This window comes from Diadema antillarum, unplaced genomic scaffold (assembly GCF_040938485.1).
Source record: "Diadema antillarum isolate AM-2024a unplaced genomic scaffold, OU_Dant_1.0 seq00000035_RagTag, whole genome shotgun sequence".
Taxonomy (NCBI): domain Eukaryota; kingdom Metazoa; phylum Echinodermata; class Echinoidea; order Diadematoida; family Diadematidae; genus Diadema; species Diadema antillarum.
The window spans coordinates 851,029-908,568 of NW_027271149.1; the positions used below are offsets into that span (position 1 = coordinate 851,029).

At 39.5% G+C, this 57,540-nt stretch overlaps 1 protein-coding gene across 1 annotated transcript; it reads left to right on the plus strand.

Annotated features, from left to right (window-relative positions):
• Positions 1 to 432: 432 nt before the first annotated feature.
• On the plus strand, positions 433 to 56,139 carry LOC139725350 (cyclic AMP-responsive element-binding protein 3-like protein 1). The gene is made up of 9 exons (XM_071636435.1): positions 433 to 625; positions 39,094 to 39,298; positions 40,625 to 40,945; positions 45,223 to 45,413; positions 46,921 to 47,067; positions 49,005 to 49,063; positions 51,492 to 51,657; positions 54,297 to 54,534; positions 55,129 to 56,139. The coding sequence occupies exons 1-9, from the start codon at positions 536 to 538 to the stop codon at positions 55,422 to 55,424; spliced, it is 1,713 nt and encodes a 570-aa protein (XP_071492536.1). The 5' UTR covers positions 433 to 535; the 3' UTR covers positions 55,425 to 56,139.
• The last annotated feature ends 1,401 nt before the right edge of the window (positions 56,140 to 57,540 follow it).

Sequence of the window (57,540 nt, forward strand, 5' to 3'; positions counted from 1 at the left end):
CACCCCCATCCTGCCGCACTGATTTTTATGAAATTCTGAGATCATATACCAAGAGAGTTGATGTGATAGAGTACATGATCGAAAATTCTATGACAGGAGACCAGTTTACTTGAACCGAAGGCAAATTACAACACTTTTTTGTTTCTAGATTTGCAAATAAAACATCAAACTACATTTTGTGCGTAGTGCATAATACTCCATTTTGCGTGATGCGCCCCGCATTACCACGGCGCGGAGTAGAAATGCAAATTCAACGGCACATGTGTTGCGTAAGCAAATTGTAAAACTGTCGCGACAGCACTGTCGCCTGCAGACGCTCCGCCCCAGCGGTCTTCCTGTTCTGGCAGCGACGATTCCCTCTGTGTGCGTCGCTTCACGTTTCACGCGCTCTCTCAATCTCTACTATCGTTCATTGGTTTGGTGAAGCTTGTGAAGGGAGAACGGCAAAGATAGCGGTTCGTCTTCGCTTCGGCATTCAGACAGATTTTCCCCAAAATTGACCGGACCGTCCCTAGACTACGGCCCATATAGCGCCATGGAGGGGTTCCTAGGTGAAGAGAGAGTTTTTGACTGCGGAGAAACTGATTTCAAGGACATTTTGGACTCGGATGTGTTTCACAATGTGGTAAGATTCCTAGAATTATCAGACTTGTCACATGTTTGCCGTCCGTAGTAGGGTACTGTTCTCGTTCGATCCGTCCAATATGTTGATCAAAAGAAGGCGCCTCCTTGCCCAGAAATGTAAGTTATGTTGAGTTATGAAGACATTAATGATGATACAGAGTGATTTTTGTTTATCAAGTCTAACAAGATGTGATGCTAATATGTGAACAGTAGAATTATCGTTATCTTAGATCTCCCTGGTGACGAGAACAAACCACGCTCAGCTAAGAACAGTTGTTGCTGATGATGAGACGGACTATTTGTCCAATCAGCTGTTTCAGGTGGGATGGGCCGGTCTATTATAGTTGCTGAGTTCGCCGGTCACATGTTCCCTCATAGCACCGATACTGCGGAGGCCCTATGCCGTGTGTGAATAGTATTCCATTCATTGAAACAGGGAGGTGGAAAAATCATATTGTTGCTCCCGTATCAGGACACGAGATCGAGAAGGGGGTTATGAATCAATTTCTGGTTGGGCGCGATGTTTGTTCCTACCATGCTAGACACACTTCAGTTCGGGAAACCCACTCACAAGGGGGGCCCCTCCTTATAAGTAACCCGTCCCCCTTATAAGTAACCCCCGGGGCACCCCTTATAAGGAGTCTCCACGCTTTTTTGCAATGCAACGCGAAAATGAAAGGACTGCAGCAATTCGCTTGATTATGTCCATAAAGCTTCACAAGTTTCCCATACTCACGAAATTTGAGCAAAATCGGTTTGAGGCATCATATCTAAAATCATGGATTTAAATGCGATGTCAAACGACCCATGCGAATGCTGTAATGCGAGCGATTACTGGCGCGAGTGTCGCCAGGCGCGGCGGCGCGGCAATGCTTGAGTGCAGACGTGGCGACTGAGTCGCCAGGCGCGGCGGCGCGGCAATGCTTGAGTGCAGACGTGGCGACTGAGTACCCATACTCAGTCGCCACGTCGCCACGTCTGCACTCAAGCATTGCCGCGCCGCCGCGCCTGGCGACACTCGCGCCAGTAATCGCTCGCATTACAGAATCGCATGGGTCGTTTGACATCGCATTTAAATCCATGATTTTAGATATGATGCCTCAAACCGATTTTGCTCAAATTTCGTGAGTAACTAGGAAACTTGTGAAGCTTTATGGACATAATCAAGCGAATTGCCGCAGTCCTTTCATTTTCGCGTTGCATTGCAAAAAAGCGTGGAGACTCCTTATAAGGGGTGCCCCGGGGGTTACTTATAAGGGGGACTATAAGGGGGACGGGTTACTTATAAGGAGGGGCCCCCCTTGTGAGTGGGTTTCCCGAACTGACTTGACTGCTCTCTAACGGCCCCGTTTTCAGTTTAAATTATGTTGGCGATGTGCAATGCCTGATGTGAAAAGCATGTCTGATTAAATTTGGTCCACCCTGGTCTCTGTGGCCCACAATTCAGCATGTTCAGCAGGATATTCTGGTCTTGTTACATACAGCACAATTAACTCAATCATGTTCAATACCAATAGGATACTATTACAAGTATCTTTGCTCAATGTTGCCTGAGACCTTCAAAGACACAGCTGTTAGCATGATTTATCCCAAATTTCCCTTCTATAAGAGAAATCACAGCAAGATTGATTGAAGGCAATACATGTACATCTAGCATCTACCACCTGATGCCCAAGTTGTTCCACTGCACTGTTGTGTGTCCAGTTCGCTGTGCGAGGAAGTGCATGTGTGTGTGTTTGTGACTGTGTACTACTACTATACTTTGATACCATTTTTTTTAAAACCAAGATGTGTATTGCATTGTAATTATTTAAATCTGCAGAATTACAATATACTTTGTATTCGATGCACACTTCTACATATTACAGGTCCACTAAGGGTGAACATGCTGTAGTATTGCCAACTATAAACAGTAGAGGAACAGAGCAAAGCAAACAGAGGAAGATGCCACAGTCTTGTGTTTGTTTTGCATTTTCTGAAACTTCTGCTGTAGGCCTATCCAGGGAGGTGAGAGGACCTCTCCCTGGCCTATCCATTATTTTTCATCTGAACATGCAGGATGCATGCTTTTACTGTGGGTGTGTTGTACAAATAACATCTCCCAGTCACATTATGGAGTCTGATTGTGTACATCAATTTGATAAGCTCATTTAGTTCCCATGGCAACATGCTAGTTTCTGGCAATATGTGTTGGATTTCAAGATCTTGGTCCTGAAAGTGTCAGTCCAGTTTGCAAATTATTGTTGCATTGCTTTTTAAAGGTGAACAGCAGCTAGGATTACAATATTTCTAAAGGCACAACATAGATATCATGTCTCTTATTGCTCTAGTGTGACATCCCACCCCACCCACTTCTACTGCTGTGTATCTGTTTGATTCTGTTGTAATGTCATCTCACTGAATGTAAAGGTCATGTTCAGCCAAAGGAGCTAGCTCCATAGTCCATACAGCTACATGATGTTGTGGGTTTTTTTTTCTCTCTCTCTAACCCACTGTGATGTCAGTGCTTCAAATAGTTGTAGGTTTTGCTGCAGACAGACAGTTAAGGACTGTCTAGAGAAGGTGTCTGGAATCCATATGGTTTCCTGTTATGTCTGAATTGATGCTCCTCTTTTTCTCCACCCACCCCCCCCCCCCCCAAAAAAAAAGTGCACCAGCAAATTTTCCCAAGAGTGACAAGGCTTCCGAAACTCTACGTCATTCCTTGAGAATTCTTACTCTGTGCTACCTCCTCCTCCTCCTCCTCCTCCTCCGCCAGTTCTTCCTACATATCACACCTGACCTTGATGACCTCGTGAAATAGAATTTTCAGGCTAAAGAGTCTCAGGGGTCCACTTGCTCTCAGCCAATCAGCTGCAGGTTTTATAGAGCACTTCACAAGAAAAAATGCAGATACAGTATTTTTTGCCATCATACACATACATGCAGTTTTCATAAATAATCAGAGAAAAACAATGCTGTTTGTTGCATGGTACCGAAATATGCATCATTTGGAGTTATGCAGGCTTTTGTGCAAATTTTATGAAGTTGAATGTTATCTCACAAAGAAAGCAATACAATATGAGGATACTCAGACATGTTTGGTCGGCTGCATCTGAATTTGTTGTGTCTTTGTTCCAATTTTTTAATATTGCTTTGCTGTTTTTACTTTCTCTCAATGAAAACTCGTCACAGGACGTGCTTGTTCTTTCCTCAGGAAACTGAACAGAGGTTGCTCAAGGTTTCCCCATACATGAGTAATCATGGGGAAAAGGGTGTTTGTAGTTATACATGCACTGAAAGTCAGTTCAACACAACTACAAGCCACCTATGAGGACAAAATTGAATACGACTATGAAAATCAATGTTCATACAGTACCTGTAGTGTACTACGAGCTGTACATATCCAATATGTACCAGGTATGTTGGGAGAAGACCTGCACACGAATCCTATTATAAGGTCAAGGTCAACATATTGCACAAACAATCTTCATTCCTGTAGACATTTTCTCTAAATTTTTTTTTCTTTAAACCAAAAAATGCATTGATGTGACTGAACTGCACACCACAGTAGAGTTCCTATAAAGGGATTGACTTTTAGTGCTGTATTTAGATTTAGAAGTCTTGATCTTGTTTCACATGGTCTTATGAACTTTGACATCACTTCCTGTAAGTATTAAGGGTATATAATACATGTAACCAACAACCTGTGCATTTTTATTGTTTACTCTTCTGTGTCAGATTTCCTTAAACTGCTTCAGCTGTCCAATCACTTCCTTTATAAAGAAAAAACTAAAAAAAATGCAATTTCCTGTCTCATCTTATGGAGATAAAGCATTCAATTTATTTACCATAGAGAGATGAATGTAACTACACGATTCCTTCAGCACCGGGCTTTTTTACAGGCATTTCTAAAAATTTCCATTATACATTCCATTTGTGTATAAATGTACAAAAAAAACAACAACACACACACAGCATGCATGCACGCATGCACACATACCGTACACGTACCAATATACACTGACACAGTTTGAACACAAAATTTGTCATACAGGGCTGAAGTTTCAGACTAATATGGGACAGATGGTGTAGTAAGTTTCCTTCCCAGCATTTACAGTTGTATGATATTGAAAGTATGGTTTCCGGGTAAAGCAAGGGTCAAACAGAAAAAGTTGGTCCCTCCCACTCAATGCTTCATCCTTTCCTGTCTGCTGACCAATGCATTTCCAGTGTATTTGCACACATTTTGATTCCAGTGGGCTTTACCATCCAGATGATATTATTAGCTATTCCTCTTGCACACTTTTAGATTAGTACACTGTCGCTTATTTGTCAGGCCAACTTAGAAGGCCAACTTTGTGTTTCAGGCAAGTGTAGAATCATGGGTAGTAATGGTTTCCCGTACTGCCTGTTTAACTTTTGAAGTTAAAAGCAGACCTGTTCTGGCAATGCAGTGAAGTAATCAAGATAGGTACATCAAAAGTTAGATAACAGACTCATGCAACAAAGGCCCTTGACCAGTGGCTGCTGTTGTGGACAGGAAATGCTGATGTCTGACTTGTTGCAGTGATATTGGAAGTCCATGGATTAGGCGACCAAACCACCACAACAAAAAGCAGGTCATGCAATTTATAGGCCTTTAGGAGGAAGGAAGTTAATGAACCTAAGCATTGTGACAACCCTTTATTTATTGGCGGGGGTGGGGGGGGGGGGATAAGGAAGAGGTAGTGATGGAATCAGTGCAAGGAAGATAGCCTCCACAAATGATGTGTTCACTCTTGTATTAGTATTACAGCAAATGTGAAGCAATTTATTGCTGATATTTTAACAGAATTTTGTTTTTGAATTGATGGCTGAATGAATCATGTTCTGGTGTGATACCTAACATCAGCAGCATCCTTTGGGCGTGGGGTGTGAAAGTGTCTTTGCGCTATGAATTTTGTCAAACTGCAGTGAGATCCCTCGTGATCATGGGTACTGACGTAATAGTTGTACCCTTCAGACAAGTCCTTTGACAACTTGGTACTTGTATTTAGATGACTGTGACCATCTGATATCTGCAGATTTTATCCATTGTTGCAGGAAGATTATAGTTTGATGCAACACAAGATGTGGTGTAGGGTGCAGATGCTGTGGCCATTTGAAGCAAAGTATACACAGCATTTGTTTTCGTAGAGAACTCTGGAAGGAAATATCAATTATCTTGAACACATCTAAAGCAGTGATACGATATCATGGGGACAGTATTTGATATCAGATAATACCAGAGAAGCATGTAGGCTTACAATGAATATTGGGATTCTTTGTAAAAGAATCGGTCCTCGAAATGGTGAAGTGAGGTTGGAGACTCTGACTACCACGCCCAGGCAGCACAATTGGTGCTCAAACACAGGGTGTCGTGTTGGCGATGGGGCGTGAAAGCTCTCTCAGCTCAGAAGCAAGAGATTCATGTGCACTCAACATGCTGGTGTAATTGCTAAGCCCTGAAAAAAAAAATCTTTGCTGGTGAAAGCAAGGACATTGACAAACATAAGTTTGTTTTTTAAGTGCAGGATAAGTGATTTTGTGAACACAACTGCAGCCTATATTCCTGTGAAAGATAAAGAAAGTTTCTTTAAAGGTAGGGGATACCTTTTACAGACCTCCCAAAATGCAGCAAAACATTAAATATGAACCTCAGGGGACTTGCTTAGGCCACTGCTTAGAAATTTGGAAGTCAACAGTTATCTAAAATTTGAATAATGCACAAAACTCAACTACTCAGTAGTTCTGTGTGTCAGCCACACTTAAGCCTTTTTGTTGCATTCTTCTGTATTTGTGATCTATAAACACAAATCTAAAAGTACAAGAGCTGATGTAATAACATATAGAGTGTGTGGTAAGAATGTATATAGAAATGTTTGTAAGTGTTGATGAACTTTCTTCACAAAATATACATGATGGACACACATGCAGTACATGGGTCTGCAAAGGTAGCCTAGTAATGTACTGGAATTTACGGTGAGCCCCGAAAACAATTCAATTCTAAATCTAACCGTCAAAAAAATGTACTAAATGTTACCTTCCACTTTCAATACTTTATGGGAGTTTCTAAAATGATATTCTCTTCAACATACCATAGTATTTATACAACTCTTCATTTAAGGCGTGCAAATGGGATTCCCTACCTTTAAAGTGTTCAGTGAAGAGTGAATAGAGGAGGTTGGAGTGTGAGAGCAGAGCAGAGAGGGTAGAATAATCATTTTTATAATTGTCAACTTTTGAAAAGAAATTATAGGTAGTTCATCATCATTGCTGAATTTGAAGTTTATTCTCAAGGCCTAGCTATTAAGGAGTACTCAAGTGCAAAAACAAAAAGAAACAAGATATTTCTTATGAGAAATTAAGAATGATTGACTACTAAAAAGAAGAGTTTCGGTGAATGGAAAAAAAAAATCCCTCATGATAAGATGGGAAACGCCCTTTTTGCTATTCTTACACATACCTAATGTAAGTCAGGGATTTGAAATCATGATAATTACAGCGATAAAGCTTGATATCTCTCTGTAATAAAACACTGCCTATTGGTAATTTTGTGGATGGGCCTATAGCTGCCTTCTTGGCTCTGCTTTGATACTACCCAGTATTGAGCAGGAAGAGTTGCGCAAGATGCCAGTGAACACGTGCTTTTCACTATTCCTTCGAGTGCACCTTAGCGTTTTCAAGTGGCCAAAGTATAACATCCAGTCACCTTCTACAAGCGGTGCCACATCTATTTGAGGGACAATGCATAGTCGCCTCTGTTCAACCTGTATGATATATTTGTCCTCTGCCTATCTCTCTCTCTCTCACACACATTTGTTCATTTGGGTGTTTTCCCAAGTTGTGTGCTGCTTTCAAATCTTCTTTTGTTGCCAGCATTGGTCACCCTCTGCCAAGTCTTTTCATAGTGGAATGCAGGGATTTGCAAGGTCCCACCCATCTTCTTCCAGTCCATGACTACTCAAGCGGAACTCCCCGTGACACGCCTTGTGCAACAGGTAGCAGGCATGCCATCAACGACAAAACACCACGCTGCCGGTCATCAGAATCATTCAGCGCATTGTATTCATGGACCAGTTATTAGATATGTGTGAAGTATTATGATGCAGTTCAGTGGGGAAAAGAAATAGGAAATACTTCTTTGGGATATGTTCAGATTGTAAAGAAATACCGGTACATTGTGAAACAGGGAGTGTTGGCTTGAAATTGATTCCATTCCAAAAATCCAATATTCTGGCCCAAACATCTGGCGCTGCTAAGGCCCCAGATTGAACCACACTGTTAATGGCTGAAGTACGTCATAGTTTGGAACCTCCTGTTTGTGTGTATTCTTGTGTCAATAGGGAATAATTTGCACACGCCAAGCTGACGTCACATGTTTCAAGCAATATACAATATTGTAAAGTCTCCCATGTATGATGTGGTCAGGTTGGAACATATGTTTTGAATGATAACCATATTATATCATTTCCCCAGCTGTATATTATGTGTAAAGTTTGAAGTCCAAGCCCCTGTTGTCATTTTTTTGTTTTTGTTTTTTTTTAACATAGGCCCTATATGGCCTACATTGTAAGGTTAGGTGTCAGTAATGGACAATGGAAATGTATCCCAAATTATTCAGTGCATCTGATGTTTGATTAAACTTTTCTTACAGAATGTGATCATAAGAGCGAACTATGCATTTTGATATTGAGTATGGTCAACCACCATATTTTCAGTTGTCAAAATTATGAAACAGAATGATTACCGGTAGGCTACTCTTTGCTTTTGTGAAAAAGCCATGCTATCAAACACTTATCAGTTACAGCACAGATTTAGGTGAGGAGGCACTTGTATCATTTGCTTTGAAGATTCCCCACATCTCTTCCCCTTTAACAATGTGGAAAGAATAAGTTGTCAGAAACAATGATGAGATAATCGTCCAAAGTACAACAGTTTGTTTGTGTGTGTGTGTGTGTGGGGGGGGGGGGGGGTGGGTGGGGGTGAAGAGACAATGCAATGATACCTGAAAAGGTTGGTGGCATGCCAGATTGTGAGTTTTAAGGCCACAGATCTGGCTTGATGTTAATACTGATAATGTGACAAATTTGTGGACGTTGACCCATTGCGGTGTCCTCACGTTATCATTCGTGCTGGCCTACAGGACCAGGAAAAACAATGGGGGACTCAGATCATCAGGTACACAGATACACAGAGAATGTAGATATTGGAATCTTAACATTCCCCCTCCATGAGAAGTCAGTGTTGCATTAACGACACATTGTATCATATGTGTGAGCAAGCGAGACAATGAAGCAATGAAACAAAATGTGTCTGAAAGGTTTAAAAAGTTCTAACTGCAATAAATGCTGGTAGGTCATGAATCATGTGACATTAAGCAGGCATCTGGGAGTATTTGTCTCATGTCCCCTGGTCTTATCATGACTTGTGTAATAAAGTGATAACAGAGAATATATTTTCGTCAATTCTCAGAACCATTACTGCAAAATGGCTCTGATATCTGACAAGCACATGAAAATTGCTTGTCATAGCAAAGGAATAGTGCTAGTGTCCTTGTACATGCCAAATAATGTAGTGTGGTTGGGCATAGTATATGCGAGTGCAACAGTCTCATTTTAGCAGCAGAGTGTAAAACCATGTACAAATATGTCTAAAATACCAAACTTGATTGATTAACCCGCCGCACAGATCTTGACTTGCAGTAATCAGTTTTCACCATTCAATTAATGAGAGAAATTTTGTTTCATTGAGGTTATTATATTGAATATAAAGAATGACCATCCTCCAACAGACGATCATCAAAGTTGATCATTTGAACATGGCCAATTCCAAATATTGTCTGTTGTTCATAGAATACATTATATACTGAGAATGACGATTAGATTTGAAAATGTTGTTAGGATCACCGTTGCTGTTATGAGGGTTATTATCTACGACTGATGTTGCAGACTTTACGAGGCCAATTGCCAAACTGAATCTGTGAAATTATGTGAGGAAATATACCAACAGACTCTGTAACTTGCTAAATGGATTTTTAAGAATATCTGAGGTGGAAAGTTATTTTGTGTAGTCTTCAGTCACCAGCAATTTGAATTTAGAGAGATATTGAAATGGAGTGGGACCTTCGCGACTTCTTGCAGGACAAGCAAGTAAAAAGAATAATGAAATCAGTGCTGGATGTGGAGAGTGTTCTAAATCTTGCAAGGGTCGAGAACACTTTGAAGAACGTCTTTCAGTTCTCCTTCATCTCTTTTGAGGGAGCGCATTTGGAAAGATAACACCAAACTGACGCTTTAAGATTATTTACTTGCCAAGGTAATATTTGCACATCCCTTCTCTCCTTTCCTCCACAATGTTAGAACTTCTATTACAGCAGCATGTATCATCATAAACTAGACAATTTGACCTTATAATGATAATGATAATGAATAACATTTATATAGCGCTTAATACTGATGTTTCTAAGCGCATCAAATCGGGGAAAAAATAATATATATAACGTAAAAACAAAATACAGCATTATGTACATATTATGATAACGACAGCAACAACAACAACAGCAAAATTAAGGTTGTGTAAACAGATGAGTTTTCAACAATGACTTAAACCTATCAACATTTTCAGCGTTACGAATATAAGAAGGGAGTTCATTCCAAAGAAGTGGGGAAATAACTGAAAAGGCCCTATCACCATAACGTGTACAGGTGCGGGGACCACGTGATAATTGGAGAGCGGAGGAAGAACGAAGAGAACGGGTTGAAGTGGAGGAGCGGAAGGAAATTAAATCTTTAAGATAAGATGGGGCAAGATTATTACATATCTTGTAAACAATAAGGAGGATTTTAAAAGTGATACGTTGATGGATGGGGAGCCAGTGGAGGGATTGGAAAACTGGAGTAATGTGGTCAGATCTTTTTGTAAGGGTCACAAGCCTAGCAGCTGTATTTTGAATTCTTTGAAGTGGTGCAGTACTTGAAGCAGGGAGACCAACAAGAAGGGAATTGCAGTAGTCAAGATGAGAGGAAACAAATGCGTGAATGAGACGTTCCGTGGAAGACTGATCCAATAATTTACGTATTTTACCAATTTTACAAATACCCCAAGCAGCAGAACGACATGAATTCTTAATATGTTGTTGAAAGTTCAGATGCTTATCTACAATAACTCCGAGATCTCTGACGGACTGAGAGATGGGGATAGTACTATCTTCAAAGGAAAATTCTGTTAGAGAGCTACCCCGCCTGAACTGAGAATGAACATATAAAAATTCCGATTTAACACAATTCAATTTCAAATAATTATCGTGAGACCATTGCTTGATATCATCAACGCATCTACTAAGTTTGCAGAGTGCTTCGACTTGGGTATTTGGTTGTATGATTATGTAGATTTGAGTATCGTCGGCATACATAGCATGTAAAATATCGTTATGAGAGTTGATTACCGAAGACAGAGGGGCTGTGTATAGAAGAAATAGTAAAGGACCAACCACAGACCCCTGGGGGACACCATGTCTAAGAGGGAACGACTGAGAAAATGCACCGTTCACAGTAACCATCTGGTGGCGGTCGTGTAAGTAAGATGCAATCCATCTCAAGACTGTTCCCGTTAGACCAAAATTAGTCTCCAATCTGTTAAGGAGAATTTCATGATTGATAGTATCAAACGCAGCAGAATAATCTAAAAGCAGAAGAGCAACTTCATGGCCTTTGTCTACTGCTAAGAGGAGGTCATTGAGTACCTTCAATAAGGCGGTTTCGGTGGAGTGGAAGTGCCTGTAGGCAGACTGATTACTAGGAAACAACTGGTGTTCATCAAGATGAACTCTGAGTTGGCGAGCAACCACTTTCTCAAGAACTTTACCAAGAAAAGACAGATTAGCAATGGGGCGAAAATTATTCAAATCATTACGGTCTAAGCTGGGTTTCTTTAGAAAGGGCAATATGAGCGACCTTTTGAAGTGCTTAGGAACTACGCCTGATGACAACGAGAGATTCAGAATGTGAGTTATTGCAGGAAGAAATTCATCTAGACACTCTTTTAGTAGCCATGTGGGGAGAGGATCAAGAGAACAAGACTTGGACGGAAGAGAATTGATGAGACGTTTCATTTGTGACTCAGTGATTAAACCAAACTCAGAAAATACACACTCAGTGTTTATATTTATGCGAGAGGAATTAGAGAGAGAGATTTCAGGAGACACCGGGAATGAAGATGCAATGGTACTAATCTTGTTGTCGAAAAACTCAGCAAACTGATTGGCAAGTGCAGGATTTGAAGTATGGTCAGGAAGAGAAGAATCTGGATGTGCAATTGTGAGTCTTTTGATGATGTTGAAAAGTTGTTTGGTGTCTGCAGCAGCAATCTCCTCTCTTAGGTGCCTTGACTTGGCGTCGGCAAGGTGGCTGTAGTAGGACTCACACTCTTGCCGATACAGCTCTCTGTCAATGCAAAGACCAGACTTGATCATGCGGCGCTCTGCACGGCGTCTACGCTTCTTAGCCTCCTTCACTTCTGTCGTGTACCAGGGATTATTTGGCCGCACTGTTACAGATCTAGTCTTGAGCGGAGCGTACTTATCAAGAAGTCTTGTTACATGAGAGTTGAGCAGCAGGACAGCCTCGGAGGGACACGCTGGCTCTCTGATCTGGAAAAGTGATGCAGCAATGTCATTTTTAAAGGAGCAGAGGTCCATAGACCGTAGATTTCTGGAGGTAGTCTGCTTCTTGGGGTTCACTGGGCCTTTGAGGTTGAGAGTGGTGATGATGGCGGAGTGGTCAGAGGGCAGAAATGTGACAAGATTAACATTCGATACAATGTTGTCAACTTTTCTGCTTAGAACTAGGTCTAATGTGTGTCCAGCTTTATGAGTTGCCTCTTTAACATGCTGTTGAAAGTGACCTTATGTCACTTGTAGCTGACAAATCCATGGGCTTGATTGTGTACTTTCCTGGAGATCTTGAAAAGTTCAAGTTGGAAGGCAGTTCAGGAATGTGAACTGCTTGTTCAAGGGTTGTTTTGATATCTGTTTTTTTTTCTCCCTTGTACTCTGTATACTAAATTCTCAAGAAGGTATGTACTGTTTGAGATCCTGTCATCAGAAAACTCCAAACAGGCACTGCTTGTGTGAAATTATTGCTTGAAATGGCTTGTCTGTGATTGCTTTACTACTGGACTTACACCAGCAAGTGTTTACAATTTGCAGGGTGAGTGGGCTGCAGTCATTGAATGTTTTTGATGGAAGCATTGTGTAGGAGTTTTGAAGTTCACAGTCTGGTCTTCACAGTAAATGGCTTCCAAATGTCAACCGCAGACTACAAACAAATCACAGATCTTGATCTTGGCATTACCAAAGCTGCTCCATAACACCAAGTAAAAAAGGAAAAGAGAAAAGGAGATGTCACCATTATCAGAGTGCCATTCATGGTCTGTTCACAGAACAAGTGGCTCAGTTGTAAGTAATATAATGAAAAAAAATTGTTCTCAAACAAGGACATTACAAAAATATTCCCCACTCTTGGCTGAAAGGGAGTTTGGCCAAGGGTCCCATATTTTTACATTTTTACAGACAAGTCCCTATTCCTTTCTCTTGCCCAGTGTGATAATAAGCTCAACATTCTTTAGGGATGTGAGTATAAAAGGAGGTGTGTAGTGCCTTATAAAGGGAAAGTAGATAGATTCAAACATTTGCATAAATAATGACATCTGATGAGCTATTCTTTTTCTCTCTATTGCATCTGTCTTCACCGTATTGTACTTGCACTCCCTATTCTTGCCTTTTGTTACTCAATTCCAAGGTTTGCTTGTCACTCCAGCACAAAAATTTTCCAAAAATCTCTGTGTGGGTACATTTCTGCAAACAAGAGGTACATTTTCCGAGAGCGCCTTCTAGTATGACATTAATTCATGGAAATTTATTCTTTGTTGAGTCAGTCAGATTTGTTGAGAATGGAAGTGAATATCTCTTATTTTGTGAGAGAGAGTGTGGGGCTTTAAGCCAGAGTGGAGAGGGGGTGAGGTTAATTCCTTGTGACACCTTGACATTTGGAGGGCACTTTCAGAATAGAAGAGTATGTTCAAGTACATTTTTAGGCTGCTCCCCTCCCTTTCACCTCCCACACTCATGCACTTTCGCAGACAGACACGCCCGGTACTTCACTGAGAGTGAAACACGCACTAACCAAACACAGAAACTTGCAAAGAACAGATGCAGAATCTATACTCGCACAGACATATGAAAATATGTACACATACATAGATGGAGACACCCACACATACCCAGACATACAAAGTACTTGGGCACAAGCACACACATACTGTAAAACCAGAAATATTCCTGGAATACATGATACAGACTTGTATTTGCTATCATAGAAAACATCTTTTCATTGGTAGAGATCTTACTAAGAAAACATTATATATTGTAATAAATTGTTGGTCATCCAAAATGAACAGCTCAAAAATATTTTAGACAAGCCAGGCAATACAATACCCCACCCTGAATTATGAAATGTGCTGCCATTTAAGATAAAAAATTAGATGATTGAAATATTTTGAGACCACCATTCTTTGCTATAGTAAACCTTCACGTCATACAATTCAGGAAAAGAATGTCATAGATTTTGATGAGTGACAATGATGAGAATTGGGCTGTCCAAACACATCCTAGTGCTGTGAAATTATGCGTGAAAAGATGAATACATTATGTTCAGATACACATCGACTTTTGGCAAACACTGGAATTTGCAGTCTTATTAAGAATAAAATGACAGAGAGATAGGTGTATTTGAGTATTTCTTTCATTTCCCCAATGATTTTCTGCTGACGAGACTCCATAAATTTGTTGACTGTGATGTCTACGCTGTATGATATGGTGATAACACTAACATTCTTGAAATGATAAGGTGCTGTACAATTGTAGCTACAGTATACTTTGTATCTAAAGACATTGGGTAATACATGAACAGTGTGATGATCATGTCATTGTTAGTTGAATACCAAGTAAAGTGAGAGTGAAGTGCATAAAGGCTCTGGCTTTTTAATACCAGGACACTTTCTCTAACCTGCCCTGATTTTCATACATTAAAGGGACTGTACAGTACTGGTTGAGGTAGGGATTCTTGTTTTGAACATTCCTACGTGAGAAAATGAAAAGCTTCTTATGAAATATGAAAGAGCATGTAATTTTAAGAAGGATTCAACATTTATTTGATGAAAATTGGTTTTCAAATGGCTGAGATATCCAAAAACGTGCTAATAATAAAAGGCGACATGCCCCAACTTTATTAGTATCTCTTTGTTTCACCTTGTTTTTTGATATCTCAGCCATTTCAAAACCGATTTTCATCGAATAAACTTTTGATACCCCTTAGAACTGCATGCTCTTTGATATCTCATAGAGTGGTTTCTGAATATCTCACAAAACGTTAAAAGCTAAATCTTCACCTCGACCAGAACTGTACACACCCTTTAAAAAGATAGTATCAATCTCGGTACAGTTCTCTTTATCTAGGCCTTGCTTGAGAAGCTATGAGATTGTATGGGACACGCTATAATGATTCTAAAGTGGCTTTGAGTATCTTTAGAATTTAATCTGTTCTGTATTAAAAGAAGCCTTGTGGTGATATTCTTTGTCCCCCAGTGTCTTCTACCAGTAATGAGTTAGGCCTTCCCTGTCTTTGTCATGGATACCTACCTTTTACTTTCATCAAAGAGTAGATCTTTTGCTGTCTTTAATCCCCCCCCCCCTCAATCATGGTTTAGTTTTACAGTTAAGATCATGAAAGTATACATTCGCCAAGAGTTAATTGTTTGCCACACAGTTGGTTTTATCATCCTCTGATCAATGAAGTAAAAGGTAAATCTCTTACCTGTGTAGTGTGTGTGTTTGTGTTTGTGTGTGTTTGTGATCCGACCCCACCCATCCTCTTTTATCCAGGTACTTGTCGGGCCACTTGAACTTGGTCACTATTCAGTAAGCACTACCAAAAAAGAAAGGGAAAAAAGTTCATTGCTCTTAGTGTGGTGCCTGTGCTTTCTGGTGGAACAAACAACAACAACAAAAAACTTTTCGAAGATGAGATGCAGGAGTAGTAGTCTTAGCAAAATAATGGCAGGACAAACCTGTGTTCCCAGAGTCCACTCACTGGTCAGTTTACAGAGTCTTTTTTTTTTCCCTGTGATTAGACAATGGCTTCATGATTTACCCAAGCCTGTGCATTGATAGCCTTGTTTGTATGTATGCCAAATGTCTTACTGCTTGAAAGACAATAGAACTTCGAAATGGAGCATGGTAGGCCTATAAGGTACATGTACACCTGACCCGTTCCCCATCAGGAGCTAATATAGAGTTTTGCATGCTTGGCAGACAACCAATTTACATGTTGTGGCGTGGGGTGTACAAAATTTAGCTTCATTCTCTATAGAGGAATGTCAGGGCTTCCTTTGAAGGACTTGTGTAAGTGTGACAATGTACCTGAGGCCTTCCCCTCTCTATTATAGTCGATGTTTGGCTCTTTGCTGATATCTCTGTTAGTATCCAGAAAATCATATGGCTGATTAAAAAAAAAAAAAAAAAAAAAAAAAAAGAATTATTGTTCATGAAAAGAAAAATGAACTGTTGTCAATCTGCCATGAAGACAGAAAGGCCTGAACATGTGATTTCTTTTCTTTTTTCTTTTTTTTTCCGGGGGGGGGGGGGGGGGGGGGGGTGGATGGAGGGGAATTCTCAATTCGATTTTGAAGTTTTTTCTTGGAAAGAATAACAACAAAACTGATTTTGTTTGAGAGCCATTTTAGATTTTCTTATTCTAAATGCAGGCAGATTTTCTCCATATTTATATTCCAGTGCCACTAAATATGGACACACACACACACACACACACACACACGTATACTCACATATCAAATAGGTTTCATAAGAGGCAGAGTGAACAAGCAGCATTATTTAGGCCCCTTAGTAACTGTCAGTCTGTTTGATAATTATGATTGCATGTTAGGAAAGCTTTTTGGCAAGCTAATGTTGCTCTTTGGCAATTTATAGTAGCCACTAACTGAGATTAGCCTTTTTGGTATGGATGCTGTTGAATAAAAAAATTATATGTCACTACGGAAAAAAGAATGCAAAAAATATGGACTGCTTGACTTCTCGCATGAGAATGGTGAATATTTGTTTAAAGGGAGTTCACTTCTCTTGTACAGTTGTAAAATTGGGTCTGAAGTTCTACGTGAATGAACAGATGTTTATGGGTCTACTGTAATGATTGGAAAAGTTTATTACTCTATGCTTATTGCTGTCTATACGGTCTGACTACTTTGATTTGTCTGTACAGCTATGGTTTGACTTTTGTGTGTTTATATCTTTCCAAATGACTGGGTCCGTAGAATTTATCACAAATAGTAAAAATAGCATTACTTTGTTCTACTATAGAAAAAAAACAAACACACACACACACACGCACACACAAAATGATTTTTAAAAAAGACTCTGAGGAAAGTTTAATGATGAGAAACATTGTTTGCCAAATAAGAATAAGATTTTGATGGTCTTGTTTTGGCTACCAGTACTTATAACCAGAAGAAAACTGTGCATGTTGCACATAAGAGTTTCACATGCCAATAGTTATCTGACATAGTTTTGACATAACAAAATATGTTGTTACTTTATCAAGTTCATATAATTTATGATATCATGCTGTTGAAATACAGGGTATTGTAGACTGTAATTCATACAAAAAGAATTGATCATATATTTTTTTTTCAACACACGTACATTGTAGGCACCTAATGTTTTTAAAATGATTTCTGTGAACTAAATGAGTCTGTGAACTAAATGAAATATTCTGTCAGAATATGTAGCCCAAACTTACAGATTTTTTCCTTGGAAAGAGTTCAGTGCCATATAACAAGGCATCTATGTGTGGATGTATGATTCGTTTCATGAAATTGAATGCTTGAAGTACAGTATATCTCCTTCATAATGTAAAACGTATGCATACATATTTCAAAGCCTTCTACATAAAAGAATTAAATATCATCCTGTGATGGAGTTGGGTACCTCGGATCCTTCATAGGGCAGTGATCTTTTAGTGGTATTTGCCAACATCTAAGCTTGGAAGAGGGTGGCCATCAAGAGAAGAGTACTGCTAATAAGCATCTTTGCTGTCTGAAGAGTGCCGATAATTCAAAGAAAGACCCCTCCTATGGCAGCTCATTTGTGTAGCACTTGTTGCTTGCACCCATAGAAGCGCCCCACCCTTTGATGCCTTGAGTCAACTACTAGCAGTATACATTATGTACGTTACTCTGTCATCTTGACCTTTTGTCCAAAAAATAATTTGAAATCTACAGTCCAGGAAAGTTCTTTTGCATTATGTATTTATTTATTTGTATTTAATTTTTTTTGTAGAGGGGGGGGGGGGGGAGGTAACGTGGTCACTTACTTATAGCCATTCTCCACTCCCAGCTAGCTAAGGACTGATTATAGAGTTTACTGGTATCTTCTAAGAGATGCTTCAGTTCCTCATCAAGCACAACTGTTGCCATGGGTCTGAACCCTTGGCTGTAAGGGTCGACTGTTTTCATACAACCGAATTAAATCCTATGTTGGAGCTTACGTTTCTTTCTGTAATTGTCCTAATTCACTTTTCATCATTCTTTACATGGTTGAGTTCATTTGATTGATTTTTTTTTTGCGAGTTGTGACTAGTTCAGTCCTCTCTTGCTGCATCCCTTAAAGGGATGATACAGTATTGGTGGAGATGAGAATTGGGCATTTAACTTTTTGCGAAATACCAAGAAAACACTTATGATATAGTACAGAGCATACCATTTTAAGAGGAATTCAAAGTTTATTTGATGAAAATCGGGTTTGGAATGACCGAAACATCCAAAAACAAAGTAAAACAAAGCGATCGTAATAAAGTGTGGGTCCCACACTCATTAGAATCGCTCTGTTTTGGATATTTCAGCTATTTCAAAACCTATTTTCATGAAATAAATGTTGAATTCCTCATGGAATTACATGCTCTTTCATATTTCATAAGAGGTTTCTCATTATCTCACAAAAAAAATGTTAGAAACCTGAAATTAGGTCTCAACCAAAACTATACGATCCCTTTAATTCTAGTTTCTGGTAACTTATTGCATAATGCAGAGTGTTATGGTTTTAATGATGATTAAACTCCAGTGGAGTGGAAACCAGTGCTTTTATACAAGACTCTGAGATCAACCATGCTTTTACCTGTGCTTGCATATTTTGATTTACTGTTTCATCTGTAAGGAATGGAAGGATATTCTTTAAGTGGATTTTCTGCTCTGCTTGAATTAGCTAGCTCAGGATGTCACAGAAGTGAATAAGACATTATTTTGCATTACACCTTTCATTAGATTAATTCAGGATAATAGCCACAGGAAATTTGCTGGAACAAAACAGGCCAAAGCAGGTCAAGAGTCACTGACATTTGTTTTATTAACCCACACTCTGCTGCATACTGTGATGCTTACTATATAGTAACTTACAATGATTTTTAGGTCTTATAGAAAAAGGACAATAGATATGGGCATTATCTATAGTGTTTTTGTAGGATCATTTATGGAGTTTAAGTAAATCGAGTATAGGCCTATAAGTAGCAGTTCCCAACACAAATAACTTTATCAGGATTCATCTCCCCACTTCCCACAAAACAAAACAACAACAGCAACAACAAAAATCTGCATGCCTTGTGCAAATATAAGGGCTTTTGGGGAAAAAAAATACTGGAACTGCTTACCTTCAAACACTACAGAAACTCATATTATCACAACATCACACAGACAAAAAGACTCGACCTTGTTCAATGGTGTTACATTTTTGACATCAGTCATGGAACATTAGGCCATCTGACAATTGATTTCCATGAAGCAAATATTGTGTGAGTTATGTAGTGTATGTCAAAGTTGCCTCGACCCACAAATGTATCGCCAAAAGTGTATTTTAAAAAGAAAAACTTGAAAAAAAAAACAATAATTATGCAAATTGGGCGTTTTGTGCTTGCAGTCATTGTATTTGTTTCCCAGTTTAGATCTGCTGGCAATTGGGCTCAGGGAGGATTGTTTGCTATGATATCAGTTTCAGGGAATTGAACAGCTGTGCGAGGGTTGCTCAACAAAAGAGATAAAGCCTTGTGAATCACACACCAGTCCCACACACGCTAAATTGTGATGCAGACATAAAGCACTGTTAGTACCCCCCATTCAATGTAGAAGGGTAATACCTGGAACCTTGAACTTGTATAAGAATGCTATATAGCCTCACTCCAGAGGATTGTAGGGTCTTATAGTGTAGAAAGAATAATGATGCCATACACAAATAACTAGATCACCAGCTGCTATCAGATAGGCCTTTGTCACAAGCACCAAACATATGGGACATCCATTATTATTCTGTAAGATGAATACACAGTGATATGTAGGCCCTAATTGTTTGTTGGAGTAGTGATGCTGTTACAAATATGGCTAATTTCTCAGTTTGGCCTTCATATCTACTCGTGTCATTCAAAGCTGTTAACATGTACTCATTCAGGGAGTATTATTCTTTAATTGCCAGTCAAATCAATATAAGACAAAGAGAGAGAGAGAGAAAGAAAAAGAATATTATATTGCATGTTGCATAAGAGAATACATGCACATTGTAGCTGTGCCCAGTTGCTGTGTCATGAATCCAAAGCACATTGAAAAGGTACATAGGGTAATAGCAGTGTGTATAATGGAGAAAACAATATTCAATCTGCAATCATTTCTGTTTCTTCAAGCCTAACACAACTGATTCTCTGAATAAAATGGGATCCTATCCTGTAGGCATGCAATTCCCACATCATATACACAGAACCACATTGATAGTAAAGAATGTGATTGTTATACAGCTTAATGCATGTGCCAAGGTGAATGAGTTGTAGGTTGTGTTTATCACATATTATACAAAAGCTTTTAATCAGACATAATCGTCGATAGGCTGGGCAAAGATTTGCTACATAGTATACGGCAGTGAGTCATATCTCGTCGTGCAGACTTCATATGGATTGCTAGTCTTACTTCAAGGAGGATTACAGGCCTTGAAATAGGATTTTGGAGGGGCAAGGCCATTTCGAAAAGGGCACTTTTTCCATGAGGCCAGCCATGATAGGGCACTTAGGTCAGTCAGAGGGGCACCAAGGCCACATTGAAAAGGGCATGTTGGGTGTTTTTTTAAAGGGTGATTTTTGCGACGTTGCAAGAATTTTATGTTTTTTTTTTCCATATTCTAACAACAACCCCCCCCCCCTCCAAATACATATTATATACAGTAGACCTCGCCTAAGTCGACTTCGCATAAGTCGACAACTCGCTTAAGTCGACACAATAAAAAAAGTCCCGATTTTTGCCTTTGTTATTCCTTGAAAATTTCCTCGTCTTAGTCGACATTTATAAGTCGACAACTCGCGTAAGTCGACCTGATTTTTCAGTGCCAACTGAGCTGAAATACGTATTAATTCCCTCGTCTAAGTCGACATAATTTTTCGCTCAAAATCTTATCGCCATTCTCTGAAAAAGAATTGTTTTCCCGCTCCGATTCGCTGCGTTTCTACTCGGTAATTCGCTAGTGTACTGCGCGGTAGCGTTCGCACCATGCGTCCATTGTCTTGTATGCCAGAATATAGAAAGGACATAACACTCATTTACACTGGAGCATTACATGTAGTACCCAAGACAGTTCACTTTACCCCTTTTCTCCCTCTCGTTTTTCTCAAAACGCACAAGTTTTGCACACTTATATGTCCCAGTAGGTACATGTATTCACTATCCGAACATGAAATAGGTGTTTTTGTAAATCCGAATAGAAACGTTGATTATTCCGAAGCGGTATTAAAACCAGGGCCCTTTCGAAAAAGATTTATTACAATGCAACTAATGATGCAACTCAAAAAATCAAATGCAGGTGATATCAAATCACACGCAACTTTTGCATTTAAACGCAATTGCGTTGCTGAAAAGACTTGCGTTTGATAATCATATGAAACTAGAAAATAATTGTTACGAACCTGAAACTCAATTGCATTTAAACGCAACTCTAAAAACAAATGCAAGTCCATCAAACCCACGCAACGATGTATTTAAACGCAAGAGCGTTGCAGAGAAGACTTGCGGTTTTTGTACAAAACTAGAAACTGCGTTTAGATAAATCTCTATACATCTACGGAAGTGACGGAAGTGCGTTATTGTTGAAAAGACTTGCATTATTTTTTTCATTTCGTATATAAGCAAAATTAAAAATTAAACGCAACTCTGAAAATCACATGCAAGTCCATCAAAACACATGGCACGCTGAAAAGACTTGCGTTTGATAATCACACGAAACTAGAAAATTGTAGGAAACTTAAAGTCAATTGCGTTTAAACGCAACACTAAAATAATGCAGGTCCATCAAATCGCACGGAACGCTGAAAGACTTGCGTTTGATAATCATACGAAAGTAGACAATTGTAGTGAACTTTTTTTTAACTCAATTGCGTTTAAACGCAACTCTAAAAATCAAATGCAAGTCCATCATATCACACGTAACGCTGTATTTAAACGCAAGTGTGTTGCAGAGAAGACTTGCGTTTTTTGTACGAAACTATAAGAAACTGTGTTTAAACGCATCTCTAAACATCTACGGAAGTGTGTTATTTAAAAGACTTGCATTATTTTTTATTTCGTAAACAAAATTACAAATTAAATGCAACTGTATGCAAATTGTAGGGAACTTTTTTTTTAACTCGCGTTTAAACGTAACTCTGAAAATCAAATGCAAGTCCATCAAAACACATGGCACGCTGAAAAGACTTGCGTTTGATAATCACACGAAACGAGAAAATTGTAGGAAACTTAAACTCAGTTGCGTTTAAACGCAACAATAAAAATCAAATGGAAGTCCATCAAATCACACGGAACGCTGAAAGACTTGCGTTTGATAATCACACGATACTAGAAAATTGTAGGGAACTTTTTTTAACTCAATTGCGTTTAAACGCAACTCTAAAAATCAAATGTAAGTCCATCAAATCACGTAACGCTGTATTCAAACGTAAGAGCGTTGCCGAGAAGACTTGCGGTTTTTGTACGAAACTATAAGAAATTGCGTTTAAACGCATCTCTAAACATCTACGGAAGTGTGTTATTGTTTAAAAGACTTATCGTAAGCAAAATTAAAAATTAAAAGCAATTCTGAAAATCAAATACAAGTCCATCAAATCACACGGAACGCTGAAAAGACTTGCGTTTGATAATAACACAAAACTAGAAAATTGTATGAAATTTAAACTCAATTGCGTTTAAATGCAACTCTAAAAATCAAATGCAAATCTGTTTTTAAAACGCAAGAGCGTTGCAGAAAAGACTTGCGGTTCTTGTCCGAAACTAGAAACTGCGTTTAAACGCATAAAAATGTACGGAAGTGCGTTATTGTTGAAAAGGCTCGCATTATTTTTTATTTCGTAATGGAACTTTCGCCGTGACCGAACTTAGTCTGCACTTGCAGAAAGACATCGCAACATTTACACGTTTCAAACTACCGAAACGCATGCTGCTTCACAAAATGTCAATGAAAAAATGATTACGAATTATTGATAAAGTTCGCTATGCCGAAGTTTTAAATCTCAGTCCAAAGTTTTTAGTCCGACAATGGTATAGAAAGGGCAACTGAAAGTACAAAAAGGGCCTGGAAGGAGCACAGGGGCAGCTCTCGGGGGGAAATGTGCCCTTTTTTCTTTGAAGGTGCCCCTTTTTTCCTGTAAAGGGGGCACACTTTTTCCTAAGGGGCAGTTTTAAGAACAAAAAGGGCACTTTGAGGAACAAAAAGGGCACTTTGAGGAACAAAAAGGGCACTTTGAGGAACAAAAAGGGCACTTTGAGGAACAAAAAGGGCACTTTGAGGAACGAAAAGGGCACTTTGAGGAACAAAAAGGGCACTTTGAGGAACGAAAAGGGCACTTTGAGGAACGAAAAGGGCACTTTGAGGAACAAAAAGGGCACTTTGAGGAACAAAAAGGGCACTTTGAGGAACAAAAAGGGCACTTTGAGGAACAAAAGGGCACTTTTAACTTTCAACTAACCAGCCAACCCGTGTTCACATACAGTGTTACGGGGGTGGGGGATCTGCACAATTTTTTTGAACATTTTATTTCATTTTTTTTTTCGCATGCGTGCCCTCGATCACAATTACTTAGAGCATGCGGGCATGAATGCAGAGCGAGAGAGATGGCAACGCTCGCAGCCGTCCGACATGCCTGGCACATGGCTTACGACCGATTTGCTCCAGACGATTTTAATCTTCCGCATTCCCCACAGTAACACACGCATGCACATACTGCACCCACCCAACGCGCTCACCCGCTGATTGCGACACTCGACGTACAGACACTATCAACGTACTTCTGTACGTACGCGCGGGCACACTACGAATACAGTCCAGGAAGCGGACTACTACCTAGCTAGTAACTCTATGGCCGCTGCGCTGCGGAGGCAGTCGCCGGAACGGTCAAAGCCGGTCGGCCGTACGTACGTACATAAGTACAAGTGTACGTACACGTCGTCTCGTTGAGTTTGAATCAGATATGGGACGCGAGTGAACTGAACAGAAGGTATGATATTTGAGATGAGGAAATTTGTTCAAGCTTATTGAAGTGTAGACTTTGAGAAAGGGCATATTATACGTCATAAACAAGAACTTTCATTCTAAAAGGGCACCACGGCCACAAGAAAAAGGGCACTTTTTTTTTGGCCGTAACTTTGATCACGGAAGAAAGGGCATTGCGGCCAACGAGAGGGGCACCGACGGCCATGGCCGTCGGTGGCCGTCGGTTAATTCGAGGCCTGGGATTATCCCAGGCAGAGATAATCAAGGTCATTGTACAATATGACAGCCCAGTGATATTTACTACTCGCTGACTGTATTTCAGTTATGATTCAGTCATTCATTTATTTGGTTCTTTATGCATTCTTCCAGTGCATTGTTTGGTAATGTGTTCAGTCCCTGTGGACAAGGATCTATTTCCCAGGTTGCCATGGTAACTAATCATATGTGAGCTGTACAGGATCATGTAGTCATGCATTGCCCTTGTCTAGCCTTGCCCTTGTCGAATCTTGTTAGTGTGTCATAAAGAAATTCATTTTAACTTCTTTTCGGTACCTTTGAGTTGTAAAGGCCTCATACTGCAAAGGCTCTAGTACTTTTTTGTTATCGTAATATTATTTTAAGTCAAGTCAAAGGTGGGTTCTAAAATATTTCAAGATCAGAGGACATGAACTTTACAGAACAAACTTCCTGTTTGCTAATGGTTGTAAAATTACCAAATTCCAAAGGTTGTAATGCTTGATATTTTCCTGTCTGAGCTTGGTGTTGAATTTATTGGCAGTGTCCTAAGAGTTGTATATTTAATGGAATGCGGATTTGTAGAGGATTGTGTAAATAGGCGTAGTTATTTGGATGGCTATGTAGATACAGTTTGTAAGTTATATAGGATGTGCATAAATGAAGTGTGGGAGAGATAGATAAGTTTATGAATATCCCATGTCATAATAGAGTTGTAGATACAGTGTAGGTTGGGGGGGGGGGGAGGAGGAATGCCCAATTTAATATTGTTTGTGGAAATTGTCTGGTTTGTGTATTATTGCCAGATCTTCATATCACAGAAAGATTATCACTTTTTGAGAATGTTTCACTATGAATGCAGCTTGCTAAAAAACATACATGTAGGCATATCTGCCATTTTTTTTTTCTGTATAACATAGCCAAGGCATTTACTCACTGCCACTTTGTGCCAGCCTATTTTGCATCAGCATGAAATGAGAGACATGGGATAACAATGCCTGGGTGGAAAGGGGGGGGGGGAGCTGTGAGACATAAATCAAGTTTTTATTGATCATGTGTCTACATAAAAATGGGCAAGGGCAAATGAATAATTCTGTGACATTAATTGTACAGGAAATGTCTTGTCAGAGTAGGTGTGATCAAATAAAGTGACAGATGGTCTTAAACTTTGTCGATAAATATTACATGGTTTACAAAACACTCTGATCCCTTTATTTGGCACCCTTTCCTGCTTGATTCCTTGTAAACAATTCACAGAAAATGAGATCAGATGAAATGAAATCATTCCCAAAGCCACACATTGCTCTTTGTTTAAAAGTCCAGGGCCCTATGTTATGAAGAGTTATAATTGATTATATAGTTGATTTCTATCATAAAAGGCTATGACAGCCTCTTTGTTTAAAAGTCCAGGGCCCTATGTTATGAAGAGTTATAACTTATTATATAGTTGATTTCTATCATAAAAGGCTATGACAGCCTGTGTGGTAAGGGAATTTACAATCGGTTATATCTTTTGAAAAAATGGGGCCCAGATTAGTTTGTGTTGGCACAGTAGTGACACTTCTTGACTGGCAACACTTTCTCCTGTGGAATGTTATAACATTGTGCCAGTGTAGATTTTAAAGCATATAAGTACAGAGACGGAACCGCAGATGCACAAATGTTGATACTGAAGAGAATGAAGTTTCAAAAAAGAAATTGCATTGCGATCTCTGAGACAAAAATAGCCGACAGCTCTGTTCTCTACTTGTACTTCTGTCATCAGGTACAGTGTAAATGAGACAAGATTCACTTTCAGAAGAGATTATCAGTACAAGTAAAGATACAGCTTTCTCTTTAGAAGAATGAGAGGAAAAGTGAAATGGTAGACTGGTTTGGGTAAAAGAGTGTTGCTGGGTGGAGACCAAACAATGGGGCAAAGCCATATTTGTACTAAAACACCATAGTTTCCTCCATTCCTGGTTGGCTGGAAACATGTTGTTTACCGAATGGCATGAGGGGGTAAACAATGCCCCCCTCAAGCAGCTCATTTGCCCCCTACAATATCTCCTGAAGGAGCTGATGAACTGCTGGCCACAGTTTTGGATCCCATTTCTATGACCGTAGATATGCAAAGGAAAGGAAGACCCTGGTCTGACGGAAGTCTCTGATGTTTGCCTTGAAAGTTGTAGAGACCTCAACCTGTAGGCCTATTCATATGGAAATCTGTGAAGGGTTTGGGTAGGGAGAGTTTGGAGAAGAGGGATGTTGGTTGCTATGCACTTGTAATTCTGTGATGCGGCTATTGTGATCTTTTTCTTTCACCTCTTTTAAGCTGTAATCCTGATAAAACTCGAGGTTTGACCCCGTGTCCTCTTCAGCAGACTTCGGGCCTTTTTCACGAACATGGAAACTAGGAGCCAAACAATGAACCCAAAGTTGGGACAGATTCAAATCCAGTTGGGAAGGATACATCTACAGACATTCAAGATGTATTCCAGAATGTGGCAAGGCGGATGCAAGATATTGCTACCAAAAGGTGTAGTGAAACAGTTACTTATACCTCTGAGGACAGATATGGTCGCAATATCAATTTTAGAGCTAAGGGAAACAGCCCCCTGGTTTCCGTGGACTTCCCTCATGGCTCATTGCTGAGCAATATGACAAAGGTGTCTTCGATGTTTGTTTGCTGTAATTGTTTGCCTGCATTTTGATTGTTCTTTTTTTTTTTCATAGTGGGTGGCTTACAGTAGTTTGCAGTAAGTTTTGCTTCCCTACACTTCTCTTGCTATATGATAATGATATGGGTGATACTAACAGCACCAAGAGACTCTGTGAAGCATGTATGGTGAAATTTGACACTCATCTCCAGTATGCAACACCATTTCCAACACATTGATAGGGATTGTCCTTACATGCATCTTATTTCTTGAGAGGTTTTACGGAAATGCCGCGTCCTTGCTCACTACCTGCATTTATCATCCGACTACCCTCTTCTGGCGGTGAGCAATGCAGTGATTTATCTGTAATTCTATTCCCTCAGATGAGTCTGAGGGTGTTCCTCATACCAGCATTATCCCTGTGGGGGTTGTTATAATGGTGCTTCAGTATTTTATTTTCATCATACCACTTTTGTAGATCTATGAAATTTATCAGTGAGGTTACGGCTTACTCTGAGGTTTAAAAGGTGTAGAGCGTATATCATATTGAGTGAATATGAAAAAAGGAAAGCTACTGAATGCTGCTCATATTTCGTATTTGTAATGAGCCACATGTACTGTATGGAGTCATCAATTCTTGCTATTCTAGACTGTGTGTATTACCCTGTTTTCCATTGAAGAAAAATACTTACCCGGTATGTAACCTTCTGCATTTCGTTTGTTTTTAGCTTACTGTTGCCATGACGACCATGTTGTTATACCAATGTGTGATGAGAGTCCTACAAACCCACATTTGTAGCCCATTCACATATCAGGGGAAACTAAAACTCGCTTTTTGGCAAGTGCAGTGACTGGGCATTCTACCATGCTGCGTACTTGGACCCTAGGACTTGTATAGGATGTCCTGCCGTATTACTATGACTGGGCAATATAATATTTATTGTAATGCATTGCCCCATGCTATCTGTTATTGTGATTGGGTAGACTACTACGGTATATCTATGGTAATGTAATCCCCTGTACCCTGCCCTCGAAGGATTGCCTAGGATGTCCTGTCCTATTATGTGAGATGCGATCACAGTATGAGATACTAAATAGGATGAACACTGGTGGGGAATTGAGATGGGTTCCACAGAGGGTCAGGGGTGGTCAACTGGAGGTCAGTTATGGGAAGTGAAGGCTACCTGCTGATGGGAGGAGTCACACCAAGTTCAAGTCTACCGCATAGTCTCAGCTTCCATACCTCTTGCTTTCACACGTACTGTTTTCAGACCCTTCTCTCATGAGCATGCAATGAACAAGTCTTGTGAAATGCTCTGCATACCTCTTGATTACTTCTTGCAGACAGTGCTTGAGTCAGCTTCAAATCAGCACTCTGTCCATCTTTTATGTCCATTATTCCATTGATTTGAGATGATAGTCTTGTGTTTCAGTTAAATTGCATTTTGAGCACAGTGAAAGGCTGATAAAAGGATAGTCAAACTGTTTGACAGAGACAGTTGGCTCAAATGAAATATTGATCAGCTACAAGTTTTAAAAGATAGTGTAAGAAATGCCAGAGTTGCAGTGTAAATATTCTTTATGAAAAATGCATCTTCAGACTTGCATAGTATGGACTGTTTCATGACAGACCTACTGCAGTCGAGTATCATGTTTATACTGTGAAGTCCTTTTTATGGAACCTGTAACTTTCACTTTGCATCAAACTCCTCTCGAGACAAATATGGAACAGATGGCAGTATTGTTGGGTGAAGTACTTCAGACGGATGGAGTGTGTGATGTAGAATTCATACTCAATGTGTGCATACATACCCACACATTTGTATTACAAACTTACATATGAAAAAGACTGCATACGTACAACATACATGATATAAGCATGAAGTATTACATGACATGACTTTTCTAGCTGCTTGTGTGGGCTGGAGATGAAAGACATTCTGTATTCACTTCGTGCCAGTTTTGTGCAGACAAGAACCACACACAGAAACCAAAGTTTCTCTCATTTACAGTACTGTATGTGTTGGGTGTACCGTAATCATTTTATCATCGCAGGACACAGAATTATTGAATCAGTCAGTCTCATGTTCCATGACCTTCTTTTATTGGCAAACAGTCTGCAGCAAGCTGTTAACATTCCTTTTCAATTCAATTTAGTCAGGCGACATGATCAAGAATAGAGTATCCCATGATGTGTGTGATCAACCATTCAAACTCTGAATTAAACTTATAGCTTTGTTTTTTTTTTCCCCATTTTTTTAAATTTGGAAAAGTTTTCTTTTTCATTTAAATGGTTTCGAATTTGGTGAAGTTCTTATTTGCATCATATTCATACAGGAGCTTTCCAAATGTGATGACAGAAGTAAAACTAGCGTGGGAAATGCTGCAACATCTAACGGGAGAAGAAGAATTCTGAATTTAGAGGCATTGATGTATGTCTACAGCTGCATCTGTTGTTTTCGTCATCCTTGTTGTTTGAAGAGTGTGTTGGACAGAAACCGCATGTTGCTTTGCATTGTCAGTATGTACATCAGGTATTATTCCTGCCAAAAAAACAAACACACAAACAAAACTCAAACATTCATGTTAGATGTGTGTGTGGTTGCCCGTAAGTAGCCCGCAGTGGCAAGGTGAATGTAACACACCTTGTTTCTTGAAAACCAAGAGATTAAACTAACAGTCAATACATAAGAGGGACATTTCCTGCGGAAGCGAATGAGTCAGTGAGGTTTTAGAGACTACTTCCGTAGCTTTGTCAGAGGTCAGTTGCCATTACATAATGGAAGGTGGACATTCAACAACTTTCATAAATTCTGCAAGTTCAACACTGATTTTTAGCTTTTAGGCTGGGACATGTTGCATCAGATTGTTTTCTTGCAAGGGTGGGTCTCTCTGGATCATTCTAAACATTCACATTTGCATCAGAGCTGTGGCATACCAACTGCAGCTTTCCCATGAAATTCCACTGACCTCAGCACTCTTGTGTCAGATTTGACCTCAATTGCCACTGTTTTTTTTTGTTTTTTTTTGTCAAGCTCAGCACAGCAAGGCACCCCGATGCTGTCTGGGTTTTGACCTATCCTGGCCCTTTCCTGCTTGGACCCCCTTAGCGAATGGAATATTCCAGGTTTCTTTCACAACAAATATCTGCTATGAAGCATGGAAGGAACTCTTTAAAAAAATGTATTTTGTCAATGAGATTCAATGTCTATTGTCATTGTTAATCTACCAAATTTGGTTATGTATTCTATGGCTGCCAGTATAGATGTTCCAGCTATCCAATGAGAGCTGGTTCAAGGCAAACATATCATACACTTGCACTTATAGTTTTAACCAAAATAATGGAAGAAGAAATACGGACTGGGAGCAGATTTCCATCCCTGGCCCAGAAGGTACCCCACCCCTTCATGAATATTCATCAAATTGTGGAAGTAGTTCCAGCTTGACCCTTGCATGAACTGCATGGAGGGCATTTATTCATAAGAAGTACTCTGCTGTGTGTGTGTGTCTGTGTTTGTCTGTGTACCATGTACTTTGTCAATGGGAGAGTGTAAGATCGGATGGTGCATTCAAGTCTATTAAAAGAATGGATTAGTGCTTACTGGAAGCTTTTGAATTGAAAGGGGTGGGATGCAGGTAATCACTGCCTTGGAAATTCACGCTGTTTGGAAAATCATACCCATTCACAAAAGTGGCTTCTTTAGAAGTCGCATAGTTCATCAGGTCTGTGAGAGAGAAGATCTTTTCAGGAGTTTACAGTGGATGAGTATTCTTTGTGAGCAAGGGTTGAGGATTGGAGAGTGGGTGGGGCCTTCTCAATAGGAATGGAATTTCACAAGTATTATGTCCATATCCATGTGCGATTGACAAGAGCCACATTCTGATTTATGAATATCACATAGGGCCTATGGCATGAGGGTATACACAAGACCTCCAGCAAATTGGAATTATTGCTTAGTCTATCATAGCAGCAAGAGTTAATCATGTTCATTCATACCCAAAGAATTCTAGTACTGAGGCATGATACGTTTCGCTTTCATGATGGATTTTCAAATAGCACATATGGCAGTAAGATTACAGTGTATATAAGAATTAAAATATAGCTGAAGTGAATGACATATCAATCAAGGTTACCTACATGTAGGCCTACGTACGTGCCTCCAGACTTCATATTGTGACCTTAAACGGTTGAATCTCTGTTGTATTCTTAGAATAAACTTTCAGTTGCCAAATCCAGACAGTGTAGGCCTTTGTAATTGTATGTCTGTGGTTTCGTATCGTATATTTCTCGTCTCTCTGCCTCCATCCTGTACTCTCTATAGAGAAACGGAAACATTGCTTTTGTGAGCGTTGATTACAGTAATACATACGTAGATTGGGCTTGTCAAGAATCTCGTATGTCAAAAAAAAAAAACCTTTAACAGTACCACACAGTGACAGATACTCCTCAGTCAGTGTTTTAATACGGTCTTGGAAGACAACTGTTCCTGATGGATGCCATAATTGAACGTGACACTTGAGTTTAATCTCAGAAAGATGCTGAGGGCACTGCTTATAGCTCTGTGCTGCTCTAATATTTTTTGTTTGTTTGTTTGCCCTATTAAGTGTTCTGCCATATTTTATCATCAGAATAGTATCACCAGCTACAAGAACAGAATACAATGTACTAGTAAATGGTTCATAGTGTCTGGAACAATATAAAAATAATTCCGATGACTAAGGTGAGAATTACATTTATCAGCGGATGTGAAAATGAGACTCAAGCAAGTGTGTTAAAGGGATAGTACAGTTTTGGTTGAGATGAGAAATAGGCTTTCAAATTTTTGCAAGATACCAAGAAAACACTTATGATATAGCACAGAGCATACCATTTTAAGAGGAATTCAAAGTTTATTTGATGAAAATCGGGTTTGGAATAACTGAAACATCCAAAAACAAAGTAAAACAAAGCGATCGTTACAAAGTGTGGGTCCCACACTTTATTAGAATCGTTCTTTTTTGGATATCTCAGCCATTTCAAAACCAATTTTTATCAAATAAATGTTGAATTCTTCATAAGATTGCATGCTCTTTCATATTTCATATGAGATTTCTCATTATCTCACCTAAAAATGTTAGAAACCTGAAATTAGGTCTCAACCAGAACTGTACGATCCCTTTAAAAGGGTAGTGGTAAGGACTCCTTTTTAAAGGCATAATCTCCCATTTGCAGATGAAACAAAAACCCAGCTTTAGTGCTTCAAAACAATTCTAAAATGTGAGTTAAGGATAGAAACAATCAATGTAGAAATTCAAACCAGTATAATTAATATTATTAAAAAGTATTGATTGTTAAATATACAAAATTTGAACAATAGTTATAATAAAAATGTTTCCAGACTAAATCGTGCACAGTTATGGTTTTATGAGAAAGATAGTGATATCTACTTATATTTTAGGCTTTAATGCAAAAATTTTATATGGTAGGAGGTTTTGTGACAATACAACTGACCTACACATATGCATCAGAAGTGATATCATAAACAAGTTTAAATCACTGCTCCCAAAGGTAAACAGGACCTTTAAGTTTGTTGCTTTTACCATAACTCAGCTCTTGAGGAGTAGGACCCCTACAGGAAACCAATAGTAGGCATGCAGATAGGGTTTATATTTAGTCTACTAGAAAATACTGTTTGAAATAGGACTAGACAGTACAAATCTAACCAACATTGTAATTCACACCAAGGACTTCCTGTGACGACAGTGACCAAGAAAAAGAGGTGTGTACTGTACCCAGAAAGGACTACCAACTCATTGACCTACACTACAAGTGGTGCTTGTACTCTATGTATTGCATCTTTCTCCATAGGCCCTCCCATACAAGCATAACAGTGTGCAAAGATGGTTCTTTCCATTGAACATACAGCGTGTGAAAATGTAAACAGATGCACACCTGCTTCTTCCTGGAGCCTACATGTGCATATTTATGTACAGTGTATACATGACAGTAGGCCCTACAGCGTACCAATACACACATACTTCAAATTTTCCGTGGATTGGGCTTTGGATGCATGCTGCAGATTGGGCATGGTGGAATTGAAATGCTTTCTTTACCTCTCCCTTACCCCCCCCCCCCCCCAACAACCACCCTCCCCCCCCCCCCAACAACCACCCCTCCCCCAACAACCACCCACCTACACACTACACACCCTCTTTACCTCTCCATGATGTATAGTGCAGAATACATATTAGGTATACACAGAGCCCTGCTGTAAAATCAACATTCATTAATTTGTCACCCACTGGCCAGCCCAGCAAACTGTGAGGAAAACAATCAAGAACAGGTGGACAGGTGTTAATCATTATTTCGTTCCCCACTCCCATACACTCTGAGTTTCACACATGTGATTTGATCGTAAGCATTGTATAACTAGAGTTGTAGATCTGCAATTATGAAATATTTGTTATTTGTTTTTGTTGTAATTTTTGTCTTCAAATATATTATGTTCAATTATTAGACTTGAAAACCTATGTGAAATATAAGGCACATCATTATACATATGCAAAGAAGGGTTTGACAAGAAAATTATTGGATTTTTCACCCTTAAATATTTCTTGATGATTTAACAACAGGCAATGAAGTTTTATGAAATCTCAGTTCAGTACAGTAACTAGAGTAAGGATGGCAGCATACTGCAACTGGTCAAACTATTTGATAGCGGGTGTTTTGGGATAAAATGTATTGTATTAAAAAGGACTGTATGATGCATATTACATTGAGAGGTCTGTTTCGTATGTCTCGCGTAAGTTGAGAATATCAGAATATGATGAAACTGCCATTATAGAGCTGCAAGGAAGTCCATAATTATATTTCATTTGCTCAGTCACTTGACATCACGGCTTTTCCTTGTGAAATATTAGTATCGGCCTCATTACTGAGGGTTATGATGAAAGTAGGTATGAAGCCCTGCATATAGTCTGGTTTTTGTCAAGACGAATGCCCAATGCTGCATAACATTTGCGGTATTAACAATGTCTTGAATTTCCTCTTTCTGACGGTGAAGCAAGAATGTGCTTTATCTTAGAACCTTTTTACTGTTTTATGCAGAGATATGTTGTGACTGGCGTATGTTTCATACCACATCCTGTCAGCCTCAAAATATCTACATTGCAGTAAAAAGTTGGGAATTTATGTCTCAATAATGAACAACCAATGCAGTTCTATGTGCAGGATGTACTCGTCTGTGTGGGGATATGGAATTTACTGAATGACTGAATGCTTGAGGATGTACACACATTTGTGTGCATGTTGTTGCTGAAAACGTTGGCCAAAGTCTTCAAGATACAGTATATCGGTAGTCTGTCTGTACGCCTGCTGTGTCGATAGAATAAATTCTTGTCTTGATTATTCATGTACACTGTATTGTAGACAGAAGTTTTATGTTCTTTGTAATCAAATAGCTTGCCTGAGACTTGCCTTTCATAGCAATAATTAATGCAGGCAAATCCGATTTTATGTATTGGCAATATTTTTGATATGTAAGTCATAACAAGGTCTTCAGGACATAGTCCATCTGGCCAGTGGAAATTGAAAACGCTCCTGTTATTTATGATATCTCTGAATGTTCTGGAATATTAATTTCTGACTTTAAAACAAATTGGAATGTACAGGTGTACATGGATGTATCAAAGTGATAGATTTTTGTGTGTGGTTAGACACCTGTGTGGTGTGTGTATTTTCAGTGTTAGAATACCTGCTGGTGCCATAACCATGATTAATTCCCAGTTGATGTTGTTTACCTTTTTTGGTGTACTAGCAGAAATGTAGAATATTGACATATTGTACTACTATGCACTAACCACCCCCCCCCCCCCCCCCCCCCTTTGTGGCTTGTGGTTAACTATGTTGGGCTGTAGGCCTACATGTTTTCCTCTCGCCTCACTGGCCAATACACAATGTCTGTGTGTGAAACGTAAAGCCTGTTTAGTTTTAGTTCAGACACTAGCGTAGGAAGATTGGGTGGGCGTTTGATATTTATAGTGCAGGTGTGAAATGCTGAGAATTCAAACATATGGCGGTGGTATTCTGTTTTACCACACTTATCAAGGACAGACTACAGGATGAGGCTGTTGTGAATAGTTGGCAGAGATAATGCAGTTGTGTGTATCATTTTTTTTTATCACTTCAAATCAAGTTTTATTTCCAATATTTTTTTTTTTTGGTAAGATACAACAAATCAATGTGATACAGAATATTCACACATACTCAAAATAAAAAATAATTGTTCAAAATCATTGTATTATTGTAAAAGAGAGGCCCATGACAAGTTTGTAGAGTGTAGAGATGTGGGGCCACTCAGTGAATTGGACTTACTAAAACTATAAAAGAGTTAAATTAAAGAGTCTCACTGTCTTGTTATTTAATGATTGCATTATATTTCAGATGGCTGACATATTATGATTGACAGAATCTAGAGTTATGAATGGGTTTGAGATAAGAAAGAGGCCAAGTGAATAAGTATTCAAAATCTTAATTGGGAGAACCTTCACGATCCACACCTGAATGACTTTAAAAAAAAAACTGATAAGGAAGTCTAAATAAATTTGGCACAAGGTGAAATGATTGTGTGCCATTGACTTCAGTTCACACCTTGATAGTGATGAGCCCTCCAAGGATTTTGATTTGGCCAATATTTATTTGCAATAAATGTTGATTTATTTCCCCACTCAAACGACCCGCACTTGATGATAGTTTACTATAAAGCTGGCTGGTGTTCTTGTATTTGTCTTTGCCGAGTTTGAGAGAGCTGCATTCAGACAAGCTCGTGAATGCTCTCAAAGTTCTTATTCCTCTTGTTTTGAGTTGAGCCTGGCCTCTTGGTTCTTATCAGTACTTTGAATATCAACTCACATTACAATAACTGCATTTACAGGAAGAATAGGTACCAGGTACTCACAAATTCCCCTTTGTCTGCAGTGCAGTAGAACAACTCATCAACTTTTGTTGGTTCAAGACAAAAATGGTACACATTGTGACTTGTTGTGTTGATACCTTGTAATTATTGTACAATTGGTAACACTATTGAACTGAAAGAAATTAGATTGACAAATCTCAGGAGTCAGCTATGACGATGATTGATTCACTAGACTGCCCCAGCATGTTTTCTCTTTTTGTATGACTTCTTGAAAAATTACTTATAATATATTGTCTGTATGGACGGATAAAATGACTGAATATTGTAAGACCATAAGTGTTCAGACACATTTTTATTTTGTGAATTTTGCGACAGTCATCATTCACAAAATTAAAATGCATGTGAAAGTTCTTCTACACACTACATGTTGCGAAAATTTCATGCTGTGAAAATATTTGGCATTCATAGTATTCCTGTCTGATTTGAACAGCTGATTATCAAATGGATCTTGTCTTGAGAGGAGCCATCATTAGGCTCAGAAACTAGGAGTTCTTTTGCTTTTTTGCTTTCTTTGCCTTGTTTCACCATTAACTTTAAGTCCACTGCAGAGAAGAATAGAAATATGGTCAAGGTAAATTATTAGCAGTCTAGTGCAGAGGTTAGAAGTTAACATGCCAGATGAGCCATTCATGAGGAGCTTCTCTTTCTGAGATCATTTAACCATAACTTGGCAAATGTGTGTATTCGTCATGACAATGTCAAGCCAAAATCTTGGTATTGTCACCAAAGCGTGGAAGAGTGCCTCATTTATGTGCCTCACTGATTTGGCTGGTAGACTTGAACCTTGTTTGATGCAACATGCTGCCGTAATTTCTTGCTCAACTAGTTGACCTTATGACATTTCAAATATGACTTGTCATCGAAGGTAGAAAGGGTGATGCGTGATAATTCAGTTTTGAGTTAAGTTGTTGGTGCCTTTTGTGTAGAATGTGTGGGAGCTAGCATGTGTTAAGCGTGTGAATGTTGAACTTTCCACCGTTTTAGTGTCAGTGATAGTTTTTGGCAACACGACAGTTGTTGTGGCTGTTACTAGTGTAGAAGAGCAGCTTTGCTCTGTGGTTGTCAATGGCACGTCTGACCCGACTCTTCGATGGCTTCCTGTGATGTCACGGAGGGCACGCAGCTGGTTCATCTCTCGGCCCGAATTAGACGCATCCTGTCGCAAGATGCTCGCGACATGACTGATGCGATTGAGTTCTGCATTGTGGGCTGTTTGTGACATTATGCCACAATGGCAGTTGACTTTAAAAAGTCTTAAAAATTGTCACCATGGTAGACTTTCTCCATAGGATTTCAGTACTCGGGTTATACACTCATTCTTGTTTGCTGAGGCGGAAACAACTGGATTTGAGCCGAAACTTGCCGCAACTCATGTGACTGACTTTTACAAAAGCAGTCTCTTTAGTTTGAAGTAATTGACTCTATCAGTTCTGGTTATCAATGTCATGGCAGCAGGTTTTAGGCTCGAATTGAAGACTAGTTATAGGGCTAACTTATATTTGTCCCAGGGCATTGCTGTTGAAGAGGGGGGAGGGGGAAGAGGGTAGAGGCCAAGTCAAACAAAGCAGGAAGATAGATGATGTGTAACTTCTTGTCTGCACCTTGTTGCGCAACAGGAGCCAAAATATTTACCTTTGCCATTTGTGATGAATTAGTTTTTCTCTAATTTTGTTAAGAGAATGACACAATATCATTGAGGTCTTCTGTTCTAGCACAAGTAATTTTATGTTAGATATAGAAGAATATAATAACTCTGGAGATGAAGCGATGGTTTATGTTACCGGGTCATCAAACTTCAATGCCATGAAAATCTCTGAGCACTGATATAACCCTTGGGATGAATACCATTCTACAAAAGCAGACCTTGAACAAAGACCTTTTCAACTTTCCCCAAAGTACTGCAATGTGAAAGACATCTTCTTCAGAAGTCTATGAATAGAAAACATGTTGCAAACTTGGATACAAAATATTCTTGGATTTCCAATCTGTTTTGAATTAGAGTGCACAGCTCTCTAGTCCCAGGGAGAAGATGAAAAAAGTAGAATGGAAACTGTTGGTGTAAGGCCCGAATTAAACTGTCATAGCTTTAATGTGTACCTACAATGTCCTCACCATGAACTTTCATCAGGTATGACTGGCTGAATGAACTCCGCAAAAGTAATGTTGACTCTGAATTTGCATGACACTAGAACTCTTCTTGTTTGCAAAACGTGCAGTCCCTCCAGCTCTGACTGTTTCTCTTATCTTACTAAGATAAGGATCAGGGGTACACACCCCAAAAACTGCAGCTGAAGAAAGTCTTCATCAAGCGTGGTGCCACTTTCATCCTTCTCCTTTACCCCCCTTTTTGCAAATTTTGACTTCACCAAGGATTGTAGACTCAAAAGGACTACCTAGCTATACTAGCTGAACAAGCATTCTTTGTTATGAAAGCACACAATGTACAATGTTGCAGTTTCCTTTTCCGGACTGCTTCCTTCTGTAGAGCATCACCCACTGTTGGTATTTTGTGTGATTTCTGATAAATTTGTATGTTTTCTCAGTCATTGTTAATGCTTGTTTTCTGAACAAAAGAATGGTAAGTTTCTGGCTGCCCTGTTGTGTATCTTCATGGTAAAAGGAGAAAAATGTGCCCCAAAATAGACTGAAACTGTGTGTTTGGAGTCTTAAGAATTTTACAGAATGTAACAATGTACAGTATAGGGATATTCTGCAGTGTTTCTTTCTCCCTTCTTTGTTTAGAATTCAGATGAACATTTGTGGATTTATGTATAAAATCATGATTCTATCATTCCATGGATCAAGATAAAAGCGCCTTGTGTCTCATGGTCGCATGATATGACATTCCTTTCTGCTCACTAGTACTGTGTCATACTACAGTGGATACAATGTTTTTTACCAGAATTTAATACTCTTTACTACAAAATATACTTATTGTGTTGTCGTCTGTGATATGAGTTAATAAAGTTTGGTCTTCCATTCTCTCTTATCTATTACCAATGTCCAGCCAATGACTGACCACCTAGAAGGCATCTCGTCTTCATCCAGCTACTACGAGTACGACTACCTGTTCGACGATGACCCCCTCCTGTCCGACAAGATCGTGTGCGGGGATGCCCCATCCTCGCCGTCGCCCCAGATCACCACAGAGCACAGCTACTCCATGATCAGCGAGCCGAGCTCTCCCCTCATGAAGGACATCAAGCAGGAGGGTAGGTTTGCTCTGCAATGGCTCTTACACCTACAAATTGTACATTATAGCTGCTTTCACACACAGCAGTGATCGTTTTGTGCACCACGATGTGAAAATTTGTTTTATTTGCTACCGTTCACACACAAAAAAAAAAGAAAAAAAGAAAGAAACTGAGTCATCTGCAAAGTGAAGTATTATGAATCTCCAGACTGAACAATGACCAAACAATGACCAGAGCATGACCCAGGGCTCCTATAAAGTGTGCGGACCTAGTGCAAGGAGTTGCAGTATGGAATTGAAAGAATCGATGGTTTCTTTGCAAGATTTTCGCATCACGTTGTGTATCGTTTAGAGTTCTGGATTTTTCATGTGTCTACAGGCACAAAGAGGGTTTTTGCATTGGGATGCAAAAATCAATTCTCAAAAACTGCTACCTTTTGGTGTGTGTGAACAGACCTTAAGTTGCCCTGTCATCATCCGAGTTGCTATTTGGCTCAAATGATAAGACTGAGCTAAAATCGTCAGTCCATGACATCAGCTCCTTCAGGGATTCTCCTCTGCTCATTCAGGGATGACAGAAGATGAAATTCTCACCACTCCGCTCAGTAGAAAGGCTACACTTTGTAGATAAAAGGTCATCTTACTTGGATGTAGTTTGTATCCATACTATCTTTTTTTTCCCACATTACCACCAGAGAAGCAAATCAACTTTAAAATTTTTTTTTAATGTGTACGTGACAAGAATTCAGCACAATACTTGTTCTCTTTAATGTGTTTTGTCAATGTAATGTCTCTTATGTGTTTTGTCAATGTATGGGATTTGAAAATTATATACGAGCAGTAACACTTACACTGTATCTAGGGAAATCATAAAATGACAAAACAGTGGCATGTTCTAGCAACATTGTAATGCATGCTATGTAAACACTCAACATTGTAATGCATGCAATGTAAACACTCAATGCCAAGGACACCCTGATTAGTGACGTGCCTTTATATCACAAGTTCATGTGCTTTATCTGTACCTGGAGATAGCTGTCACAGATTAACAAGCATTACATGCATTCGATGGACGACTCACTTCCCACTAATGCATCTATAGTCATGTCATTTCCTGGTTAAAAACAAAAGTGGAGTTCATGGAAGTCAAGCCATGTTTGCAGATTGTAATCCATGTTCGGTCAGTACCCGGTAATTGTTTTTCTCTGTTTGAACGCAACAGTCTCTTAGATGCAGTGTGCTTTGTAGAATGGCATGTTACATATGTAAGCTTGGGAAGAGAACAAAGCTCTCTGAGCGGGACTTAAAATTCCGGCATTTTGGTTTGCATTTTCCTCTCTAGCAGATGATCTGGACAGCAACTTCGACTCTGACGGGCTAGACGAGATGCTCCCGGTATCCCCTGAGAATGACCACCACCTCCCCCTCCTGGGCGGCGATCACCACGGCGACAGCAGCCCCGCCCCGCGCTACATACTGACCACGGATACACTGAGCGGCTCTCAGCCGATCTTGACCGCGACGGCCAATGCCTCGGCGCTGGCCCGCGGCAGCCTTGCAGATTTCAACCTACCCGGACTGTCCACGACCACCCTCCAGCACAAGCACGACGGCTCGAAGCAGATCAAGTTGGAACTCGTCACCACCATGCTGGCTGTTGATAGCGGTAAATACAAAGGACTTTGACCCCTCACAATCACATCATCACAATGCCATCCCATTTTACACAGCATACATGCATCTTGCAGTGAGGGACTTAACCTTGTGAAGTGTAGTGTTTCTTCATTTGGAGTAACATTCTATTGTTCCTGTAGACAGCTGGCCAAACATGACCTAAAACATACCTTGATTTTTTTCACGAGCCTTGAAACCAGTGCTTCAGACGGAGCTGCTAAACATTCACCAATCAAAATCAGCTAGAATCCTAAGAGATATCAAGGAGATGGTTACATGTTGTATGCATCTCAGTAGGCAAAGAATATCTTACCAATCAGGGAGCTACCGTACTGTAAAAACATGATATATTGGCGGCATGAAATTTTCGCGAATTGAAGGCGACGGCCTTTATTGCGGCATGAGATTTTCGCAAATTGCCACTGGCACTCAATGCATATAGTGTAGACACGAACTTTCGCTTGCATTTTAATTTTGCAAAATTCATGAAATTAAATGCAGGTGAACATTCCCTGTTTTACAGTAACCTTCTGATAAAACACCAAAGAGACATTTTATTTTTCAGAAAGAGTTGTCAGGTCCGCTGTGATTGACAGGTCCTCACAATTTGTCAATTTTCATCATATCCTTCTTTTGTTTTGAGCTATTCAGTAGACTTTCCCAAGGTTGTCAGCAAGTGGCATTAGGATCAATTTTTACAGTCACAATGTGTATGGAAGCAGTCTTAAAGTTATTACCTTCAGCTGCCTTTTCTTGCCCATTAAAGCACATTCAAATCATTGCAGACCATATTTACTGAGGGCGACGGATCTTGCCTAGTGTAGGAAGAGGGCAGAGATGTGATCACGATTAGCTAAGAGGCTTTGGGATTTTAGAGTTTTGGTTCGAACTAGAAGAAAATCCCTCTGCGTTATGGCTAATTCTGAAAACTATGTATCATGGTGGGGCTGTAGCTGTTACTGAAAAACAAAAAGTCCTGATTTGATCTTATTTCCCTGTAGATGCATTTGTGTTTTCAAGGTGTGTTTGCCGAGCACAAGGTTGTTATTTTATGGATCATGGAACAGGAATGTTTCTCTGACACAACAAGCTGCTTTTTTCCCCCATATAGTGCATGTCTCTTTCTGCTCTGATATCCCCCCCCCCCCCCCACATTAATAAGTCTCCGATGTGATGGAAAAAAGAAAAGAAGCCCACAGCCTCTATAGAATTTTGAAACCCAGTTTGCCATTGCAGTATGTGCATTGGAGTTGATCCATGTTATTCTATGTGTACACGAAAAGTGTTACATGATGCTTCATGAATACAAACTGCTGAAGGTGAGAATTAAAGGTCGCAAATGCAAAGGAGTGTTCAGAGAAAAGCCCATGTACACTGAAAGCTCCCTGCCTATAATCTGTTACCTCTCAGAATATCTGCCTATTCACGGATAAGGGAAAGCAGATTGATCTTTTCAGTAGTTCCTAGCGAAGACTCGACATTAGTTGTAGTTATTACAATGAAAATGAAATCCAATAGCCAGAGGTCAGACACCTTTTATTTGTGCTTCTAATGTGCTCTGAGGGGTAGCATTGCTTCTTGTAATGCCCTGAACATTCTCACCAAAATTTGTTTGTAGGTTGCATGTGGTGTATGATGATGGAAGCTTTTTCTACTATATGCAGAAATTGCAGGAGAAGTATCACCATTATTAATTAACAATATATCTCAGCCACATATGTTGTCACCAGTCAATAATACTTCTTAAAGGGACTGTACAGTACTGGTTGAAGTGAGGATTCAGGTTTATAACATTCCTAAGTGAGATAATGAGAAAGCTCTAATGAAATATGAAAGAGCATGTAATTTTAAGAAGGATTCAATGTTTATTTGATGAAAATTGGTTTTCAAATGGCTGAGATATCCCAAAAAGTGATAATAATAAAACGCGACAGGCCACACCTTTTATTAGGATCTTTTGTTTCACCTTGTTTTTGAATATCCCAGCCATTTCAAAACCAATTTTCATCAAATAAACTTTTGATACCCCTTAGAATGGCATGCTTTTTGACATCTCATAGAGCGGTTTCTGAATATCTCGCAAAACGTTAAAAGCTGAATCTGCACCTCAACCAGAACTGTACACCCCCTTTAAATGGAGCTTTTGACTTTTGCGATGCAGAAGTTCAAAGGAAAAAGAAAAAACATGCTGTGCACATGCACAAAATTGCCTAAATCAAAATCAGTCTCACTTCATTTGAGTTTGCACTATGCATTCTGTGCCATTTTTGCGTCTGCTCAATTTATGACACAGAGAGTTACTTGACGTACCAGTACTAATCATATGGGGGTGCCATTTTACTTTGTACAGTTTGCGTCCTCACATAATCTAAAGCTACTTTTCAACATGATGCAGGGAGAGAGGAGAATGGTCAACACGATCGTTGTCCAAATGTCCACACCGCAAATCTAAAGGTCCCTAATATCTTAACAGAAGAACCCTCATGTGGTTTAGCAAGTGCTTTACTTTGTATGCAAATGAGCACCGCCACACAAGAAGCATTCACAAAGACTCTGCATTGTTGCCTACATGGTATCTGTGAACCTGGAAAGAAATGTCAGCCAGGATCTCTTCATGGCATAAATTGATAAAGATGGCCAACAGCTGAATTGTAAGAGACGTAGAGTATGGCAGTTATAGACCTTGTCAATCTGTTCCATCTGACGGTTCCTCAAGGAGCGTTGAAGCTCTGTGGGTGCCACCAGTGGTAGAGCAAACCCCGAAAAGGAAACGAGAACAAAGGAAAGAACCATCAGAGCAGCCCACAATTGTTCATGCATGCAGTGTTTGCAGAACCGCATCGGTGCTAGTAAACAATTGACACCTCGTTTGTCTCCCAGAAATGTGCATTTCTTGCTGCATTGAATGTGATCCTATGACGCAAAGGAAAGACTGTAATGAAGTAAATCCATTAGTCAGAAAGAAATTGATACTGCTTTGATAAAACTGACCTCACTTAAATGTGGAAGAGGTATTGTATCTTATAGTCTGGTGCCAGTGTAGCTCAAAATTTATTCATGCTCAAGAAGTTATATCTCATTATCTTCTGTTTTAGTTGTAAAAAATTATCACGTGTATTAAAAGTCAGAGATGAAAAAAGTGAACACTCAGATTTATAAATTCTTCCCAGAGGCTCTCTTCCTTCCCATTTTTAGGGCTGCATGAATTACATGTTAGGGAGAAACCCCAATCTGAAGTAGCACATCAAGAATCTTGTCATCTTTGTTGAGAAACATAAGATCAAACATAGGAAGATGCCAGAAGTCTGCTCCCATAGGCCACCACAGTCTCCCACGGACCATCAAAATGTAGTGCTTGGTTTCTTTCTGGCAGTACTCTTATATTTTTGTGTGTCTAACTTGCCAGACATTTACTTTCAAGAGGTCTGACCTGCTAATAAATGAAGAATGTCGGTCACTGAATTACTACTGGCAAAGGCGACTCTGTCAGAACTTCCTGTTTGTGACATTCAAGCTGTGACTTTCAAATAACATGCAGTGTTATTTGCCCTTTGCCCCAGCTGCATTTGTATGAAAGAGAGGAGGTCTCTGCTCGCTTTCTTCTGATTAATGTCATGCGAAAGACCAATTAAGTCATTAAAAAAATCTGGCATATTCATCAGATTTTTGTGTATTTGTTTATTGTGTGCTATTATTTTCATCCTCATCTTATTAATTTATGTACATTTTTATAAAGTATGATTTTATGTATATTTCTATGAAGAATTGGAGGATTTTTCAATCATTTTTGTTTTGATGAATAGACTGAACTAGTGTACATTTTTACACTTCTGAAAGTATGTTAGTATCATAAATCTAATGCAAACATGGTAAAAAAAATATCTATCTCTATCTAAGAAATTAGTAAGTAAGTCAAGTCCACTTAAAAATCCAGAAACTTCAAAATGGCAAAATGTTGTCTTTCATCCAAGAACTATATGTTCACTGGTACATTTGTACTTCTTGTTCAAATGAGTTAAAGTGTCTTGCCATTTTATTTTGTCACTACACAGGTAAACCATCAATCAAGTGTAGCCATTTGTCAACTTGAATGACTGTGAATATTCTTTTGTCAAGCTCCAATGTAGAGAGATAAACAAAATAACTGCAGATGTACAAGTTGTGAAAGCCACATATTGTGAAAGCTATGAATTGTGACAGCCACAAATTGTGAAAGCTATGAATTGCAAAAGTGATGAATTGTGAAATCTTGTGATATTCTTTGTTCAGGACTGGATAGCAAACTCCAGCTGCCCCCGACACCGCCAGGGAGCACAGCGAGTGACAGCGACGGGGGAGAGAGCCCTCAACGGTCGGGATCCTCCGCACCTTCCTCTCCCCGCGCGCTGCACACCCAGCCCGCCAAGAAACCCATTTGCCACACTCGCACCGTCAGTCCACAACTCTTCACGAACATCCAGGTGAGATTTTTGCGAGGACTAGTTTGGCGTGGGGTTACTGGTCACAGATCACAGGTCACTTGTGCAGTGTACATGGGCAGTGAGTCGATTATTCTTATCTTGCAAAACTCTGTTTAGAGATTTAGACATTCTTTTACTTCCATTTTGACTGTCTGTGGTTAATGTGTTGAATCCATCTTTAAAAAAGAAAGTAGTACTGATAAAGCTGAGTATAATGCTTTTCGTAACCAGTACCTTTATGATGTTGTGTGAAAGCTATGTCTGATCACTTTGAGACGAAAAAGTGGTTTCACTAAGTACTGCAAAAGTCACACACCATAATTTCACAACACCTGTGGACAGTATTTCAGATTTTGTAAGGACTAATATGACTTAGCCAGCATTAAAGGTGTAAAAGGGTTGATGTGCCCATTTTCAGCTGTGCGTGTAGCTGATAAGGTAGAGATTTCTAATTTCATTTCCAAATGCCGTGCTAAATGGCTGACCATGGCGTGCAGTGTAAGATCTGTCAGAGCACAGACCTTCAGGGAGCTAGTTTTGTCGTCTCCGTGAAAAGGCATGGGAACGGGTACAGACGTGCTATGTTTGAGACTCGTAGAGATATTGTGCTGCCAAGATCACGCAATCAATTTCGTAGCTTGGCAGGAAGCTCGTACGCTAGTGTGTGGCCTGCCTCCAAATCAAAGGGTTGCGGAGGAAATGTCTCAATAAGGATTGATAGAAACCGTTTCCTGTTACTGATGGGGGCCTCGGAGGAGCCCGCTCCGTGTATGGGCATGTACTTCATTTGTGTGACAATGATCCTCTGCTATTTGCACGGCAATGGTGCAGGGGCGGGAAAAGTTAGCTGTATGCGAGTGTAATTGTATTAGACAGTGGCAGTGATTTATTGTTGTTTTTTTTTTGGGCAGATGTTTGTTTATTGGGATTAATCATAGCCATTACTGTCGGGTTCACTATAGACTACAAGGTTATAAGGGAATTACATGCCAGGATATTTCTTGTTTTTTGTTTTGTTTTGTTTTGTTTTGTTTTTTTTATTTTGGGGGGGGGGGGTGTTGCATGGTTGTTAGGATATTTTTCTAGCAGGTGAAAGTAATTCATACGCATGAATGACATTTTGTTTGTGCAAAAATGTGTTTCTTATTATCTACCTTGGTTATTAAGCATTTGAAAGAGTTCAACCCCTCGATGATAAATGTATGAAAGGTATTGTATTCATTTTTTTCTCTTCCCATAAACGCAGATAGTGTTCAGTTTTTTGAGAGGTGATTTCTCCAGATCCCTGCATTAATTGGTCGAGGTGATAAAGTAGCTTGGCAAATTCACCTTATCCTGACTTTGGTGGTGGACGTGGAAATCATTTACCGGTATTATAGCCATTGAAAATGAAAACATTAGAACAAACCCTCAAATGTAACAGAACAGAACAGAACATAACACAACAAAACAAGAGGATTTTGAAAGTCTGATGGGTATTCTTATTAATTTTTTTTCTCCTTTGCAGAAATTGCCGCAGTCTGGACCCCTCATCCTAACGGAGGAAGAGAAGCGGACCTTGAAGCAGGAGGGCTACCCGATCCCCACCAAGCTTCCCCTCACCAAGGCGGAGGAGAAGTCGCTCAAGAAAGTGCGAAGGAAGATCAAGAACAAGGTGGGTCGAGGCCAGTGACACATCGCTCAGTGTGTATGGCATGTCATGTCATGTGACCTGCGTCATTTCTATCATTGTCTCACTCACTTTCAGTTTTCTCAAGCTGTTCAGTTGTTTATTATACTTAGTCAAACCTGCCTTAGCAAAACCTGCCTTAGCAACCACCTGTTTACAGTGGCCACCTGTCATATGTAAAGCAACTAAGAAATCCCCCCCCACCCCCAAGAGAAGAGACATGTCAAAGACAGTGTCTCTAATGGCCACCTGTCTATAAAGGCCACTTTTCCTATCACCCTTGGACGGTTGTTGTAGATAGGTTTGACTGTACTGGGGGGGGGGGGGGGGGGGGGGGGGGGGGCAGTAGTACTATAACGCAAGAGTCCCACTTTTGCCATAGGTGTATATTGTACTTCATTGAGATGGAGGCCTCTCGCACCAGATTTTACCTTGAACACTATTGCTGCCAAGGTAGGTAGTCCCCCATAGATAATTATACTAAGCACACCTGGTTCTATAGATACAACAGGTTGATATTGGGTCAGGGTGGGGAAAGTATGCAATGGATTTCTCCGTAAATTATAGAAAGGGACAAGCAATATGAAGTCAAAACAGTCATAATACTGTTATCCTTTTTTTGTATGTTTCTGCTTCAATATTTAGTGATCTGAAATAAACAAGAGACAATTTGCCACATCATATGAAACTTATGTATTGTTCAAGACAGACGGAAAGTATCAGACATACCATATACAATGTATTTTATTATTATTTTCTTAAATGTCAGTAATACTTAGGTGTTTGTTGCCAAGAATAAAATGCTTACTGTATGTTGATTTTTTGGATGGCTCTATTATAGTGTTAAATTTTACTGGATATTTCTTTAATTTGATTTCAATAATTGATTGAATTGGGCTATCTGATTGGAATGCCAAATTCAGTAAGTTCAATTATCACTGAGATCGCAGAACGGTGTTTGTTTGTGGGGTTTTTTTAGTTCTTGTCTGTGAAGTAAGCACAACACACAAAAAAAGTTTTCTTAACAACTTTTTATAATCAAAACTGCTGAAGTAGTCAGTCGCTAATGGTTTGCCTTATGTATAGAAATTTTTGTCTGCACGAGTATTGGTGCACCTGAAAATGTGAATCTATCATCTCTTTTAAGCTCACTTTGTGACATGTTATTATTGGAAAGGGAAGTATTACTATGTGCATTCCAAGTAATGCATGCTGGACAAAATCCTTTTACACCATCGATTGAAGGCCAGTGTGAAATTTAAGCGGAATAGAAGCAGTCTCCAATTTCAGAATGTGATGGGTATCATTGCCCGATGCATTTCAGTGTCACTGTAAAACTCAGGAAGTTTTCATTCCGGGAAGAAAACAGGAAATATGGTCAATCAAGATAGTGTTTCTTTGAAGAAAATTAACTGTGGACTGCATGATCTTACAGACTGTATGTAAAGAGCATAATTTCATTTGAAAAAAAAAAAAAATTGAGTCATGTTTCATACCACTGGCATCTTCTTTGCAGAGCGAGTCAAAATGTAAAGTAATGTGTTTATGGAACTGTGTTTCAGTGGAATGAGGGATGGTTGAAGTTTGAAAGTATCAAAACTTTGAGTAGAAGAGGGTAAAAAGCATAAACGACCCCTGTCTGTCATACCGAATTTTCAGAACTGGAACAGCAAATTTGAAGGAAAAAAAAAACCCTCACATGACCGATTTATATGCCGAAGTGTCAGTGATGTATTAGGATGGGTTTTTTTGTGCCCATTTCTGGTGAAAGAAAACAAAAACCATCATGTGACCAATTGAGTCCTTTTAAGGAAGTTGAACACTTTAACAAGAGTTTTGTGACCTCTTGATAATTCTCAACTTCTCTTCATAGCAGGATTGTTTTGTTTTATTATTTTTTTCTGTGTACAATTTGATGACAGATTTCGGCTCAGGAAAGCAGAAGAAAGAAGAAGGAGTATCTGGAGGCACTGGAAAAAAGGTGAGAAAGAAGAACTGAAAGCGAGAAAAGATTTGTTGTTCAGTGGCCATGTTGGCAGTTGCTCTTGTGAAATGTTGGGTCATGAAGCTCATTCATGAGTTGAAACATGACGGGGGAGGGGGGAGGGAGGAAGTTCATGTACATTCATGTACACGATGACATTTAGGAAGTGATCAATCTTGGACCTATAAACATGAGCAGACGTTTTGCGTGCTGAAAGACCGGGCTAACGTCAGCTGATGCCCTTGTAAGCTTTGGCAGAACAAATATGTCCTCACATCATCACCTGCACGCTCTTTGGGCAAAGACAATTTGGTTTTGTTTTGCTTTTGTTTTTGTTTGCCCCTGGGCCATGTCAGATGTAAGTGGTGGTTCATGCATGAGTTCACCTCCTATACAGACAGTTTTGACTTTCATCCTTTACTTTCACTCTTAATAGTTTTTGACTAATTGACTGATGGTTCAGTTTATCTCAAGGCAGACTTTCAATACAATCCCAAGTGAGAACTTGCCATCTTTGCAAATATCACCATTTTTTTTATGATTAAGGTCAAATCAAGACATTGTCTATCATTCCACACAGTACCATCACAAAAGAATAGTTTTCCTGAACAGAATATGTTGATAGTGTACTCAGATGGTTGAATTCATGGTGGATTAGATAGATTTGATTATAGCATGCTATGCTGCAGACAAGTCACAATATCGAAATTTGAGATATTTCAAACTGTTTTGTCTCAAAGGCTGTCAAAATGAATGCAGGGAAGTGGGTCAGTGCGCAGTTAGTGACTTTACCTTCATTCAAGTAATCAGAACAATTATATTCAAGTTCTGTTTTAATGACTTTAAGTGTGTGGCATTTCTAAACTCAGTTCAGGGAATTTAAAAAAAGTGTGTGGAGGTAAATTCCATCTCATTGTTGCAATGTCAGACTTACAGACTTGAATACTGTAAAAGTGGATATTTTTGCACGACTAATTTTTCGCGCTCGGCCAGGCAAGAAGAGTTTCACGTGTTTTTAATTCCACGGAATCAAGACATCAACTACTGGAACATATGGGCAGCAAAAATATTCGCATGCTTTCGTTTTTGCGCTAGTTTCTGGTAGCGCGAAATGCGCAAGAATTTCAACTCCGAAAAAATTTCCACTTTTATAGTATGCTATTCAGTGTAGACAGTATATATGTATGTACTGTAAGTAAAATTATGCATTGGGCTTTGGTTGATAAAGTACAGTTGTATGACCGCAGAGAGTTGATGTTAACTTTCCAGTCTGATGTCTGTTAGTGTTGGCATGGACAAAGATAACTTCTAAAGTTTATCATTTCATCAATAAGCTTCATAGTGTATTCCCTGCCAACATCATTTGATGGCCATTGTCTGGGTCCTGTGACAATGGCATTTGTGGAAACTTGAACTAAATTTGGAAGTCTGTACAGTCACATGTTGACAGCTATCATACCCTGTTCTATCAGTGGGTGTCTCAATTGGTGATAAACCGAGCACATGTGATGATTTCCTGTGGCTGTTTGTGGTGGTAGCCTTCGAGAACACATCGCATGCTGTGCTGTTCATTGGCACCTCCTGTTCGTGGCAGTTTGAAGCGTGACAGTCATCAGTCAAGGTTACAGAATAATGTGCCGATATTCAGAGATGTGATGCAAGCCCTGTTAAAGTCATGCCCTACCCTGGCTATGTATTCCTGGACTTTCAGTGCTAAAGCCATACCAGTCACACAAATGGCAACTTAGTGTCTTATGCTAACAGCAAAGTGATATTTAAAATTGTGAACGATACTTGTATATGCCACTGTTTTTATAGTTTTTTAGTGCTATGTGGAAATTTTGCTCTGAACATTCTGATCTCATTAATGCTAATGCTCTCCATAATGTGGCAAACATGTGCAAAGGGCTCCCAAAATCTACTCTATGTTTACCAAGAATTGTAAAGGAGCAGTGTGGCGCCTAATGAAATGACATCTAAATGATGCCTATTAATTTTCCTTTTCCACCCCAATCATCTTCTTCTCACCCTCTAAATCTTCCTCCTCTTCCTCCTCTTCCTCTTCCTCCTCCTCCTCCTCTTCCTCTTCCTCCTCCTCTTCCTCCTCCTCTTCCTCCTCCTCCTCCTCCTCCTCCTCCTCCTCTTCCTCCTCTTTCTGCTCCTCTCCTCCTCCTCCTGCTCCTCCTCTTCCTCCTCCTCTTCTCCTCCTCTTCCTCCTCTTTCTGCTCCTCCTCCTCCTCCTGCTCCTCCTGCTCCTGCTCCTCCTCCTCCTCCTCTTCCTCCTCCTCCTCCTCCTCCTCTTCCTCCTCCTCTTCCTCCTCCTCTTCCTCCTCCTCTTCCTCCTCCTCCTGCTCCTCCTTCTGCTCCTCCTCCTCCTCCTACTCCTCCTGCTCCTCCTGCTCCTCCTCCTCCTTCTCCCTACCAGGATGGACAGCTACACCCATGAGAATACGGAGCTGAGGAAGAAAGTGGAGAGCCTGGAGACCACCAACCAGTCTCTCCTGACTCAGCTGACCAAGCTCCAGTCCATCGTCAACAAGGTCACCAAGCCTATCAAGGCCAGCTCCACACAGACAGGAACGTGCCTCATGGTGAGTTTGGAGACCATCCGGCAGAGTTTTGTCTTGTAATCCGTGTCCTCTCAATTGCAGCAAGCCATAATCTCTGGTTCCTCAAGAGATATGTAATCATTATCCTCACCATCACAACATCAGTCACCTTGCTAATTACCAAGAACCTTTTTTTCCTCTCATATTGCTACACCTTTCATATGCTATGGGTAGCACCCTGCTGAACACAGATGAGGATCATTTATTTCAATTACAATATTACGTTTCACCTTCTCTCATTCTGAAACACAAATGCTATTTTGTAAGCACATTAACGACATATATCTTCTCCTGTGATTACTATAAAGCAATGAAGGACTATAGCTAAAGAAATCACTCATGAAATGTTAGTGTCTTGAAGAAAAAAGACAACAAAACAAAAATCACACAAAATTTGCAAAGAGAAACAAACTCATAAACAAATCTAATTTTCAAGAAAGTACAATTAGAAGCTCATCAATGTGCCGTCCATCCAAAGTAATCATTTGCTTGCTAACCTATGAATGGCTCCAAACTAAGACATATTTTCATGCATCTAATTCATTCATATCTATGATATTGATTTAAAAAAAAATTAATCAAAGCGGAGACTTTAATTCCTGTTCCGGACAATGAGTGTTATCCACGCCATCGAAGGGGAAAATTTGATAATAGGGAAAAAAAATTGGTGTGATATATACAGGTAGCTAATCTACACTTCATGTACCCAATGTTTAAAATAGTGAAGAAATAGTTGTATGAAAATGCATGTATGTGTGAGTTCAAATAAGTTCCATATGGTGATTGCAGTGTCCATGTGTGTCTAGATAAGCAGTGCTTGTTGCCAAATACTTTTTTTTTGTTTGAAGTGTCTGCTGTTAATGTTTACTGTTTCTAACAAGTTTGTGATTCTTGTGCCTACTTTGCTTTAAGAAATCAATATGAAAATTTGTTTCTTTGTTTTGTGTAAATGAGTTCCTATTGATTACATGCTCATGAAACGAAGTTATGATTCTGATTTTGCCTGTAATGATAAAGGCATTACACAATTGTTGCACTTTGTGTAAGCTCTAATGTACATGTTTGTCTATTGCATTTATGCATTGTTGTTTTAGGAATACAGTAGTTTAGTGATAAATGCCCCTGATAAGACCAGTTGATATATTATATATATTTTTCTCTACTGCATAACAAGATGATGTCATGACAAGATGATGAAGCAACTAGTGAAAGTTCTGGCAGAAAGTTTCCCATGCCATTTCTGACCTCCAGATTCTATTTGCTGTAGAGAGTTCAGCTCGTGTTTGTAAACCTGTGATAATTGTCATGTGATCATAACACCTATCCTGTAGGTCACAGAGAGATATGAGGTCACCCATGGTGTTTTTGTGACATTCAGCTGTCTTTGAGGCATTGTTCCCCACTAAAAGAAAGAGGAAATGACAAAAGGACTTTAACTAAGTATATGTTTTCCCATTGACAGCTGCAACTTTGAGCCCTTAATTAGTTTTTTTTTTTTGGTGGAGACTGCTTTAGAAGAAGAGACCCAGGCTGCAAACAAATTCGGGTTTTGAAGTAGACCGAGTTTAACTAACCTTCGTATCCACGAGAAAGTTTAAGACAAGTAAATCATCGTGATTTTTGCTTTGGCAAGTCATTTTTGTCATGTTGTCTACCTGTGTACATGTTAGCTCTCATCAATGGCCATTGCACACAAGAATCTCATGCACACTAACTATCAGCTGCCTCACTGTATTCACTCAGGACTTCCTGTTTGCATTTCTTTGATGTTTTTGATTTGTCGTGTATGATTTACCATTGCGATTATTATGGTTTTCCATCCATGTTTTGCCGTCTACTTTGCGTTCCCCTTCCATGCCTGTCTGTATCTTTTATTATTTGTTCACCCCACCTCCATGGTCACCACCATCCTGCCTGCATATTTATGATCTGCTCCCGCACCCCGCCCTCCCATGTCAGGCGACTAGCGAGTCACGCCACGGACAGAGACAGTGCAATATGCGCCGTTGGAGATGATGAAGAGTGCCCCCTTGTGGGCATTTAATGTGCAATCAACATTGTAGACGCTTTGACAAGGCACAGGTGGGGATTCACTCGGCAAAAACATATGAGACCAAAATCATCTATGCATTCTGACAATTTTTTTATTACCGTAGTCACATACATTAGTAGACAGTTCTCACAACATTTCATAATCTAGTTATTCAACAGATCTTCCAATGAATTATTTTAGACCTCATGGCCCTATTATTATGCAAAAATAAGTATCCTAAAGATTTGCATCTCTCTTATTTATGATTTACTTTTTAAGACCAGTAAAACACATGACTGCAATTATCATGTCAATTGAGAAGCAGATAGGAGCTTTCATTGGTTAAAAGGCCAATGGATCTAGAACCTTCTACGGCTCAACTGATGATGTTGTTTCATAGATTTTTGTGGTGAACCATACTTTTGCCTTGTCATAGAAAAAAAAACACCAAGATTTTTAAACTTTAAAAAAAATTGGTCCCATTTGTAGAAATGTATTTCACCTAAGGATGTATTTCTCCCAGTGTCAGTATCTTTATAGATGAAAAATGCTTTAAATCATGTTGCCCTTTTCTCTCTTTATTTTCCAGGTCTTAGTTTTATGTTTTGCTGTCTTCCTTGGATCATGGACACCACACTCCTTCCTGAGTAGCCGACAACATCTTCCCAAGCTCTTCTCTTCAGCCCCTGCTTTCCCCAACAACGAGATCCCTCACCCCTTCTTCGGTCCCTTTGGTGACGATCAGTACTCCGCATCTGCATCTGCTTCTGGTAACCACGACGACCCCAACCATAATGCTGACGAGGATCCCTACACCACATACTCTAGTAAGGCATTGCCGTTTTTATTTGTCATCAATAACTTGTTTTAAATTTTGTTTTTGGAAAAAAAGAAGACGATAGCAACTTAATCACTTTCATTTGCACCTCGTTCATATTTGTAAGTTTCTGTACAATGTACAATTGTATGTCATGAAATTAGATGGATGTTGTGTTGATTAATTTTGTTGATTAAGTTTGTTAAAAAGGGATATATACAAATGCCCAATTTTACAAAATGCCATTGTAGTAACGATATGATATATCAAATCTTACTCTGTCTTGATATAACTTGTTTCTTGGTATCTAGCTACAAATAGCAATTCTATATTATATAAATTTTTTATTTGGGTTTTCATTCACAAGAATATCAGTTAAAAGAACTTTGCTGTACCTAACTGAAGTGGCTAAAACACTTAATATGCACTTTGTAAGGTGATAGATATCTATTTTCATGTATGCTGAACACTGCCAAAGATGGTAAAAATTCATGCACAAATTCTCAACAGTCCAAAGTAACAAGTTTTACCTTTTACCATGGCATCCACATTTGTGATTCGACTCCCCTGAAATAAAGTGCCCGGTTTCTCTCCCCTTGTACAGTGCGTTCATCTCGCACTCTCCTCTCGTACCAAGAGGAAGAGGAAGTCCTTGCCAGCCTTGGTCTACGTTACCACGACAACGAGGATGAGGCAGCCCTGCTGGCAGACATCGCCCCGGACATCTCGAGCCTGACCGGAGCCAAGATGGCCGCCATGCTGGGAGGCCAGGGACCAGACGCGGCTGGCCTGGAAAGCGACGAGGAGGCCAATTACGACGCCTACATGCACCCCGACATGGAAGCCAAAATCATTCCCGTCGACACCATGGCCCTGATAAATCGCTCCTCCAACAAGTGAAGAGAATCCGTGGCAACAGCTTCCGCACAAGATATCTAGGTGCTTTTAATAAAGACCCAAGAACAGAAATTAACGTTTATAAAGACCATTCCTCTGTTTAAAGCTATTTTTAAAGCTGTATAAGCATGCTCTGTAAGACCATTGCAGTGAAACAATCTTTCACTTTTTCGGCAAAGTTGCTAGCTTTTTTTTTCTGTCTTAAAAGGACCTTGTGTGAGATGACTTTTTGGCAATGCACTTGAACTTCTGACCTTGGGTGGCTAGAAAATGCATTTTTTTTTTAACTTTCCATTTGTACAACCTGGTTTGAAGCATATCAGCCAGTGGTATTGGGTCATTTGCATGTCTGAATTTGGTTTTCTCAAACCTCGTTGGTGTTAGCTTTCCCCCGTCAATCTCGTCCATCGTGTTGACCATAAGAACTCGCGCACTGTTGAAATGTTGTATGAGAGACCCCATACTTGGCAAAATGCACCAATTTGCGCGATGTTGTGTGCTGCAGCCTGAAGTTTTAGTAAGATGTGGCACACTCGGCGATGAAATGTGTATTGGGTAACATGCTGTGTTTGACACTTCCCATCACATGACATTCCTTTCAAAAATTGGGCGATATAAAACATGGTTGTATGTTCCCTTATAAAGTTCTGTTTGGCTGGATTTGTCATCTTGTCATATCAACAGATAATTACCTCTCCCCATGTAAAAAAAAAGAAAAAAGAAACAAAACAAATGTAGTGCACTAACAATCCTGTCACTTGCAGATCGTGGTTGAGTGGGGTTGTGATAACATGACCCAATTGCCAAATCTTTGCGTGCCTTAAAAACATGCCAAGCTGCTTTCTATGTATGTGAGCATTGCTGCTGGCAGACACTCACTGTCTGCCTGTTTGATTGTGCTTGCCATGCGTTGAGCTGTGGGTGCTGTGATGGCGCCCCCTGGTGGTTGGTCGAGGGAGCAATGTGGCGTGTGTGACGCTCAGGGGCTCACAGGGGCCCTTCCACTGCCCTCCCTTGTGGGGCTGCTGCTGGGGTGAATGTTCTGTTCATCAGGTGGGGGTTTGAACCCCAGCGCTGACGAACTAAACATGCAGCGCCCCGCGGCGAAAGACAACGAGCGATGAAGAGACGATTTGCCATCTTGTCTGTGTGGGGTGCCAGTCGATTGGTTGAAGCCCCTTGTCAGCCCTATGTGCTGATGGACTGATGGAAGTGTGTGGTAATGAATGATCTTGTATTTTTTTTTTTGCATGATCATTTGCTGAATGCAAATGGCATTCATGAATAGGAAAAGAAAAACCCTCTCAAAAATGAAATGGTAAAATAACTTTTCTTCCACAATTATGCTGTCCATTGGAAGGCAGCAAAATGTGCGTGTATCTGATATGAAGTAAGAACCAAGACCTATGCCTTGTGCGTGTTATTATGAAATTTATTATTTATCAAGAGGCATTAATTTAAATCTGATGATGAATGAAGAGTGATGATAGTCGTTGAAGTCAGAGTAATCATGTAAAATGATGATTTTGATGATGTATGATCCTGAAAATGATACATTTATATTTGTCTTTTGCCAATCTTCTAACTCATGTGAGGACATATTTACAAATGTCCAAAAAAAAAGAAAAGAAAAAACACACCAAACAATCAAACATAGAAAAACAAATCTAAATCAAGGCTGAATGCTGTAATGTTTTATTTCGTATAGATGATTACTTTAGATTTCATGGGGTGATGTCACTCTCCATGCTTGCGAACTGTGCTTTGCGAGAGATTGTACTATTTTTGTGTTTACATGTCCATTATTCGGTGTCACAATCATATTTTCAAGTAGTTGAATTATTATAATTTGTGTACTTTTTTTGCTTCTTTATTTATTGTGAGACAATGACCGCTTATTTGAAACCGTAACTACATGTACGGTCACAGAGAGATGATGTACATAAATTCCTTTCCAAGAATCTTGGGCATGTTACTTACAAATTCAGGACATCGTTTTGGTGCTTAAACTTGTCATTAAACCAACAGAAAACAGTAACATTATTATGTAATACACCTGTAACAATTTGTTTGTGTGTGTTTGTCTGACTTTTAAAAGAATAATATATAATATCATGTA

Excerpts from the sequence above, each read along its gene's own strand:
- LOC139725350 (XM_071636435.1), top strand. The coding sequence starts at position 536 with ATGGAGGGGTTCCTAGGTGAAGAGAGAGTTTTTGACTGCGGAGAAACT. Across the intron at positions 47,068-49,004 it reads GAAGGAAGATCAAGAACAAG|ATTTCGGCTCAGGAAAGCAG; the intron begins GTGGGTCGAGGC and ends ATTTGATGACAG. Across the intron at positions 51,658-54,296 it reads AGACAGGAACGTGCCTCATG|GTCTTAGTTTTATGTTTTGC; the intron begins GTGAGTTTGGAG and ends TTTATTTTCCAG.